We start from the raw sequence: 72089 nt of genomic DNA, 5'->3' as shown, positions 1-72089 counted from the left end.
CAGTTCAATGCATGATTAATATAATTCACCAATACATTTCTTGGTAGTCCAAAAAATATTTCTATCACGTTGTAAATCACAGCTGGCCTGGTACATTGTTTGCTGGCTCCATTCGATATGCACTGTTTCAATTTCAATGACTCAATATTCTGGACAAAAACTGATGAATATAACTAAGGCTGGGAATGTCAATACAATCAAACTGGCAAGGGCAATAATCACAAGTCAGTCATAACGTGGCTAATAGGCTAGCGTATCTATTTATGTAGCAAGCTAAAAACACGGAGCCTAACGTTAGCTAGATAGCTAGCTAGCTAGCTAGCTAGCTGTTAGGAGGATGTCATGTAATGCCATTGGAGGAGTGGGTGAGTGACTGACTTGTTCCCCTCATATCGTTTTTTCGGTGGCTATACACAGCTAAAGATGCAGGTGTCATTTGGTTAGCTAGCAAGAACTTGAACGACTGTTATACATTTAGCATATCTCTTGCATTCACCTGATTAATTTACGAATGCGCAACACCTGCTGAATATGACCGGTGTCATTAAACTTAGGCAAAAAAAGTAATAGTTAGTCAAGAACGCTCTTGATAACATGTAAACAGCCTAACGAGCTCTGCTACGGCGAGTTAAATGGTCAGAGTGAGGTGTTCTCTCATTTGTGTCTGGAAGTAGCTAGCTTGCAAGCTAGCCAACTTTACCTAGTGTCAAATTGCGTCAATTCAAATCTGGTATAGGAACAAAAAGAGGTCAATATACGTCTTCTAAAATAGACTAGTATTTTAATTAATGCAAACACTTGAATGGTAAATATGATGTTCGTATATACAGGCCCACTGAAACACCACGCAGGGCAGTCAGAGTACTAACTTTTTCAACCCAAGGTTCTTCTTTAATACTCTGACAGAGATAGTTCCTGCTCCAGGCTGGGCCTGTCAGAGTAGAGGCTGGGTGTGGTTTAAACTTACCCAACCTATCGATGGCGCACAGGCTGGTCCCAGTCCCTTGGCGCATCCCTGTTGCCAGGTGTTAGTTATTTCTGTTGCAGTACACATGTCCTTGAGCGGTTTAACAAAGAGGCAGTGTGTGTGTGAATCACAAGTCTATCTCAGCCTACCCCCTAACGGTTCCTCACATTAATCACAGCTTGTTATGTTGAACAATCTATATCAGTACAGCACAAACCTATTATGTTTAATCATTAATGTATTCTTTCTAAGCTAGGCATCACATCTAGTTGTAAGAGAATAGATTCCCACACTAGTTAGCTTGGGTTTTTGGTTGGGACAAGCATGCATTGGCAGGTAAGCTTCAGAAGACGAGGAGGCTACAATTCCTCATCGTTTATCAGTGCAATTTTGAAGGCCAACTAGCTGAAAAAATTTGAGTGGGTTTATCTAATGTTTCTTCTTTAGAATTTAGCTCATCTTGCTCTGGCTAGCATTAACTGTTGATCTTGTTGCTGTTGATGTGCATAACTGAGGAATAGAGAACCTACCTTTTCATGGTTGTTTGATCAATAGGACTGTAAAGTTCCCAAATGTAAGAGGACTCCCGTGGTGTTTACATATTTGCAGAAATCCATTCAGGTTTATTTTGTGGCTTTTGGCGAATGCGTTCTAATGATCTAAAGTCACGCTGTTGCAACTGCCTGTAAATGCACAGTCCAGTTCAAAGTCAATGATGGCAGGCACGTGTGCAAATGGTCTACTGTAGCTCTGATTTGGCTATAGCATACTGGTCTGTGTAGACTTCGGTCCTGGACTAGACAGATGTTTTTATTTGGTTTTATTTACTGCAGTGTCTATTAATTGTCCAAACGCACGGCCGATTTCCCACTCCATATTGCTATAGAATGTTCACAAATGCCTTAGTATACGTAATTCCCAAACATTCTAAGAATTTATGACAACGTGAAAATGACCAGATCTAAGTGGTAGCTTTTCAGATTTTTTTTTTTACAGGGTCATTCTTCCTGGGGTTGTATATGTACAGATTTTAATGAGATTTAATGTTGATAAGATGCTGTCAGTTCCACTTTAAATGCAACAATGTTTTACACACAAGTTATTTTCAAAGAGATGGCTTGGTAAAATAGCCCTTACACAGCCTGGAGGTGTGTTGGGTCATTGTCCTGTTGAAAAACAAATTATAGTCCCACTAAGCCCAAACCAGATGGGATGGTGTATTGCTGCAGAATGCTGTGGTAGCCATGCTGGTTATGTGTGCCTTGAATTCTAAATAAATCACAGACAGTGTCACCAGCAAAGCACCCCCACACCATAACACCACCTCCATGCTTTACGGTGGGAACTACACATGCGGAGATCATCCGTTCACCCACACCGCGTCTCACAAAGACACGGCGGTTGGAACCAAGAATCTCCAATTTGGACTCCAGACCAAAGGACACATTTCCACCTGTCTAATGTCCATTGCTCGTGTTTCTTGGCCCAAGCAAGTCTCTTCTTATTATTGGTGTCCTTTAGTAGTGGTTTCTTTGCAGCAATTCAACCATGAAGGCCTGATTCACACAGCCCCCTCTGAACAGTTGATGTTGAGATGTGTCTGTGACTTGAACTCTGTGAAGCATTTATTTGGGCAGCAATTTCTGAGGCTGGTAACTCTATTGAACTTATCCTCTGCAGCAGAGGTAACTCTGGGTCTTCCATTCCTGTGGCGGTCCTCATGAGGGCCAGTTTCATCATAGCGCTTGATGGTTTGAAATGTTCCATATTGACTGACCTTAATGTTTTAAAGTAATGATGGACTGTCGTTTCCCTTTGCTTATTTGAGCTGTTCTTGCCATAATATGGACTTGGTCTTTTACCAAATAGGGCTATCTTCTGTATTCCCCCTTACCTTGTCACAACACAACTAATTGGCTCAAACGCATTAAGAAGGAAATAAATTCCACAAATGAACTTTTAAGAAGGCACACCTGTTAATTGAAATGCATTCCAGTTGACTACCTCATGAAGCTGGTTGAGAGAATGCCAAGAGTGTGCAAAGCTGTCATCAAGGCAAAGGGTGGCTACTTTGAAGAATCTCAAATAGAAAATATATTTTGATTTGTTTAACACTTGTTTGGTTACTACATGATTCCATATGTGTTATTTCATAGTTTTGATGTCTTCACTATTATTCTACAATGTAAAAAATTGTAAAAATAAAGAAAAACCCTTGAATGAGTAGGTGTGTCCAAACTTGCCCTAAAGATGAATAGCTGATGCCTTTATCTAGCTTCTGATGGCCTAGCCAATAGCTGATTTAGCTAGCTAGATTTATTTCCCCAGAGACCAGCAGAGATTAAATCAGAACATAATTGAAAATAACAACATAATTATCATTATTATAATAATTATTTTATAAATCCTTAGCCCTTCTCTGAAGGTGTAGAAGGCCCATTGTCCCCCACTGTGTTTGGGTTAGTAATCATTTGTAGAGTGGCTCTATTTTCCCTCAGCATACATTTCTTCACTATTCTGAATGTCTAAAGAATCCATATGTTTGTTTGAAATATTAACACAGAAATACTGGACATTTTGAACTCTTATTATGGTAGTGATTTGACAAAATTACAATCATGGTCTTGAATTTGACATTTTTCTGGTCTCAGTTTTGACTTGGTCTCGGACCCCTTGTCCCCCTCCCGGTCTCGGTCTTGACTCGGTCGACCCCCTCCGGTCTTGACTTGGACTCGATTTGCTCCGGTCTTGGTCTTGAATCGGTCTCGCTTTAGGTGGTCTCAAACACAACACTGCAATTGGCTAATCATTTTGAAAGCTTTGCACTGTTGGTGTTCTATTATGAACTTACAGTGCTCATGTAATAAAATGCCAATTGCAGATGGCCTAATGGTCATATACTATACATTGTATTATGTGTCATTGCTTTGTCCACAGTCATTTGGAGTCTTTGTTTTTAATCTGATGGTGATGTATTGTGAAGTTGTGCACCTATCATGTTACCACAAGAGAATGATCTCACAATATCACTACGCACTGAAAATATGAGTTTACTTACAGTTGGTAAAAACTGTAGAGGAGCAGGCCTATCTAATGGATTCATATACACTGAAAAAAATATATAAACATGTGTTGGTCCCATGTTTCATGAGCGGAAATAAAATATTCCAGACATTTTCCATACGCACAAAAAGCTTATTTCTCTCAAATTTGGTGCAGAAATGTGTTTACATCCCTGTTAGTGAGCATTTCTCCTATGCCAAAATAATCCATCCACCTGATAGGTGTGGCATATCAAGAAGCTGATTAAACAGCATGATCATTACACAGGTGCATCTTCTGCTGGGGACAATAAAAGGCCACTCTAAAATGTGCAGTTTTGTCACACGACACAATGCCACAGATGTTTTGAGGGAGCGTGCAATTGGCATGCTGACTGCAAGAAGGTTCACCAGAGATGTTGCCAGAGAATTTAATGTTTATTTCTCTACTATAAGCCGCCTCCAACGTCGTTTTAGAGAATTTGTCAGGACATCCAACTGGCCTCACAACCGCAGACCACGTGCAACCACGCCAGCCCAGGACCTCCACATCCGGCTTCTTCACCTGTGTGATCATCTGAGACCAGCCACCCGGACAGCTGATGAAACTGTGGGTTTGCACAACCAAATAATTTCTGCCCAAACTGTCATAAACCGTCTCGGGGAAGCTCATGTGCGTGCTCGTCGTCCTCACCAGGGTCTTGACCTGACTGCAGTTCGGAGTCGTAACCAACTTCAGTGGGCAAATGCTCACCTTCGATGGCCACTGGCATGCTGGAGAAGTGTGCTTTTCACAGATGAATCCTGCTTTCAACTGTACCGGGCAGATGGCATTGTGTTGGCCAGCAGTTTGCTGATATCAACGTTGTGAACAGAGTGCCCTATGGTGTCGGTGGGGTTATGGTATGGGCAGGCATAAGCTACGGACAACGAACACAATTGCATTTTATCGATGGCAATTTGAATGCACAGAGATACCGTGACGAGATCCTGAGGCCCATTGTCGTGCCATTCATCCGCCACCATCACCTATTGTTTCAGCATGATGATGCACGGCCCCATTTCGCAAGGATCTGTACACAATTCATGTAAACTGAAAATGTCCCAGTTCTTCCATGGCCTGCATACTCACCAGACATGCCACCCATTGAGCATGTTTGGGATGCTCTGGATCTACAGCGTGTTCCAGTTCTTGCCAATATCCAGCAACTTTGCACAGCCGTTGAAGAGGAGTGGGACAACATTCCACAGGCCTCAATCAACAGCCTGATCAACGCTATGCGAAGGAGATGTACTGAGCTGCATGATACAAATGGTGGTCACTTCAGATACTAACTGGTTTTCTGATCCACACCCCTATCTTTTTTTTAAGGTATCTGTGACCAACAGATGCATATCTGTATTCCTAGTCATGTGAAATCCATAGATGAGGGCCTAATTTATTTATTTCAAGAGACTGATTTCCTTATATGAACTCTAATCCAGTAAAATCTTTGGAATTGTTGCATGTTGTGTTTTATATTTTTGTTCAGTGTATAAACAAGCTACATTCCTAACTGCAATGTGGTAGACCTACCACACGCTTACGGGTGGTAATGACATGGGTTTAGAATTGGATTGGGAGTTCTCAGATTGTGACAGCAATGAGTAATAATCTCATTAACCAAGTCCAGTCTGAGGACTCCTTAGGGAGAGCAGATGCACACATGCAGGCACGCACACACACACAGCTTCGGACCCAGACCGAGACACACGGTACAACCACAGACCACACAGTGAGACACGGCTGTGTGTGTGTGTGCGTGTGTATGTGTCTGCACTCTGTCATCTGCTCATTCCCACCATGCAACAGCAGTTTATCATTAGGCCCATAATCACTGTTCTCCATCATTTAATAGCAGGACTCTAACTGCAGGGCAAGATCAGAGATTTAGTGAGGAAGGAGGGGGCATAAATTGGCTGGAGGAGGCTGTGGTGCAACGTGCAAAACAAATATAGCATATGCAGGTGTAATACAGATCTCATATGCTTCTTTTATTATTCTAGATCTTTTACAAATTCTCCAAACTCTTGAAAGTTTCCTAAACTACCGGTAAATTGTAAAAGGTACTGGGAAAATGCCCTCCCTTTCCAACACTACACATGCTATAATGAGATTATTATTTTTTTGATTCATCTGGAAAGGGGTACCATGCGAAAGCAGTACATCTTAATGTACTCTCACTTATCAAAAGTATCACTTGAAACACAGGCATGTGGCTGTGTGGTGACGTATAGATAGAGTTCTTGGTGTGGTTGATGGCTGCTTTTTTGAGGAACGTTTTACTTTCAATGACTGTGATATACATTTACATTTTAGTCATTTAGCAGAGGCTCTTATCCAGAGCGACTTACAGTTAGTGAGTGCATACATTTTTCATACTTATGATATGTGGTTGTCTTACCTTGTTGAATGCACCGATTATAAGTCACTCTGGATAAGAACATCTGCCAAATTAGCAACATTTTTATATAGTGTGTGGCTTACAGTGAGCAGACTGGCTGTCTGGATATGTTTTCTACCACAGGGTACAGTTTTGTTCAATCTGTTCAGTTGTAGATCAGGGTTCAGACCTCACACTTGAATGAGGCTTTACTGCCACCTTGTGACAAAGTCATGTCAGCATCCGCATGCCACACACTCATACATTTCAAATCAAATCAAAATGTATTTGTCACATGCTTCGTAAACAACAGGTGTAGACTAACAGTGAAATGCTTACTTACGGGCCCTTTACCAACAATGCAGAGAGAACAAAAGAGAAATAATAGAAAATAATAACATGAGGAATAAATACACGAGTAACGATAACTTGGATATATACACAGGGTACCAGTACTGAGTCTGTGCAGGGGTACGTGGTAATTGAGGTAGATATGTACATATAGGTAGGGATAAAGTGACTAGGCAACAGGATAGATAATAAACAGTAGCAGCAGCATATGTGATGAGTCAAAAGAGTTAGTGCAAAAAGATTCAATGCAGATAGTCCGAGTAGCTATTGGTTAACTATTTAACTAACTATTTAGCAGTCTATGGCTTGGGGGTAGAAGCTGTTCAGGGTCCTGTTGGTTCCAGACTTGCTGCATCGGTACTGCTTGCCGTACGGTAGCAGAGAGAACTTGGGTGGCTGGAGTATTTTAGGTTCTTCCTCTGACACCGCCTGGTATAGAGGTCCTGGGTGGCAGGGAGTTCGGCCCAGTGATGTACTGGGCCGTACGCACAACTCTCTGTAGCGCCTTATGGTCAGATGCCAAGCAGTTGCCATACCAAGCAGTGAGGCAGCCAGTCAAGATGTTCTCAATGGTGCAGCTGTATAACCTTTTGAGGATCTGAGGGCCCATACCAAATCTTTTAAGCCTCCTGAGGGGGAAGAGGCATTGTCGTACCTTCTTCACGACTGTGTTGGTGTGTGTGGACCATGTTAATTCCTTAGTGATGTGGACACTGAGGAACATGAAGCTCTTGACCCGTTCCACTACAGCCCCGTCGATGTGAATGGGGGTGTGCTCTGCCCTCCGCTTCCTGTAGTCCACGATCAGCTCCTTTGTCTTGCTGACGTTGAGGGAGAGGTTGTTGTCCTGGCACCACACTGCCAGGTCTCTGACCTCCTCCCTATAGGCTGTCTCATCGTCATCTGTGATCAGGCCTACCACCGTTGTGTTGTCAGCAAACCTAATGATGGTGTTGGAGTCGTGCACGGCCACGCAGTCGTGGGTGAACAGGGAGTACAGGAGGAGACTAAGCATGCAACCCTGAGGGGCCCCCGTGTTGAGGGTCAGCGTGGCGGATGTGTTGTTGCCTACCCTCCCCACCTGGGGGGCGGCCAGTCAGGAAGTCCAGGATCCAGTTGCAGAGGGAGGTGTTCAGTCCCAGGGTTCTTAGCTTAGTGATGAGCTTGGAGGACACTATGGTGTTAAAAGCTGAGCTGAATCAAGCGCCCATGAAGCCCAAATGTTCCTGTTAGACTTTGAGGGTGTCCTGTGTGCGTGCTTGGATTCCCCTTCTTTCCGTAAGGAGCCCTCAGTGTACTCTGGGTATTGAGAATATGGCTCATTGCTGTCACAATCACAATCCGGGTACTCCCAGTCTCAGTCCAAATCTAAAAGTGTACACAGTACAGTTAAGAGTGTACGCCTGTTTATACATGAATCTATTAGGTAGGTCTCCTCCTCTAGAGTTTTTACCAACTCTGAGTGTAAGCAATAATAATACAAGTATTTGAGATTTTCAATATCAGTCTGTTAGCGATATAGTGAGTTATTCAACTGTCTGTCTTTCTCTCTGTGTGTGTATATATGTATGTATGTGTGTGTGTGTATTGTATTGTTATACTTGACTTTTTCAATTGTGATAGAACGTCAGTGCCGCCTTGTGGAAAAGAGAGGTGAAAGAAACGCCTTGGGATTTTGTATGATGGGCAATTGCAGTAGCAGACGAATGTGAATGTTTTTGGTAGTTGGTTTACACTCTTATGCACATAATGCTTTATCAGTTTTAAAGGGATTGTTCACCCAAATTACAAAATGAGACACTTGTTTCCTTACATTGGGCACAGATAAAGTGCAATCCATCACTTGGTTTAGTTTTCCATTCCATTTTTTAAATGCTAGTTTCAGGTACATTGACTTCCATTGGTTTTAGTTAGAAAATGCTAAAGTTAGCGGTTTGTGATAGTGATTAGATGAAGAAACCCAAAGCATGGATTGCAGTCTCTCTTTGTCAATAGACTACTATCAGGGTAAGGAAACAACTATATGCAGGTTTGTGTGTGTGTGTGTGTGTGTGTGTGTGTGTGTGTGTGTGTGTGTGTGTGTGTGTGTGTGTGTGTGTGTGTGTGTGTGTGTGTGTGTGTTCAAGTGTGGATATGACAAGAGGAGTTTACAGAAACAATTCAAAATAATATAATTTAACGTTTTTATTTGGTTATATTTTTATTGCCAATAAGCATTTGAAATAAATACATCCCTGAACACTTTTTTAATGTCTCACTTCTGGGAATGTCATTGTGCAGTGGTAACAAAAAAGCAATGAAATTATACAACTAATTTAACTAAACATTAAAATCATAAACCAGAAGTTGGATCACCTATTCCTATTCTTAAATCATGTCCTCTACAATCTTCCAATATGATTTTACATTTAACATTTAAGTCATTTAGCAGACGCTCTTATCCAGAGCGACTTACAAATTGGTGCATTCAATTTAGGATAGCCAGTGGGACAACCACTCCCTTTTTTTATGGGGGGGTGGGGGAGGGGGGGTAGGTAGCTTAGTGGGTAAGAGCGTTGTGCCAGTAACCGAAAGGTCGCTGGTTCTAATCCCCGAGCCGACTAGGTGAAAAATCTGTCGATGTGCCCTTAAGCAAGGCACTTAACCCTAATTGCTCCTGTAAGTCACTCTGGATAAGAGCGTCTGCTAAATGACTAAAATGTAAAATGTAAATGTAGAAGGATTACTGTTATACTATTTCAGGTATTCCTTAAAGAGGTAGGGTTTCAAGTGTCTCCGGAAGGTGGTCAGTGAATCCGCTGTCCTGGCATCGTGGGGGAGCTTGTTCCACCATTGGGGTGCCAGAGTAGCGAATAGCTTTAACTGGGCTGAGTGGGAACTGTGCTTCCGTAGAGGTAGGGGGGCTAGCAGGCCAGAGGTGGATGAATGTAGTGCCCTCGTTTGGGTGTAGGATCAGAGCCTGAAGGTAAGGAGGTGCCATTCCCCTCACAGCTCCGTAGGCAAGCACCATGGTTTTGTAGTAGATGCGAGCTTCAACTGGAAGCCAGTGGAGTGTGCGGAGGAGCGGGGTGACATGAGAGAACTTGGGAAGGTTGAACACCAGACGGGCTGCAGCGTTCTGGATAAGTTGTAGGGGTTTAATGGCACAGTCAGGGAGCCCAGCCAACAGCGAGTTGTAGTAATCCAGACGGGAGATGACAAGTGCCTGGATTAGGACCTATGCCGCTTTCTGTGTAAGGTAGGGTCGTACTCTGCGAATGTTGTAGAGCATGAACCTGCAGGATCGGGTCACTGCTTTGATGTTAGCAGAGAACGACAGGGTGTTGTCCAGGGTCACGCCAAGGTTCTTTGCACTCTGGGAGAAGGACACAATGGAGTTGTCAACCGTGATGGCGAGATCATGGAGCGGGCAGTCCTTCCCTGGGAGGAAGAGCAGCTCCGTCTTGCCGAGGTTCAGCTTGAGGTGGTGATTCGACATCCACACTGATATGTCTGCCAGACATGCAGAGATGCGATTCGCCACCTGGTTATCAGAAGGGGGAAAGGAGAAAATTAATTGTGTGTCGTCTGCGTAGCAATGATAGGAGAGACCATGTGAGGATATGACAGAGCCAAGTGACTTGGTGTATAGAGAGAATAGGAGGGCCTAGAACTGAGCCCTGGGGGACACCAGTGGTGAGAGCACGTGGTGCGGAGACAGATTCTCGCCACACCACCTGATAGGAGCGACCTGTCAGGTAGGACGCAATCCATAACCTGCAATCATCATTTAACATCCTACCTGCTTGTCAAACCAATTACACATCTATATTCAGTGGTGCAACTTTCACTGGGAACGAGGACGGGGACATGACCCCCCACATGCTAAAATTGCATTTTTGTCCACCCCAGTTTTATCATTGCACTGTGGTACAAAATAAGCGGCATTGGTGTGCTTTAGGACCACGAGGATGCCTCAGGGTGGTCGGGTAGGCTGTTTGGCGGTCTCAGGCGGCTGGATTTAGGACTGTGCAGACGCCACAGAGTTGTAAAATCAAGCGGAGCAGAGACTGGCTACTCTTTATTTGACTGATGTAGCTGGCAAGTTAACTGCTGTTTGACTTAACAGAAAAAAAATATTTATTTCCAGTGCTGAGCTAGCAGTGTAACCAGTGTTGTAGTTCTCGAGGCCAGTCTAGGTCTCGAGTCCAGTCTCGAGACCACATATTGAGTGTCTCGGTCTTGTCTCGGTATTGGATACATTTGTACTCGGTCTTGACTAGGTCTCGGACAGTGAGGACGCGTAATTTTTCCCGGGACCAGCGCAGTAAAAAAATCATAATTATCGTCTTCCATTCAGTCGCCGCATAGAACCGCTTCGCCAGGCCAAATATATACACTATTTTCTTCAAACATTCATATCTTAACAGCCTTTATATCTATTATAGACATGTTTGCGCACTGGCGAACCTACAGGCCTTCAGTGTGTGACAGGTTCGTGATTCTAAAAGGACAGCAATCGTAATACCAGCGCACTCATGTAGGAGAGTGCACTTTTTGTAAAACACAAAGGGCCAGTGGTGGAGGGTATATACGCAGGCATAAGCTGTATAAAACGGCGCCGGAGAAGATGGCTGCCGTTTTACAGCCCTCTAACCAATTGTACTATTATGTGTGTTTTTCCGCGTTATTTGTAATTTATTTTGTACATAATGTTTCTGCCATCGTCTCTTATAACCAAAAAGAGCTTCTGGATATCAGGACAGCGATTACTCACCTCGTATTGGACGAATATTTTTTCTTCAACGAGGCGGCCGCGAAGGATATCCTACAGACACCCGACAAGGCCCAAATCTCCGTCATTCGCATGAGGAAGAGACAGAGATATCGTGGACATAGGTCGGGGTGCCTTGTAAGGATCCGACGGCGAGCGAGTAAACTGCCGCTCCCATCAATCCTATTAGCCAATCTTCAATCATTGGAGAACAAATTGGATGACCTAAGATTACGGTTATCCTACCAATGGGACATTAAAAACTGTAATATCTTATGTTTCACCGAGTCGTGGCTGAACGACGACATGGATAACATACAGCTAGCGGGTTATACGCTACATCGGCAGGATAGAACGGCTGTCTCCGGTAAGACAAGGGGTGGCGGTCTGTGTATATTTGTAAACAACAGCTGGTGCACAAAATCAAATACTAAGGAAGTCTCGAGGTTTTGCTCGCCTGAGGTAGAGTATCTTATGATAAGCTGTAGACCACACTATTTACCAAGAGAGTTTTCATCTATATTTTTCATAGCTGTCTATTTACCACCACAAACCAATGCTGGCATTAAGATTGCACTGAATGAGCTGTATAAGGCCATAAATCAACAGGAAAACGCTCATCCAGATGCAGCGCTCCAAGTGGCCGGGGACTTTAATGCAGGGAAACTTAAATCCGTTCTACCTAATTTCTACCAGCATGTTAAATGTGCAACCAGAGGGAAAAAACTCTAGACCACCTTTACTCCACACACAGAGACGCATACAAAGCTCTCCCTCGCCCTCCATTTGCAAATCTGACCATAACTCTATCCTCCTGATTCCTGCTTATAAGCAAAAACTAAAGCAGGAAGCACCAGTGACTCGGTTAATAAAAAAGTGGTCAGATGACGCAGATGCTAAGCTACAGGACTGTTTTGCTAGCACAGACTGGAACATGTTCCGGGATTCTTCAGATAGCATTGAGGAGTACACCACATCAGTCACTGGCTTTATCAATAAGTGCATCGATGATGTCGTCCCCACAGTGACCGTACGTACATACCCCAACCAGAAGCCATGGATTACAGGAAACATCCGCACTGAGCTAAAGGGTAGAGCTGCCGCTTTCAAGGAGCGGGACTCTAACCCGGACGCTTATAAGAAATCCCGTTATGCCCTCCGACGAACCATCAAACAGGCAAAGAGTCAATACAGGACTAAGATTGAATCGTACTACACTGGCTCTGACGCTCGTCGGATGCGGCAGGGCTTGAAAACTATTACAGACTACAAAGGGAAGCACAGCCGCGAGCTGCCCAGTGACACAAGGCTTCCAGACGAGCTAAACCACTTCTATGCTCGCTTCGAGGCAAGCAACACTGAAGCATGCATGAGAGCACCAGCTGTTCCGGATGACTATGTGATCACGCTCTCCGTAGCCGATGTGAGTAAGACTTTTAAGCAGGTCAACATTCACAAGGCCGCAGGGCCAGACGGATTACCAGGACGTGTACTCCGAGCATGTGCTGACCAACTGGCAAGTGTCTTCACTGACATTTTCAACATGTCCCTGACTGAGTCTGTAATACCAACATGTTTCAAGCAGACCACCATAGTCCCCGTGCCCAAGGACTCTAAGATAACCTGCCTAAATGACTACCGACCCGTAGCACTGACGTCTGTAGCCATGAAGTGCTTTGAAAGTCATGGCTCACATCAACAGCATTATCCCAGAAACCCTAGACCCACTCCAATTTGCATACTGCCCCAACAGATCCACAGATGATGCAATCTCTATTGCACTCCACACTGCCCTTTCCCACCTGGACAAGAGGAACACCTACGTGAGAATGCTATTCATTGACTACAGCTGAGCATTCAACACCATAGTGCCCTCAAAGCTCATCACTAAGCTAAGGATCCTGGGACTAAACACCTCCCTCTGCAACTGGATCCTGGACTTCCTGACGGGCCGCCCCCAGGTGGTAAGGGTAGGTAACAACACATCTGCCACACTGAACCTCAACACGGGGGCCCCTCAGGGGTGCGTGCTCAGTCCCCTCCTGTACTCCCTGTTCACCCATGACTGCATGGCCAGGCACGACTCCAACACCATCATTAAGTTTGCCGACGACACAACAGTGGTAGGCCTGATCACCGACAACGATGAGACAGCCTATAGGGAGGAGGTCAGAGACCTGGCCGTGTGGTGCCAGGATAACAACCTCTCCCTCAACGTGACCAAGACAAAGGAGATGATTGTGGAGTACAGGAAAAAAAAGAGGACTGAGCACGCCCTCATTCTCATCGACGGGGCTGTAGTGGAACAGGTTGAGAGCTTCAAGTTCATTGGTGTCCACATCACCAACTAACTATCATGGTCCAAACACACCAAGACAGTCGTGAAGAGGGCACGACAAAGCCAATTCCCCCTCAGGAGACTGAAAAGATTTGGCATGGGTCCTCAGATCCTCAAAAATTCTACAGCTGCACCATCGAGAGCATCCTGACTGGTTGCATCACCGCCTGGTATGGCAACTGCTTGGCCTCCGACCGCAAGGCACTACAGAGGGTAGTGCGTACGGCCCAGTACATCACTGGGGCCAAGCTTCCTGCCATCCAGGACCTCTATACCAGGCAGTGTCAGAGGAAGGCCCTCAAAATTGTCAAAGACTCCAGCCACCCTAGTCATAGACTGTTCTCTCTGCTACCGCACGGCAAGTCTAGGTCCAAAAGACTTCTCAACAGCTTCTACCCCCAAGCCATAAGACTCCTGAACAGCTAATCATGGCTACCCGGACTATTTGCACTGCCCCACCACCCCATCCTTTTACGCTGCTGCTACTCTATTAATTATTTATGCATAGTCACTTTAACTTTACCCACATGTACATATTACTTCAACTACCTCAACTAGCCGGTGCCCCCGCACATTGACTCTGCACCGGTACCCCCCTGTATATATAGCCTCCCTACTGTTATTTTATTTGACTTCTGCTCTTTTTTTCTCAACACTTTTTTTGTTGTTGTTTTATTTTTACTTTTTTGTTAAATATAAATGCACTGTTGGTTAAGGGCTGTAAGTAAGCATTTCACTGTAATGTCTGCACCTGTTGTATTCGGCGCATGTGGCCAATATAATTTGATTTGATTAGATTTTATACCCACTTTTTTTCAGTGGGCATTGCTTATACTCACTTCTTAATCCCTACTGATGCGTATCAAAGCAGTGTTGTGGAGGTATACGACTTATTAATTATGTAATACAATTGAGAAATCATGCACAAAGTAGACTACACAATCGCAAAGCACGTGAAATATATTATAATATATAATAATAATATAATATGCCATTTAGCAGACGCTTTTATCCAAAGCGACTTACAGTCATGCCTGCATAATTTTTTTTTGTGTATGGGTGGTCCCGGGGATCGAACCCACTACCTTGGCGTTACAAGCGCCGTGCTCTACCAGCAGAGCTACAGAGGACCACATGTGCGCTGCACATACAGTGAGGGAAAAAAGTATTTGATCCCCTGCTGATTTTGTACGTTTGCCCACTGACAAAGACATGATCAGTCTATAATTTTAATGGTAGGTTTATTTGAACAGTGAGAGACAGAATAACAACAAAAAAATCCAGAAAAATGCATGTAAAAAGTTGTATAAATTGATTTGCATTTTAATGAGGGAAATAAGTATTTGACCCCTCTGCAAAACATGACTTAGTACTTGGTGGCAAAACCCTTGTTGGCAATCACAGAGGTCAGACGTTTCTTGTAGTTGGCCACCAGGTTTGCACACATCTCAGGAGGGATTTTGTTCCACTCCTCTTTGCAGATCTTCTCCAAGTCATTAAGGTTTCGAGGCTGACGTTTGGCAACTCGAACCTTCAGCTCCCTCCACAGATTTTCTATGGGATTAAGGTCTGGAGACTGGCTAGGCCACTCCAGGACCTTAATGTGCTTCTTCTTGAGCCACTCCTTTGTTGCCTTGGCCATGTGTTTTGGGTCATTGTCATGCTGGAATACCCATCGACGAACCATTTTCAATGCCCTGGCTGAGGGAAGGAGGTTCTCATCCAAGATTTGACGGTACATGGCACCGTCCATCGTCCCTTTGATGCGGTGAAGTTGTCCTGTCCCCTTAGCAGAAAAACACCCCCAAAGCATAATGTTTCCACCTCCATGTCTGAAGGTGGGAATGGTGTTCTTGGGGTCATAGGCAGCATTCCTCCTCCTCCAAACACGGCGAGTTGAGTTGATGCCAAAGAGCTTGATTTTGGTCTCATCTGACCACAACACTTTCACCCAGTTCTCCTCTGAATCATTCAGATGTTCATTGGCAAACTTTAGACGGCCCTGTATATGTGCTTTCTTGAGCAGGGGGACCTTGCGGGCACTGCAGGATTTCCGTCCTTCACGGCGTAGTGTGTTACCAATTGTTTTCTTGGTGACTATGGTCCCATTTGCCTTGAGATCATCGACAAGATCCTCCCGTGTAGTTCTGGGCTGATTCCTCACCGTTCTCATGATCATTGCAACTCCACGAGGTGAGATCTTGCATGGAGCCCCAGGCCGAGGGAGATTGACAGTTCTTTTGTGTTTCTTCCATTTGCGAATAATCGCACCAACTGTTGTCACCTTCTCACCAAGCTGCTTGGCGATGGTCTTGTAGCCCATTCCAGCCTTGTGTAGGTCTACAATCTTGTCCCTGACATCATTGGAGAGCTCTTTGGTCTTAGCCATGGTGGAGAGTTTGGAATCTGATTGATTGATTGCTTCTGTGGACAGGTGTCTTTTATACAGGTAACAAGCTGAGATTAGGAGCACTCCCTTTAAGAGTGTGCTCCTAATCTCAGCTCGTTACCTGTATAAAAGACACCTGGGAGCCAGAAATCTTTCTGATTGAGAGGGGGTCAAAAACGTATTTCCCTCATTAAAATGCTAAATCAATTTATAACATTTCTGACATGCGTTTTTCTGGATTTTTTTGTTGTTATTCTGTCTCTCACTGTTCAAATAAACCTACCATTAAAATGTTAGACTGATCATTTCTTTGTCAGTGGGCAAACGTACAAAATCAGCAGGGGATCCAATACTTTTTTCTCTCACTGTATAGCCTAGTTTCAGTGCAATATCATCTGCAGCCAGCAAGTGTGCAGCTCTTCACTGGTTTTGGCATGGAGCAGCTCACAGAAGAATGACATCGGTAGATGTTTCAACTTATGATATCTACCAGTAAATGCTAACTAAGGCAACAATGGGCATGCAAACCAGGTATTGAAAAAGTTTAGTCCGAAGTGTTGGTTAGTAGGCTATTTGTGATATGCAATATTGTCGTCATGTGATGTTTGCATCAGGGGCGTAGACATGGATGGTCCTGGGTGGACAGAGGCCCACCCACTGGGGAACCTGGCCCTGACAAGCCCACCCAATCAGATTGATGTGGTTTAAGCATTGTTGTGGACTTAGACCATCACATTTCTGCATTGTTTATATTTTTAAAAATTGTGATTTTGAGTGAGATTCTGAAGAATGTACAGGAAAACTCATAAGAAACCATAGGAAAACATAGGGTTTTTCACACAGGGTGCCTTTCCTTCGCTGGGCAGGCCGTTTGGGATATTTTGGCCAAAATTACAGTATATATATATTATATATTATATTATATATTATATATTCTCCAGGCACCACTACACCACCGCATAGGGCTGATGGAAAGACATCAGTCACGCACAGCATGATTTTAAAGGATAAGCAGTCCAAAAACACCCAGTAGATTCCAATCACAAGAATACAAAACCATTAAGTATTTCCCAATCTATATGTACAACTATTAATTGCAATTGCAAAAAACATTTCACGTTTAGCACACAAAGTAACTGGTGACCTAAAGTTTAAAGTGGAACTGACAGCGTTTTAACTAATTTGCAGATATGAAACAGACAATGATAATATCAGTCAGAAATATCAAATTCCCAGTTAATGCTACAAAACCAACTTTACAAGAGGTTTTTTAAAATAGGTTCTATTTGACTCAACATTCCATGACATACACTAAGGCAAATACAATCAATACAATCAAACTGGCAAGGGCAATAATCACAAGTCAGTTATAACGTGGCTAATAGGCTAGGGTATCTATTTATGTAGCAAGCTAAAAACACGGAGCCTAACGTTAGCTAGATGGCTATTAAAGGAGTGGGGTGAGTGACTGACTTTTCCCCCTCATTGTTTTTCATTGGCTATACACAGCTAGAGATGCAGGTGTCATTTGGTTAGCTAGCAAGAACTTGAACGAGTGTTATACAGTTAGCGTACAGTGCATTTTGTTACGTTACAGCCTTACTCTAAAATGTATTTTAAAAAATGTTTGCTCATCAATCTACACACAATATCCCATAATGACAAAGCAAAAACAGGTTTTTAGATTTTTTTGCAACAAAAAATAAAGTATTCAGACCCTTTACTTAGTACTTTGTTGAAGCACATTTGGCAGTGATTACAGCCTCGAGTCTTCTTGGGTATGACACTACAAGCTTGGCACACCTGTATTTGGGGAGTTTCTCCCATTCTTCTCTGCAGATCCTCTCAAGCTCTGTCAGGTTGGATGGGAAGCGTCGCTGCACAGCTATTTTCAGGTCTCTCCAGAGATGTTAGATCAGATTGAAGTCCGGGCTCTGGCTGGGCCATTCAAGGACATTCAGAGACTTGTCTTGGCTGTGTGCTTAGGGTCGTTGTCCTGTTGGAAGGTGAACCTTCGCCCCAGTCTGAGGCCCTGAGCACTCTGGAGCAGGTTTTCATCAAGGATCTCTCTGTACATTGCTCCATTAATCTTTCCCTCGATCTTGGCTAGTTTCCCAGTCCCTGCCGCTAAAAAACTTCCCCACAACATGATGCTGCCACCACAATGCTTCACTGACACTTGGCATTCAGGCTAAAGAGTTCAATCTTGATTTCATCAGACCAGAGAATCTTGTTTCTCATGGTCTGAGAGTCCTTTTGGTGCCTTTTGGCAAACTCCAAGCGGGCTGTAATGATCTTTTTACTGAGGAGTGGCTTCCCTCTGGCCACTCTATCATAAATGCCTGATTGGTGGAGTGCTGTAGAGATGGTTGTCCTTCTGGAAGGTTCTCCCATCTCCACAGAGGAACTCTGGAGCTCTGTCAGTGTGACCATCGGGTTCTTGGTCACCTCCCTGACCAAGGCCCTTCTCCCCGATTGCTCAGTTTGGCCGGGTGGCTAACTCTAGGAAGAGTCTTGGTGGTTTCAAACTTCTTCCATTTAAGAATGATGGAGGCCACTGTGTTCGTACCCTTCCCCAGATCTGTGCCTCGACACAATCCTGTTTTGGAGCTCTACGGATAATTCCTTCGACCTCATGGCTTGGTTTTTGCTCTGACATGCACTGTCAAGTGTGGGACCTTATATAGACAGGTGTGTGCCTTTCCAAATCATGTCCAATCAATTGCATTTACCAAAGGTGGACTCCAATCAAGTTGTAGAAACATCTCAAGGATGATCAATGTATACAAGATGCACCTGAGCTCAATTTTGAGTCTCATAGCAAAGGGTCTGAATACATATGCAAATAAGGTGTTTCTGTTTTTTATTTTTAATACATTTGCAAAATGTTCTACAAACCTGTATTCACTTTGTCATTATGGGGTCCCGTGTAGCTCAGTTGGTAGAGCATGGCGCTTGCAACGGCAGGGTTGTAGGTTCATTTCCCATGGAGGGCCAGTATGAAAAAAATGTATGCACTCACTAACTGTAAGTCGCTCTGGATAAGAGCGTCTGCTAAATGACTAAACTGTAAAATGTAATGGGGTATTGTGTGTAGATTGATGAGGAAAACATTTATTGAATCAATTTGAAAATGATGCTGTAATGTAACAAAATGTGGAAAAAGTCAAGGGGTCTGAATACTTTCCAAATGCACTGTATCTCTTGCGTTCGCAAATTCACTCTGGCTATGTACTCTGATTTCAGAGCACTCTCGTCTGAGTGTGCCAAAATGCAGAACAACTGATGAATTTATGAACGCGTAACACCTGCTGAATATGACCGGTGTCAGTAAATGTAGGCAAAAAAAGTAATAGTTTGTCAAGAACGCTCTAGTTAACATGTAAACAGCCTAACCAGCTCTGCTATGGCAAGTAAACTGGTCAGAGTGATGTGTTCTCTCATTTGTGTCTGGAAGTAGCTAGCTAGCTAGCAATCTAGCCAACTTTAGCCAGTTAGCTTGGGTGATTGGTTTGGACAAGCATGCATTGGCAGGCAAGCTTTAGAAGGATGACGAGAATACAATTTCCCATCGTTTATCAGTGCAATTTTGACGGCCAACTAGCTGAAAAAGTTTGAGGGTTTATCTAATGTTCCTTCGTTAGATTTTAGCTCATCTTGCCCTGGCTAGCATTAGTTGTTGATCTTGTTGTTGTTGATGTGTATAACTGAGGGAGAGAGAGCCTATATTTTCGTGGTTTTTTGATCAATAGGACTGTAAAGTTCTGAAATGTAAGAGGACTCCCCTGGTATTTACATATTTGCAGAAATCCATTCAGGTGTATTTTGTGGCTTTTGGCGAATGCGCTCAAATGACTTAAAGTCGCGCTGTTGCAAATGCCTGTAAACACACAGTCCAGTTCAAAGTGAATGATGGCAGTCCCGTGTGGCAAATGGCTTGTTTGTATTAAGGTCTACTGTAGCTCTGATTGGCTATAGCGCACCGGTCTGTGTTTTCTCCGGTCCTGGACAAGACATATGCTTTTATTCAGTTTTATTTACTGCAGTGTCTATCAATTGACCAAATGCACGGCCGCTTTCCCACTCTATATTGCTATAGAATTTTCACAAATGCCTTAATATTAATAATTTCCAAACATTCTAAGAATTTATGAAAACATGAAAATGACCATATCTAAGTAGTCACTTGTCAGATTTCTTTTTTTTAAAGGGCCATTCTTCCTGGGATTGTACAGTGGCTTGTGAAAGTATTCACCCCTCTTGGCATTTTTCTTATTTTGTTGCCTTACAACCCTGGAATTTATATGGATTTTTGGGGGGTTTGTATCATTTTATTTACACAACATGCCTACCACTTTGAAGATGCCAAATATTTATTTATTTTTCATATGAAAATGTATGCACTCACTAACTGTAAGTCGCTCTGGATAAGAGCGTCTGCTAAATGACTAAAATGTAAAATGATGAAAAACAGCATGATGCTGCCACCACCATGCTTCACTGTGGGGATGGTGTTCTCGGGGTGATGAGAGGTGTTGGGTTTGCGCCAGACATAGCATTTTCCTTGATGGCCAAAAAGCTCAATTTTAGTGTTTGCTTATTTTTTTCTTTAAGCAATGGCTTTTTTCTGGCCATTCTTCCGTAAAGCCCATCTCTGTGGAGTGTACGGCTTAATGTGGTCCTATGGACAGATACTCCAATCTCCGCTGTGGAGCTTTGCAGCTCCTTCAGGGTTATCTTTGGTCTCTTTGTTGCCTCTCTGATTAACGGCCTCCTTGCCTGGTCTGTGAGTTTTGGTGGGCGGTCCTCTCTTGGCAGGTTTGGTGTGGTGCCATATTCTTTCAATTTTTTTATAATGGATTTAATGGTGCTCCGTGGGATGTTCAAAGTTTCTGATATTTATTTATAACCCAACGCTGATCTGTACTCCACAACTTTGTCCCTGACCTGTTTGGAAAGCTCCTTGGTCTTCATAGTGCCGCTTGCTTGGTGGTGCCCCTTGCTTAGTGGTGTTGCAGACTCTGGGGCCTTTCAGAACAGGTGTATATATACTGAGATCATGTGACACTTAGATTACACACAGGTGGACTTTATTTAACTAATTATGTGACTTCTGAAGGTAATTGGTTGCACCAGATCTTATTTAGGGGCTTCATAGCAAAGGGGGTGAATACATATGCCCTTTTCCATTATTTATTTTTTTGAATTTTTTTAAACAAGTTATTTTTTAAATTTCACTTCACCAATTTGGACTATTTTGTGTATGTCCACTGCATGAAATCCAAATAAAAATCCATTTAAATTACAGGTTGTAATGCAACAAAATAGGAAAAACGCTAAGGGGGATGAATACTTTTGCAAGGCACTGTACTAGACGCTGTCAGAGGAAGGCCCAAATAATTGTCAAAGACTCCAGTCACCCAAGTCATAGACTGTTCTTTCTGCTACCGCACGGCAAGCTGTACCGGAGTGCCAAGTCTAGGTCCAAAAATCTCCTGAAGAGCTTCTACCCCCAAGCCATAAGACTGCTGAACAATGTGGGGGAAATTCTACCTTGAATCAATAATGAGGAGAGGCAAAGTCAATAATCAATCAAGGTATTACTTTTATTTAAAATATATTGCAAATAGGGAGCTGGTCACACAACACACAAGTGAATGGAGTGAGAGCCCAAATAATATAGAAACACAAAACTGCTTAGTCATGGTTGGTTCCACCCCTCCCTGGCAGATAATGGCATCATAAGCCATCATGTAGGTCCCGTGTAGCTCAGTTGGTAGAACATGGCGCTTGCAACGCCAGGGTTGTGTGTTCGATTCCCACAGGGGGCCAGTATGAAAATGTATGCACTCACTAACTGTAAGTCGCTCTGGATAGGAGAGTCTGCTAAATGACTAAAATGTCAAATAAGCTGTCTTGTTTTCTTCTTGTGGGCAGGTGTATTAGGTGTGTGAGGTTATAGCACACAAACAAGTGATAACGGCAGTTCCATTCACTCCTTTCTCTACCAAGCTGCCCCTGGAAGATAGTAAAAGAACAGGATGGGCTGAAGAACTGTGGCCACTTCTCAGAGGCTCTTTGTCTTATGCCGTGTGACCAGGTTACTCAGAAGCAATGAGAAATTGAAACAATACAGGTCTATCTGTTCCTCAAGTTTATCTCTATCCCATGTCCTTGACTACACGCCCAGACCAACTGCGGGGAGTGAACGTGGAAGAGATGAACCATCCTTTCTCAGAAGCACAGCATTGGCACTAAAGAAATGTCTCTACTATTGTTAAGATTATTAATTGTTAACTATTAATATTAAACAAATCGGGTAAATACATGATTTTTCTCTCACAACAATTAATGAAATGGCCACCCGGACTATTTACATTGACCCCCCCCCCCCACCTTTATTTTTACACTGCTGCTATTCACTGTTTATTATCTATGCCTAGTCACTTTACCCCTACCTACATGTACAAATTACCTCAACTAACCTGTACCCCCGCATATTGACTCGGTACCGGTACCCACTGTATATACCCTCGTTATTGTTATTTTATTGTGTTACTTTATATTTTATTTTTAACTTTAGTTATTTAGTAAATATTTTCTTAACTCTATTTCTTGAACTGCATTGTTGGTTAAGGGCTTGTAAGTAAGTATTTCGGGGTAAGGTCTACACCTGCTGTATTCGGCGCATGTGACAAATAAAATTTGATTTGATTTACCATTAATTCCCATAATTTCTAATCTGCAATGTTTGTTTGGTTATGGTAATTTCGGTTAATGCATTCAGTATATTATTACAGTCATTTACTGTTCTCATTGTAGGAGTGGACATGTGTTTTGCAGAACTCACAACCTATGCTACACTTGTGAGAAACAAGTTTCTTTATTTCATTCCATTTATGAGTTGTCAATTTATTCATTGTCTTTTGTTTGAAACGCCGCTGTCAACTTCAAGTAAGGATGCACACCTGATTACGCATATAGAATTAGGACTAGGCTACCTGGCCTGCGCGCAAATGTAGGCCTATAAATGTGCCCATTTGGGGATGTCTTATAGTATTTCTGATTGTCTTAACTCACCACCAGTAATGAGCTGTGGAGCTTCTCAAAGTAATTTTTCTTCACCTCAAACAGCAAGTAAACAAAGTCTGTTTTTAGAATCAATTGAGAATGACAATAGTTCCTCAAAGTATTTGAACAATATTTCCAGCTCTCTCCCTTTCGATAACCACTCGGCATGAAATAGAAAAATGTAATGCTCTGGATGACTTCTTATCCGTTGCACAAATAGCCTACAGCAGTGTCTGTCCCGAGATCACTGGCTCTGGAAACTCTTAGGGCCCAGAATATTTTATACAATGTTTGCTAGCGAGTTTCGTCCCAACCAAGTTGATAGTTGATACAATGTTTCAAGATTGTTGCAGACAGGCCATGCATAGCCAATGTGATTTATAGGATATTTATTTTTATCAGGATAATTTTGTACTTGCAGGCTGCAATGTTTTTATGTGTTGACTTTATGTAGGTTATTGTTAGATGGCAAATGCAATAAAAGGTACTTTTAGATTTGTATAATTTTCATTTAGATTTATATAGAATGTAGATTAGCCACAGAAAATGATTTTGAGATACAAAGACTATTATAAACTAAATGAAACTGTTCCATGAAAATGTGCATATGAAAATCATAACTGGCAAACAGATTGGTAGAAAGGGTAAGATAAATTGGCACTACAAACGTGACTAGTTTCAGGAAACTAGGCGTATGTCACGCGTCACTACTTCACAGGAGAGCCATTTCAACTTAAACTTTTTTTTAAAATCAAAATGCGTTTTAGACAGAAATGCCTTCTGGAACATGTGAACTTCCATGTGCCTTCATAACAAATTTGTATGCCACCTGTAAATACGATTACAATTTTTAAATTATGAGCCTAGTTGGATTAGCTACGGAAAAAGACAACAACCTTCCCGCTAGCCATTATTGGCTGAGATAATGAGTGGGCTGGACATGCCGAGAGACGCTTCTGTCTATAACATGAACTGGTCAGTATGTGTAGGTAATACTTTCTAACGGTGCTTTAAAAAATATATATATCACATAGTAGAACTGCATAAGTGTTGCTCTCCACTTAGAGTATGATAGCTAAGGAGATGGAGAAAATTCTGCTGTTTGATTGCAAATATGCAGACAGAGTCAAAAAGAGAACACACAGAAGGCTGTTGTATAAAACACCTGTCTCCTGATTACATCTTCAAACTAAGGGCAACCATGGCATCCGTGACAGAGGGTGAAGTGTCCATCCATGTATACGGGTAAGATAGTCTAGCTAGCTACATTTTCAGATATTACACGTTTCTAATTTTTTCAGAAATTCGTTTTCATATCAAGTTAAAGTGTACTGTTAGCTAGCTAGCTAACGATATATGTATGATCTGTGTAGTAATATTATTTGTATCTCAGAGCGATTTTCATTGCTAGTTATAGCCTAATGTTAGCTAGCTAACATTGAACTTGGTTGGTTAGCTACCTGCAGATTCATGCAGAGTAGTAATGTTATGAGTTGAGGTTATGGTTCATTGTTTAGCTAGCTATATGTAAAAACAAGAGACTCCACTATGCAAGTAACCATTTCAATAGAATGTTCATGATGTCACTGCGACAACTGTTGATAGATGTAGCTGGTAAATTCACTCTGGCTATCTACTCCAATTTCAGAGCACTCTCGTCTGAGTGTGCCAGAGCGCAGAATAACTGACAAATTTACCAACACTCCCTTGAATATGGCTGGTGTCAGTAAACGTTGGCAAAAAAGCGTAATTAAATTGTTGCCAGCAGCACATTTGCAGTCACCAACGCTCTGGATAACATAAAAACAGCCTAACCAGCTCTGCTAGGTTGAGTAAAATGGTCAGAGTGAGCTGTTCTCTCATTTGTGTCTGGAAGTAGCTAGCCAATGTTAGCCAGTTAGCTTGGGTGCTTGACTGCTGTTGTTAGGTCAGAACGCTCAAATCAACCCTAATCCTCGGCCAGAGCGTCCAGTGTGCGCTCTGAATGCTCCGAGAGCGAAACACTCTAAATTTACAAACTGACAATCTGAGTTCACAAATGCCCAGAAAACCCGCTTGCACTCCAGATAAAATTTACGAACACACCCGTAGTATAAACCAGCCTTTAGTCTTTGGTTGTTTAGTACATGGCCTCACATGTGAATCCTTAAAGAGATGGGTGGGGCTAAAGCTTAAGAGGGTGTGAACGATGCTGAATGGGTGTAGACAAAGAGCTCTCCAGTATGTGTACCAAAACATTCAAGGGCCATTTTCTCAAAAGTGCTTTTACAAGCTTATCAACTTTCAAAGCAGAATTACTTTCCCATTGTTCCTCAACTGTAGGGTATGATATACCAGGATAGGGACAATAAAAAACAAATCTGGTTAGGCTATCTTGATCTCTGGCTCCCTCTTGAGTAATTTGTGTCTTTATTTAATCAAACAGCATTAGACAGGTTCAGTACATATAGTTGATTTTATTATAACACATAGGGTGTGTCTATATATGGAAAAATACACTTTCTTAAAATGTAGACCAATCGATTGGTCCAAAGAAAATACTTAGATTTTTTTGAGTTGGGGACAGCCCTAGTAGAAATGCCCAAAATTGTGCCCCTGTCTATATGATTCTATTCTAACATGAGGAGGATTGCGACGAGTCATACCTCCCCCTCTGTACAAAGATGTCAGTCTGCTGTTCTTATTTTTGCTGTTCTAATCTCTTCTCTCTTGCCTTCTTAAAAAGCCAGCTCGAGCTCCCGTAATTGAGACGACATGGCAATAATTGAGTCAGAGGAATAACAATTTTTAAATGTATTTCTCGCAGGTGACAGGCCACAGATGAAACAACCTCCTCTTTAGCAGAGCTTTCTATTTAAACCCACAGTATAGGAGCCCAGCTCTTCAAATTTCAGTTTAAGAAGTTTGGAAAAGAGTTTGATTTAAATAGTAAGGAGAACTTCACCAACTAGGTGCAATTAAAATACTTAAACATAGAGACATGTTCTTCTGCAGCTCCTATGCTGAATGCTATGTTAACATATATTGTATAAGCACATGCTAGAAGTGCTAAAAGTAAAACTTTGAAATAGACATGTATTCACATAACATTTCATTTTACGCCTACCTAGCTATATAGCTACATTACAGGTATTCAAGCAAGCTTGATAGGGCAGCAAGAACGTACATGGCACATTTAACTTTAGAATGTCGACGGGCACTACAGAAAGCAGCTGAAGTTGTTGGAGGAAGAGTGGAATAATGCCTGTGTTCATTTCAGGTAGTCGGTTGAACGGACAGGTTATATCTACTGGAGGCTCTGGGGAGAAGTTCCCCCTAGGTACAGATCTAGGATCCCCTCCCCCGAATTTGAACCTTAACCATTAGTGGGGAAATTCAAAATTGACCTGAGGTCAGCGTCTAGGGGCAACTTCACCCTACTCCATACTGGAGGGACTCTGCTATAAAATAGAGCAGCCCAGGCCACCTTTCCGCTGGCACTTGAGCAGCTTGAGAAAGGTCTCCATCTTGTGGGTGTCTTTTTTGAAGCAGGTCAGTAAGGTATAGTCCCTGAGCACCGACTCTAACATGTCAAAATGCACAGGGTAGTCTGCCAGGCTCTCGTTCTGCTCCAGCATCACAGCACCCTCACCCAGCATCTGCAAGAAAAGATACAGCACGTTCATTAGCTTTAAAACAAACCAAAACAGCTATGTTTGGGGAGAGAGAAAATACTGTACTGTACTGATTTTTGTATGTATTTTGTCAAAAATACTTCCAAAAGTGCTTGAGACACTATGTGTTAGGATATCTCATGAAAGCAATGTGTTGTATGCACATCTGTTTGCAACAGTGATATGACCTATGACTCGCCTTTTGGATGAGGATGGTCACTCCTTGCTCCAGGTTCATCAGCTTGCCTGATATCCACTTGGTTTTGCTGATCAGTGCCATGGGGGCATTGTCATAGCGATCTAACGAAGTCTGCAGGTTGACCAGGGGATCAATCCAGAACTTGATTAGGAACAGAATGGAGTGCAAAAGCCACTTGTCCTGCAAGAGAGGCCCAAATAGAGAAACAATGGCAACAAGCTCTTACAGTCAACACAAAAACCCATCATATGCAGAGGATATTATGAGCAAGATGCATTGAAAGATTTTCTTTTAAATTAAAAACAGCTGGCAATGTAAATACAGCCTTTGCCTCTCTGTCACCATGCCCACTTACAGAGTTTTCTTGGACCTCACTTCTGGAGGTGGGGATGGATAAGGTGCTGGTGGTGCACGCGTTCTCTGTTCGACTCAACGGAATTCGAACATGGAAGGGAATAAACATCTCCTCCTACACGGAGTCAGAGAGAGAAATAGAACAAAGAAAGAAGAAAACACTAACAAAGACTGGCGCGTAGCAAGACCCTTCCAGCATAAGCCATCTGTTGACGAGAAATGTATTTGTGTTCTGATCTGTTTTCATCCAGGGAGTTCACAAACCTCACTTCCCTACCACACAAACCATACTGAGCTTTCCAAACGGGACGTTATAAAGGATATTTTAACAGCGACAACATATGTTAGTTTTTTTTAATAAGTGTACACGCTTCATATCATTCTATACCGGATAAAACAGTTTTTCAAGTTCTCACTGGGATCTTCAAAGACGTGCAGTTTGATTCAGGCATTAGCAATAGTAATAGGTTTATACATCTAACACTTCTCAGAAAATACTACAGTTATGATTATTCAAGTTTGAATAAAGTTATGAAGACATTTGGCATGAGCTCCATCTACATCTCTGCATGACAGATCCATATACAAAGGAGTGATCCAATCGATCAAAATCAAGAGAAAGTTTGAATGAAAGAAGACAGACCAAGACAGACGTGAAATGTTATGATAACCTGTTTCCAATACATCTCAAATGTATTTAGAAACTAAACATGCACTCCAAACTAGCTATTCATGTGTTTGTGAAAGCAAAGATGAGGTAGAATGCATTTTTAATGTGTTACAATTCAATTTGTGCTACAATTTTTTTTTTTTATTGTTGTATTTCCAAAACATTTTTTTTTACATACATTTCCGGTAGGGTGTACTCACAAACAAGGTGAGAGACTCCTCTGAGACCAGGTAGATGAGCTCAGCGTGTTGGATGGCCCGGTCCAGGAGTTTCTCCAGGGAGATGGTGCAGTGAGCGCTGCCAGGATCCTGACACTTCGCCGTAGACCCCGTAGTGCCCTGGAAGGGCCAGAGTAGTAGCAACACACAGCCATGCAGAGCTGGGGAGCACACGGCAGACAAAAGGTACACAAACACAGGTCATGGTTAGCATACAGGATGTTCTCTTTTTGTACTAATTGTCTCTCATTCTCAAGGACTACAAGGTGACACATCTATAAACCCTCCTGCGGTGTCTGCGTTTTGATGTTGTGCTAGGGTTAATAGACAACAACACTTTAAGTGCAGGTGAGTAATATTTTTGGGCTAGTTTAGAAGAGTCATTCAAAGTACTTCAGGAGAATGTGCAGTCCGTTCCAATTAACATGTGTGATTCGGAGGTCACTTTGGGTTTGTTGTGATTTCTGTAGCATTTAAGAGGATAGACTACCTTTGTTGTTCATTTTGCTGGTTTTGAGGCGAAAACTACACTCTGGATAACCTACCTTGTTTTGACTGAAGGTTTCAATGGTCTTCTTATACTATTCAGGTGTTATGAATGGCCATGAGGGGTCGTGTGGCTCCAACGTAAGAGGGGCCGAGTTGATCTTTAAAGACCATTTCCCTTTCTTGTTTTTATGCATCATCTTCTCCTGGAAGGAAAGAGAGAACCATGAATACCAATTTTACTGAGCAGGAATAAATAAATGAGGACGAAAGATTCTTGCTTTAATGTATAGTGTGTGGGTGGGAAAAACACTTTGAATGCAATAAACATGAACCAGTTCTCCACCATAAGATAAAATAAGATACTTTATTAGTCCACGCGAGATAGAAATGTGTCTTCTGATTTTATCCAACCCCCCCACCCCAATATATACACACACACACAGGCCATCAGATGTCCCCAGCTAGCACATTTGGTTCCTTGGAAGTTGTGGAAAAGTACATTTTTGGTTTCCCATTGGTTCTGGGAACAAAGCCATGACCGGTAAAACATAATGTTTTTTAAACATTCTGAGAAGAGAAATGAACATTTTGCTTGTTCTGGGAATGTTTATTTTTAGGTTGCAGGGAGGTTCTGAGAATGTTTTACTTTGGTTTTTAATAACTTCCTTAACTTTCACTGAATGTTTCAATAGGAGTTTAACATTGCTAGCTTATTTTGGCTTAACTCCAAGCACAGATAGGACACATGGAAATCAATGTCCTTAGGCATTACTCATGCAAACACATCAGTGAGATTCAAACCTATAATCTTCTGTGTGTCACGGTTCAGACAGACGACCAGAGGACCACAATTGCGTCACACCAGAAAGTTTATTAAAACTTAAGGGAAAAGGGAAGTAGGGAGTGAATGAAGGCTCCAGGGGTAACAGGGATCCCGTCCAATGTGCTGGGTCTGTGCCCCCCCCAGTGGCAGCGATGCGTCCTATGAAGCCGGTGGTGGGTGGTCCAGAAGTCCTGGGGGGGGGAGACACAGACACAACAGGGCGGAATGAAACAAGGCAGCAGTACAGTTCAAGGGAAATCCAAAATACGTAGTAGCAAGGCAGAAGGCTGGTCAGAGTTACCGGGATTGAAGAGTAGTCAGGAGTCGTTAAGGCAGAAAGCAGGTCTGGATCTCCTGGGGCAGAAGAGTATCCAAAAATCAGGCAGGTCCGGGGTCACAAAACCAGGGTGAGCCAGAAGCGCGAGCAAACAGGTTCCGGGAGTGAGCTTTGCAGACGATCTGACACCGGAGAGCTGAAAGACAGGGCCTTAAATACTGGGAGAGGTAGTGGGTAATGCAGCGCAGCTGGCAGAGTAATTAGAGCAGAGCAGAGCAGGGACAGGTGGAGCTAGTTAGGCTGAGTAGAGAGAGTGGTGAGCAGAGTGGAAGAAAATTAGGGTGGTAACCCGGTGGAGTGAGAGGCTCATGACAGAACCCCCCCCCCAAGGGACGGCCCCAGAAGTCCCAAGAGCAACACCACGCCGGGCGGGAGGAGGGGAGCCGGAGGAGGGCTAGAACTCCTCCGAACGGTCCGAGTGAACGTCCTCATCCTCGGAGGAAGCCGGAGGGCCGTGGTCGGGAGATGGGACAGGTCCCGAGACAGGATCAGGCACAGGACAGGAAGCCGAGCGGGCAGGACGGTTAGGGACCCCTCTGGGGCGGCCCCTACGGATTGCAGGTTGATCAGGATGCCGTTGGTGGAAAGCGGTGATGAGAGTCCTATCCACAATCCGACTAGCTGGCACCCAGGTCCTTTCCTCAGGTCCATAGCCCTCCCAGTCAATGAGGTACTGGAGACCCCTACCCCTCCGTCTGGACCGAAGCAGGCGGCGGACGGTGTAAACCAGACCACCATCGACGAGCCGTGGAGGAGGAGGACAAGGCGCAGCAGGGACCAGCGGACTCTCATGGATGGGCTTAATCTTAGACACATGGAAAGTGGGGTGCACCCTCAGGGAATTAGGCAGTTGGAGCCGGACAGCAGTTGGGCTAATCACTCTTATGATAGGGAATGGGCCAATGAACCGAGGTGCCAGCTTCTGCGACTCCACCCTGAGTGGCAGGTTCTTCGCTGACAACCACACCCTTTGACCAACATGGTAGGTGGGAGCAGGAATTCTCCGACGGTTGGCCCCGGTAGTGTAGCTGGCAACGGATCTGAGGAGTGTGGCTCGGGCTTGTGACCAGGTGCGGCGACATCGACGGGCAAAAGCAAGTGCAGATGGGCAAGTAACCTCCTCTTCCTGGCTGGCAAATAGAGGAGGCTGGTATCCATAAACACATTGGAAAGGGGACATACCGATGGCAGAGCAGGTCAGAGAATTGTGTGCGTACTCCACCCATGTCAATTGCTGCGACCAGGAGTGGGGGTTGCGTGAAGTCATGCATCGCAGTGCCTTCTCGAGCTCCTGATTAGCCCGCTCTGACTGCCCATTGGATTGGGGATGGAATCCGGAAGTCAGACTGACTGTGGCTCCCAGCAGGTGACAGAACTCCTTCCAAAAAGCGGAGGAGAATTGTGGACCACGGTCAGAAACTACATCCTTTGGCAGTCCGTGGATCCGGAAGACGTGTTCCAGGACCACCTGGGCGGTCTCCTTGGCGGTTGGGAGCTTGGGGAGGGGAATGAAGTGTGCCATCTTGCTGAAACGGTCAACTATGGTGAGAATGACGGTCATGCCACTTGAAGGGGGCAGCCCCGTGACAAAGTCAAGGGCGATGTGAGACCAGGGACGTCTGGGCACAGGCAGGGGCTGCAGCAATCCGGCTGGGGGCTGGCAGGACGACTTGTGTTGGTTGCAGATGGGGCAGGCTTGGACGAATTCCCGTACATCCTTTCTCAGAGAGGGCCACCAGAACCTCTGGGCGAGCAGGTTGTAAGTGCGGGTGGAGCCAGGGTGACAAGCTAGGCGGGAGTCATGTCCCCACTGAACGACCTGGGACCTCAGGTCTTCGGGGACAAAAAGGCGGTCAGCTGGGCAAGTGCTGGGACCTGGCTGGTTACGGAGAGCTTCCAGCACCTGTTCCTCAACAGCCCAGGTCAGAGCTGCAACGATGCAGGGACTTGGCAGAATCGACACAGGGTCCTTGGAGGGGGTGTCATCCTTCTGGAATTGACGGGAGAGGGCGTCTGGCTTGGTGTTGCGTGATCCAGGCCGGTATGACAGAGTGAAATTAAACCTGGTGAAGAACAGGGCCCAGCGGGACTGCCTGGAGTTCAACCGTTTGGCCGTGCGGATGTACTCCAAGTTCTTATGATCGGTCCAAACGAGAAATGGAATGGTGGACCCCTCCAGCCAGTGACGCCACTCCTCCAAGGCAAGCTTCACAGCCAGCAGCTCACGGTTCCCTATGTCGTAATTGCACTCAGAGGGGGACAACCGACGTGAGAAAAAGGCACAGGGATGGAGCTTCCTATCCTCCGCAGCCCACTGAGAAATCACAGCACCAACTCCCACATCCGAGGCGTCCACCTCCACAATGAATTGCCGGTCCACATCAGGCATCTGGAGGATGGGAGCGGAGGTGAACCTCACCTTGAGGGTACTGAAGGCTTTGTCGGCTGCTGGGGTCCAGGTGAAGGGTTGCTTGGTGCTGGTTAGAGCAGTGAGAGGGGCAGCAACGGTACTGTAGTTCCGGATAAACTTTCTATAGAAGTTAGCAAACCCCAGAAACTGTTGCAGCTTCTTTCTGTTCTCCGGAACTGGCCATGAAGTGACTGCTGATACTTTGGCCGGATCCATTTGGATACTTCCCTCTGCCACTATGTACCCCAGGAAGGCCACTGTCTTGACGTGAAACTCACATTTCTCTGCCTTGGCGTAGAGGGAATTCTCCAGAAGACGATGAAGGACTTGCTGGACATGGCGGGTGTGTTCAGACAGGTTTCTGGAGTAGATTAAGATGTCATCCAGGTAAACGAAGACAAACTTGTTTAACATGTCCCGCAGTACATCATTCACTAGAGCCTGGAACACAGCAGGAGCATTGGTGAGGCCAAAAGGCATAACCAGATACTCGTAGTGGCCTGTTGGTGTATTGAATGCGGTTTTCCATTCATCTCCCTCCCGGATCCGCACTAGGTGGTAAGCGTTTCTGAGATCCAACTTGGTAAAAACAGTGGCTCCCTGGAGCAACTCAAAAGCAGAGGTGAGCAGAGGCAGAGGGTAACGGTTTTTCACTGTGATGTCGTTGAGTCCCCTGTAGTCGATGCAGGGGCGAAGAGATCCGTCCTTCTTCCCCACAAAGAAGAAGCCAGCACCAGCAGGAGATGAAGATGAACGGATTAATCCTGCGGACAGAGAGCCATTGATGTAGTCCTCCATGGACTTTCTTTCAGGAGCAGACAACGAATAAAGACGACCCTTTGGAGGGGCTGTTCCAGGGAGGAGGTCGATGGCACAGTCGTACGGTCGGTGAGGGGGCAGAGATGTGGCTCTTGCTTTGTTAAACACCTCTCTGAGACCATGGTAGCATTCTGGGACATTGGAGAGGTCAGGAGCGGAGTTAGTAGGTTCTGGCCGAGGGGGTAGTGCGGCAGCAAGCAGGCAGGTTCGGTGGCAGTCCTCTCCCCACTCCCTGATCACCCCGGTCACCCAGTCGAGCTGAGGGTTGTGCCGGCGGAGCCATGGGTAACCCAGGATGAGGGGTTGGCCTGGAGAGGGGAGCAGGTGAAACTGGATAGTTTCTTGATGGTTTCCGGACAGACCCATCGAGACCGGGGCCGTGACATGAGTGACCGATCCGAGTAAGTGTCCGTCCAGTGCCCGGGCAGGAATAGGAGGTGTCAAACGGAGGTTCTCCAGTCCCAGTTGGCGTGCCAGCTTGATGTCCATTATGTTGGCTTCGGCGCCAGAATCCACCAGAGCAGCCAGGGTGTGAGTTGAGTCAGAGAGGCGGAGGTGAACTTGCAGCAGGGGTTTGCGGTCGGAGGACTGGATGGTCATAGAACTCAACCGGACTCCCCCTATGCCCGGTGAGCTTCGCCCCTTTAAAGGGCAGGTTACCACACGATGTCCATCACCTCCACAATAGAGGCAGAGGTTTGAGGTGAAGCGGCGCTGGCGCTCTGCAGGAGTGAGAGAGGCTCGCCCAATCTCCATAGGCTCAGACTGATCAAGCTGACCTGGGTGAGTGGCAGTAGATGACAGGAGCCCAGTCGGATCTCTCCGAATGCCGGTAGTAGGTGGACCTTGGCGCCCCCTCTCACGACGACGGGTCTGTATCCTTCTGTCGATCCTGACAGTCAGTGCGATGGCTTCATCAAGAGTGGAAGGCAGTTCATGGGAGACCAACTCGTCCTTGATATAGTCAGCCAAACTATGGAAGAACGCGTCCACCAACGATGGTGTGTTCCAAGAACTTCGTCTAGCCAGGGTTCGGAAGTCGATGGAATGGTCTGCGACTGTACGTCTGCCTTGTCGAATACTGAACAGTTCACGAGACGCCTCTGCGGTTGGTGAATCCAGGTCAAACACCCTCAGCATCTCCTCAGCAAACAGGTCGAAGGTTGCACATGCGGGGGTTTGACGTTCGAACTCTGCTGTTCCCCAGAGTCGAGCTCGGCCCGTCAGGTGAGTGATGGCATACCCAACTTTAGCCCCCTCCGTGGCGAAGGTCCTTGGCTGCAAGGAGAACTGAAGTCGGCAGCTAGTCAGGAATGGCCGGACCTGGGTTGAATCGCCGTTGAACCGCTCGGGGTTTCCAATCTTGGGTTCCGGAGCAGCGGCTGCAATGACCGGGGCAGGTAACTCGGGGGCAGGGCTGGTGGGCAGACTGGCTGGGGTAAGGTTGGTGAGGAGTTGAATGATCATGGCGAGTTGTTGTTGCTGCTGCTGGAACTGCTGCTCATGCTCATCGGTTTCCATGTCGAGGGAAGTGTGCGCTGAGTCCATAATGGTCAGATCGTACTGTCACGGTTCAGACAGACGACCAGAGGACCACAATTGCGTCACACCAGAAAGTTTATTAAAACTTAAGGGAAAAGGGAAGTAGGGAGTGAATGAAGGCTCCAGGGGTAACAGGGATCCCGTCCAATGTGCTGGGTCTGTGCCCCCCCCAGTGGCAGCGATGCGTCCTATGAAGCCGGTGGTGGGTGGTCCAGAAGTCCTGGGGGGGGGAGACACAGACACAACAGGGCGGAATGAAACAAGGCAGCAGTACAGTTCAAGGGAAATCCAAAATACGTAGTAGCAAGGCAGAAGGCTGGTCAGAGTTACCGGGATTGAAGAGTAGTCAGGAGTCGTTAAGGCAGAAAGCAGGTCTGGATCTCCTGGGGCAGAAGAGTATCCAAAAATCAGGCAGGTCCGGGGTCACAAAACCAGGGTGAGCCAGAAGCGCGAGCAAACAGGTTCCGGGAGTGAGCTTTGCAGACGATCTGACACCGGAGAGCTGAAAGACAGGGCCTTAAATACTGGGAGAGGTAGTGGGTAATGCAGCGCAGCTGGCAGAGTAATTAGAGCAGAGCAGAGCAGGGACAGGTGGAGCTAGTTAGGCTGAGTAGAGAGAGTGGTGAGCAGAGTGGAAGAAAATTAGGGTGGTAACCCGGTGGAGTGAGAGGCTCATGACACTGTGCTCTATCCATGGAATTAGTCCACTGCGCCACCAGCATGGAGCTGGCATGCCATGTTTTTTTTACACATACAAAGCTGCTCATTTTAGCCTATTCAAACAGACCCCATTTCAAAGGAAACAAGCACTCATTAAGATCAGGTGTGGCAAATGTCACACCCTGGCTCTGGGGACTCTATATGTTGAGCCAGGGTGTGTAGATTCTATGTGTTTGGTTTCTGTGTTTTAGTTCTATGTGTGCTATTTCTATGTTGGCCAGTGTGGTTCTCAATCAGAGGCAACGAGTGTCAGCTGTGGCTGGTTGTCTCTGATTGGGAACCACATTTAAACTGCCTGTTTTCCCATAGTGTTTGTGGGATCTTGTTCCGTTTGGTTTGTTCCGTGTTGGTTGTGTTTAACCGTAGGACTGCACGTATCGTTTGTTGTTTTGTTTGTATTATCTCTGACGATAATAAAATATGTTCGTTCATCACGCTGCGCCTTGGTCTACTCCGTCGAACGAACGTGACAGAAGATCCCACCACACCAGGACCAAGCAGCGTGTCCAGGAGCAGGCAGCCTGGACGTGGGAGCAGATAATGGACGGGCAGGGGTCCTGGACCTGGGAGGAAATCCAGGCCGGGATGGATCGCCGTCCATGGAAGGAGACGGTAGAGGCGCGACGGAGAGAGGAGCAACGGCATCAACAGTGTCGTCGTCGGACGGACGAAAGGCAACCCCAAAAATTTTTTAGGGGGGGGGCACACGGCATGGGCGACGGGGCAGCAGGAGGCAGCTACAGGGCGTATTAGGAGGTTAGGTGAGGAGGCCACCAGGTTAAGGGGGCTATTGGTGCAGAGGGAGCAGGAGTTAGTGGTGCAGAGGGTGGAGCTACTGGAGGCGATAAGGGAGAAGGTGAGAATAGAGGCACGGCGAGAGGAACTGGGTAGGCAGCTGAGGGAGCGGAGGGTTATGACGAAACCCAGTCCCGCTCCTCACACCAAGCAAGTGGTGTGCATCACCAGTCCGGTCCGGCCCGTTCCTGCTCCCCGCACTAAGTTAATGGTGCCCGTCGCCAGCCCGGCCCGGCCTGTTCCTGCCCCTCGCACCAAGCCTACGGTGCGCATCGCCAGCCCGGCCCGGCCTGTTCCTGCTCCCCGCACCAAGCTAATGGTGCGCGTCGCCAGCCCGGCCCGGCCTGTTCCTGCCCCTCGCACCAAGCCTACGGTGCGCGTCGCCAGCCCGGCCCGGCCTGTTCCTGCTCCCCGCACCAAGCCAATGGTGCGCATCGCCAGCCCGACCCGGCCTGTTCCTGCTCCCCGCACCAAGCTAATGGTGCGCGTCGCCAGCCCGGCCCGGCCTGTTCCTGCCCCTCGCACCAAGCCTACGGTGCGCGTCGCCAGCCCGGCCCGGCCTGTTCCTGCTCCCCGCACCAAGCCAATGGTGCGCATCGCCAGCCCGACCCGGCCTGTTCCTGCTCCCCGCACCAAGCTAATGGTGCGCGTCGCCAGCCCGGCCCGGCCTGTTCCTGCCCCTCGCACCAAGCCTACGGTGCGCGTCGCCAGCCCGGCCCGGCCTGTTCCTGCTCCCTGCACCAAGCCAATGGTGCGCGTCGCCAGCCCGGCCCGGCCTGTTCCTGCTCCCCGCACCAAGCTAATGGTGCGCGTCGCCAGCCCGGCCCGGCCCTGCTCCCCGCACCAAGCTAACGGTGCGCGTCGCCAGCCCGGCCCGGCCTGTTCCTGCCACTCGCACCAAGCCTACGGTGCGCGTCGCCAGCCCGGCCCGGCCTGTTCCTGCCACTCGCACCAAGCCTACGGTGCGCGTCGCCAGCCCGGCCCGGCCTGTTCCTGCCACTCGCACCAAGCCTAGGGTGCGCGTCGCCAGCCCGGCCCGGCCTGTTCCTGCCACTCGCACCAAGCCTACGGTGCGCGTCGCCAGCCCGGCCCGGCCTGTTCCTGCCACTCGCACCAAGCCTACGGTGCGCGTCGCCAGCCCGGCCCGGCCTGTTGCTGCCACTCGCACCAAGCCTAGGGTGCGCGTCGCCAGCCCGGCCCGGCCTGTTCCTGCCACTCGCACCAAGCCTACGGTGCGCGTCGCCAGCCCGGCCCGGCCTGTTCCTGCCACTCGCACCAAGCCTACGGTGCGCGTCGCCAGCCCAGCCCGGCCTGTTCCTGCTCCCCGCACCAAGTTAATGGTGCGCGTCGCCAGCCCGGCCCGGCCTGTTCCTGCCACTCGCACCAAGCCTACGGTGCGCGTCGCCAGCCCGGCCCGGCCTGTTCCTGCCACTCGCACCAAGCCTACGGTGCGCGTCGCCAGCCCGGCCCGGCCTGTTCCTGCCACTCGCACCAAGCCAGGGGTGCGAGTCGTCAGCCCGGTAAGGCCCGTTGCTGCTCCACGCACCAAGCCAGGGGTGCGAGTCGTCAGCCCGGTCCGGCCCGTTCCTGCTCCACGCACCAAGCCAGGGGTGCGAGTCGTCAGCCCGGTCCGGCCCGTTCCTGCTCCACGCACCAAGCCAGGGGTGCGCATCGTCAGCCCGGTCCGGCCCGTTGCTGCTCCACGCACCAAGTCAGGGGTGCGCATCGTCAGCCCGGTCCGGCCCGTTCCTGCTCCACGCACCAAGCCAGGGGTGTGCGTCGTCAGTCCGGCACAACCCGTGCCTGGGTCACCGGTGCCTGGTCAGGTACCGGTCAGCTGCTCCACACTGGAGCTTAAGAAATCCGCTCCTACGATGTCCAGTCCAGCTCCAGCCAGCGGGGCCAGACCGGACCAGGGGCGCTACGGGGGGATTATTGGAGGGTGGTGGGCAAGCCCGGAGCTGGAACCGCCTCCGAGGAGGAATGCCCACCCAGCCCTCCCCTGTTTGGTTTATGTTGAGGCGCGGTCGCAGTCCGCACCTTTGGGGGGGGGGGTACTGTCACACCCTGGCTCTGGGGACTCTATATGTTGAGCCAGGGTGTGTAGATTCTATGTGTTTGGTTTCTGTGTTTTAGTTCTATGTGTACTATTTCTATGTTGGCCAGTGTGGTTCTCAATCAGAGGCAACGAGTGTCAGCTGTGGCTGGTTGTCTCTGATTGGGAACCACATTTAAACTGCCTGTTTTCCCATAGTGTTTGTGGGATCTTGTTCCGTTTGGTTTGTTCCGTGTTGGTTGTGTTTAACCGTAGGACTGCACGTATCGTTTGTTGTTTTGTTTGTATTATCTCTGACGATGATAAAATATGTTCGTTCATCACGCTGCGCCTTGGTCTACTCCGTCGAACGATCGTGACAGCAAATTAGTGGGCCCGGCCAACACACCTGAACTCAATTAACAAAATAGAGGAGAGAGAGTTTTGTTGATGCTGAGAACGAAATGTATACTGTATGTTTTTAAATGACATTCTTAGAATGTTCTCTGAACGTTACTAAAGTTGTGTTTTTTATGGAAAACCTGACTTTAAATAGAACCATGAGGAAACGTTATGCTGAAGTACAAAAATTCCCACAGAAGAACGTTGTTTCTTAATGTTCTTGGAACAATTAGAGATCATGACTTAAATAGAACCATGAGGAAACGTTATGCTGAAGTACAAAAATTCCTACAGAAGAACGTTGTTTCTTAATGTTCTTGGAACAATTTGAGATCATGACTTTAAATAGAACAATGAGGAAACGTTACTAAAGATGTGGTTTTTATGGAGTACTTGACTTTAAATAGAACCATGATGAAACGTTATGCTGGCGTACTGAAATTCCCACAGAAGAACATTGTTTCTTAACGTTCTCTGAACTATTTGAGAAGATTCCCAATGTCAAACCAGTTGGAGAACGTTCCTAGAACATTACCAAAATTGAAATGAAATGCAAGCATGTTTGAACTTTTGGAAACGTTCTGTTAAAGTAATGAAATACCAAGAAAATAACATTTATTTTGTCAAGTTCTTTAAATGTGCTGAGAATGTTCCAAAGCCAAGCAACTATCCTGCACCATTCCCAAAAAGATGTGGGAACGTTGTATGCAAAATAACCATAGGACAACCACACTCTCACCAAGCTCTAAGAAACATATGGTTCTCAGAACGTTATGTGCTAGCTGGGTCGTTACTTATTAATTGCCTATTCACAGAGTGCCATCAAGACACCTGCCAAGGTGGAAGGACAAAGTGTCCTAGCTTAAGGGGGGATTGGGTTTCCCTCTCCTCCATTTGAAGCTAGTTTGACCCCGTCATTGTAACATAATGAAGGCGGCGACCTAGATATGATCTTGTAAGCCGACCTCGTGACTTGGTCAGAAACTAATCCCGAGTTTCGCAACACTCATTTTGTGTTTTGCATTGCAACTAAAATGTGACTCGTCCCTATTTCACAGGAGTGCCATTTCAACGTATTTGTATTTATTTTTAAATCAAAATGCATTTTTTGGCAGATATGCCTTCTGGAACGTGAACTTTCATGTGCCTTAATAACAAACTTGTATGCCATCTGTAAATACTAATAAAATTGTTAAATTACGAGCCTAGTTGGTTTAGCCACAGAAAAAGACAGCAACCTTCCCGTTAGCATGATTGGCTGAGATAATGAGTGGGCTGGACATGCTGAGAGATGAGTTCGGATTGGTCTGCCATGTAGCTCGCTTCTGTCTATAATATGAGCTGGTCAGTATGTGTAGGTAATCCTTTATAACGCTGTTTTTTTAAAAGATATCACGTAGTAGAACTGCGTAAGTGTTGCTCTCCACTTTCAGGAGGACCGAGTTTTGAATGAAAAAGTTGAACGAAATTAACATACCATAATTGTTTTGATGCTAAATGTACGCTACAGACTAATTCCGTACCCACATAAAAATTATTGATTCAAACAATCTTAACTTGAGATACTGTAGATGTACAACACTTGTACTGTAGATGTACAACACATGTGCATATCAACGTGTAACTGCACTGTTAATCACTCTGTGATTGACATGTCCAGTACTTTACTCAAAATAGAACACACTGGAATCAAAATACGTACCTATACTGTAATTGATTTACCATATGACTCAGCTAACTTTCAAATAATCAAACCGCTGCTGTACTGTACACGTGGTAGAACTGTAGAAATAAGAGCATGGAAGTAGATGTAAAATACAACATTAACCCTCTAGTGACCTCTCAGTTTCAGAGAGTGAAATCAAATGATTTAATGTATATAATATGTGTGGCAAGACAATTATAGGGTGTACTTAGTTTTTGCTAGCTAGACTCTCTTACCCGTACACATGGATGGACGCTTCTCCCTCTGTCACGGATGCCATGGTTGCCCTTAGTTTGAAGATGTAATCCGGAGCCTTCTGTGTGCTCTTTTCGACTACGTCTGCATATTTGCAATCAAAATGTCAGAATTTTCTCCATCTACTTAGCTATCATACTTCTGATTCCACTGATTTCAAAACTCGGTCCTCCAGAAAGTGGAGAGCAACACTTATGCAGTTCTACTACGTGATATCTTTCAAAAAAGCAGCGTTAGAACGGACTATATACAGTGGGGAGAACAAGTACTGTATTTGATACACTGCCGATTTTGCAGGTTTTCCTACTTACAAAGCATGTAGAGGTCTGTAATTTTTATCATAGGTACTCTTCAACTGTGAGAGACGGAATCTAAAACAAAAATCCAGAAAATCACACTGTATGATTTTTAAGTAATTAATTTGCATTTTATTGCATGACATAAGTATTTGATCACCTACCAACCAGTAAAAATTCTGGCTCTCACAGACCTGTTAGTTTTTCTTTAAGAAGCCCTCCTGTTCTCCACTCATTACCTGTATTAACTGCACCTGTTTGAACTCGTTACCTGTATAAAAGACACCTGTCCACACACTCAATCAAACAGACTCCAACCTCTCTACAATGGCCAAGACCAGAGAGCTGTGTAAGGACATCAGGGATACAATTGTAGACCTGCACAAGGCTGGGATGGGCTACAGGACAATAGGCAAGCAGCTTGGTGAGAAGGCAACAACTGCTGGCGCAATTATTAGAAAATGGAAGAAGTTCAAGATGACGGTCAATCACCCTCGGTCTGGGGCTCCATGCAAGATCTCACCTCGTGGGGCATCAATGATCATGAGGAAGGTGAGGGACATGCTTTGTAAGTAGGAAAACCTGCAAAATCGGCAGTGTATCAAATACTTGTTCTCCCAACTGTATATAGTCCGTTCTAAAGCTGCTTTTTTGAAAGATATCACGTAGTAGAACTGCATAAGTATTGCTCTCCACTTTCTGGAGGACCGAGTTTTGAAATCAGTGGAATCAGAGTATGATAGCTAAGTATATTAGCTAACAAATACTTGTTCTCCCCACTGTATATGTAGTAGAACAAAATTAAGAGTTCTATGTGTCGTTGTGTTCATGTGACTAGTCCTACGCTCAACAAAAGTGGTACATACAACCACTGTCACCACTGCAGATCCCTCTGGAGTTAAGGTTCTAATTAACCCGTTAGTTCCAAATAGAACCTCAAGGGTTCTATATCTGACTGAATTGGTTCTATCTGGAACGTTTTTCAGAGGTTTCTGCTTTTGTGACAAAATGGTTCTATTCAGAGCCATCTAAATAAATTACTGGGCACACACTGAATGGATCAACATTGTTTCCATGTCATTTCAATGAAATTACGTTGAACCAATGTGAAATAGACATTGAATTGACATCTGTGCCCAGTGGGATGGCTCTGTTTCTATTTATCTGTGCATTATTAGTATGTGTTGATGAAATAGGGCCCTGTTTGAATATCTCTACAATGTATATTTCTTCCTCCATTACTTTACATTAGAGAATTGGTGAAGGCATTGTTGGTTTCCAGGTTCCCACCTCATTGCTTTCACCAATCTAACCATGTCAGAATCAGATCGGTGATGCAAATAAGGAAGGCACAGTAGCACTATCATTCCATCTCATCATTGATGCTGCTTTCAAAGGTTGATCATTATTCAACGCCAGTGAGTTGCTAAGTTAACATGTATCTAACTTGAATATTTTCCCTGTGTTCATTTTCAAATAGATTAGGGACAGATACAAAATAAGTTGAAACAGTTTTCCAATACAATGCATCGTAGTTTAAGCCAATTTTCAACACTATTTGGGATACCATTTGCTGATTTCCCATGGCCACCCCTGACTGGTGCTTGGTCCCCCCTCTACCCCCACATAGAAACTGCGTTTGAGCCAATCAGTTGTGTTGTGACGGGGGGGGGGACACCAATAAGAAGAAAAGACCTGCTTGGGCCAAGAAACACAAGCAATGGACATTAGACCGGTGGAAATATTTACTTTGGTCTGTGGTCCAAATTTGAGATTTTTGGTTCAAACCGCCGTGTCTTTGTGAGACGCGGTGTGGGTGAACAGATGATCTCTGCATGTGTAGTTCCCACCGTAAAGCATTGAGGAGGTGTTATGGTGTGGGGGTGCTTTGCTGGTGACACTGTCTGTGATTTATTTAGAATTCAAGGCACACTTAACCAGCATGGCTACCACAGCATTCTGCAGCGATACGCCATCCCATCTGGTTTGGGCTTAGTGGGACTATAATTTGTTTTTCAACAGGACAATGACCCAGCACACCTCCAGGCTGTGTAAGGGCTATTTTACCAAGAAGGAGAGTGATGGAGTGCTGCATGACTCAGTAAGCCTGTGGTCATGCGGTAAACTGACCCTAAGCCACGTACACTGGCAAATTAAAAACATTATGTTGCCTGGAAGTTCACTTTCATATTCTGAATATACATGTTTCAGAAATAAAAAAAAATTCCTCTCTCTCTCACTCTTAATCTTGTCAATAATGTGTTATATTTTAGAGCGGTTATGAAACGAGTTGGGGGAGAATCAACAAACATTATGGCTTGAGGTTTATTATTCCGTTAGAGCCTTTAATTAATATAATGTATGAAAACCGAAATGGTACAGTATGTTTTTTTTAAGGAGAAGTTTAATAATAATTAGAGAGACAAATGTGTCGAGCATTTTTATATCTCAACAGGCTTCAGGCTGCCTATGAAACGTTCACATATAATCCTGCTTGAATTTATGACCTTTTCAATTAAGCCCCTTTTAAGAGCTAACATTTTAGTAACGAGAAGTGTATTCCCTTGTTTTCTTTATTTATACAAAATAGTCATTCATTATGGATAAGGACAGTCTTCAAGTATTCCAGCTAAAGTATTCATGAGTTGAAATGGTTTCATTTCCTGAAAGGGAGACATGCATCAAATAAGTGATTTTACCCAGGCACTGTGCTCGAGCACCTGCCCCTTTGCCCTCCCACTCGCCAAGTGCCCTTTTTATATACACTGCCTTCAGAAAGTATTCATACCGCTTGATTTATTCCACATTTTGTTGTGTTACAGCCTGAATTCAAAATGAATTAAATACACTGCTCAAAAAAATTAAGGGAACACTAAAATAACACATCCTAGATCTGAATGAATGAAATAATCTTATTAAATACTTTTTTCTTTACATAGTTGAATGTGCTGACAACAAAATCACACAAAAATTATCAATGGAAATCAAATGTATCAACCCATGGAGGTCTGGATTTGGAGTCACCCTCAAAATTAAAGTGGAAAACCACACTACAGGCTGATCCAACTTTGATGTAAAGTCCTTAAAACAAGTCAAAATGAGGCTCAGTAGTGTGTGTGGCCTCCACGTGCCTGTATGACCTCCCTACAACGCCTGGGCATGCTCCTGATGAGGTGGCGGATGGTCTCCTGAGGGATCTCCTCCCAGACCTGGACTAAAGCATCCGCCAACTCCTGGACAGTCTGTGGTGCAACGTGGCGTTGGTGGATGGAGCGAGACATGATGTCCCAGATGTGCTCAATTGGATTCAGGTCTGGGGAACGGGCGGGCCAGTCCATAGCATCAATGCCTTCCTCTTGCAGGAACTGCTGACACACTCCAGCCACATGAGGTCTAGCATTGTCTTGCATTAGGAGGAACCCAGGGCCAACCGCACCAGCATATGGTCTCACAAGGGGTCTGGTCTGAGGATCTCATCTCGGTACCTAATGGCAGTCAGGCTACCTCTGGCGAGCACATGGAGGGCTGTGCGGCCCCCCAAAGAAATGCCACCCCACACCATGACTGACCCACCGCCAAACCGGTCATGCTGGAGGATGTTGCAGGCAGCAGAACGTTCACCACGGCGTCTCCAGACTCTGTCACGTCTGTCACATGTGCTCAGTGTGAACCTGCTTTCATCTGTGAAGAGCACAGGGCGCCAGTGGTGAATTTGACAATCTTGGTGTTCTCTGGCAAATGCCAAACGTCCTGCACGGTGTTGGGCTGTAAGCACAACCCCCACCTGTGGACGTCGGGCCCTCATACCACCCTCATGGAGTCTGTTTCTGACCGTTTGAGCAGACACATGCACATTTGTGGCCTGCTGGAGGTCATTTTGCAGGGCTCTGGCAGTGCTCCTCCTGCTCCTCCTTGCACAAAGGTGGAGGTAGCAGTCCTGCTGCTGGGTTGTTGCCCTCCTACGGCCTCCTCCACGTCTCCTGATGTACTGGCCTGTCTCCTGGTAGCGCCTCCATGCTCTGGACACTACGCTGACAGACACAGTAAACCTTCTTGCCACAGCTTGCATTGATGTGCCATCCTGGATGAGCTGCACTACCTGAGCCACTTGTGTGGGTTGTAGACTCCGTCTCATGCTACCACTAGAGTGAAAGCACCGCCAGCATTCAAAAGTGACCAAAACATCAGCCAGGAAGCATAGGAACTGAGAAGTGGTCTGTGGTCACCACCTGCAAAACCAGTCCTTTATTGGGGGTGTCTTGCTAATTGCCTATAATTTCCACCTGTTGTCTATTCCATTTGCACAACAGCATGTGAAATGTATTGTCAATCAGTGTTGCTTCCTAAGTGGACAGTTTGATTTCACAGAAGTGTGATTGACTTGGAGTTACATTGTGTTGTTTAAGTGTTCCCTTTATTTTTTTGAGCAGTGTATATTGTTTCTCACCTATCTACACACAATACCCCATAATGACAAAGTGAAAACATGTTTTTAGACATTTTTGCAAATGTATTGAAAATGAAATACAAAACTCTCATTTACATAAGTATTCACACTCCTGAGTCAATACATGTTAGAGTCACCTTTGGCAGAGATTACAGCTGTGAGTCTTTCGGGGTAAGGATCTAAGAGCTTTGCACACTTGGATTGTACAATATTTGCATATTATTCTTTTTAATTCTTCAAGCTCTGTCAAGTTGGTTGTTGATCTTTGCTAGACAGCCATTCAAGTCTACCCTGATGAAGACAGCTTGTCTGTCATAGATATTCAAGCCAATTTAAGTCAAAACTGTAACTAGGCCACTCAGGAACATTCAATGTCGTCTTGATAAGCAACTCCAGTGTATATTTGGCCTTGTGTTTTAGGTTATTGTCCTGTTGAAAGGTGAATGTCTCCCATTGTCTGTTGGAAAGAAGACTGAACCAGATTTTCCTCTAGGATTTTGCCTGTGCTTAGCTCTATTCCGTTTCTTTTCATAAAAAAAAGAATCACTAGTCCTTGCCGATGACAAGCATACCCATAACATGATGCAGCCACCACCATGCTTGAAAATATGAAGAGTGGTACTCAGTGATGTGTTGTGTTGGATTTGCCCCAAACATAACGCATACAATTAATTTCATTGCCAATTTTTTTTGCAGTTTTACTTTAGTGCCTTATTGCAAACAGCATGCATGTTTTGAAATATTTGTTTCCTGTACAAGCTTCCTTCTTTTCATTCTGTCATTTAGGTTAGTATTGTGGAGTAACTACAATGTTGTTGATCCATCCTCAGTTTTCTCCTATCACAGCCATTAAACTCTGTAACTGATTTAAAGTCACCACTGGCCTCATGGTGAAATCCCTGAACGGTTTCCTTCCTCTCCGGTAACTGAGTTAGGAAGGATGCCTGTTTCTTTGTAGTGACTGGGTGTATTGATACACCATCCAAAGAGTAATTAATAACTTCACCATGCTCAAAAGGATATTCAATGTCTGTTTTGTTTTGTTTTTTTACCCATCTACCAATAGGTGCCCTTCTTTGTGAGGAATTGGAAAACCTCCATGGTCATTGTGGTTGAATCTGTGTTTGAAATTCACTGCTCGACTGAGGGACCTTACAGATAACTGTATGTGTGGGGTACAGAGATGAAGTAGTCATTCAAAACTTATTGTGTGACTTGTTAAGCAAATTTGTACTCCTGAAGGTATTTAGGCTTGCCACAACAAAGGGGTTGAATACTTAGACTCAAGACATTTTAGCTTTTCGTTTTTATCTCCCGAGTGGCGCAGTGGTCTAAGGCACTGCATCGCAGTGCTAGCTGTGCCACTAGATCCTGGTTCGAATCCAGGCTCTGTCGTAGCCGGCCGTGACCGTGATTCCCACGGGGGGCCAGTATGAAAAAAAAAAGTTAAAAAAATTATGTATGCACTCACTAACTGTAAGTCGCTCTGGATAAGAGCGTCTGCTAAATGACGTAAATGTAAATGTAATGTAATTTCAAAAAAATTCTAAAAACATAATTCAACTTTGACATTATGGGGTATTGTGTGTAGGCCAGTGACCCAAAATATCACTTTTATTCAGGCTGTAACACCACAAAATGTGGGAAAAGTCAAGGGGTTTGAATACCTACTGCCCCCAGTATGAAAAATGTATGCACTCACTAACTGTAAGTTGCTCTGGATAAGAGCGTCTGCTAAATGACTAAAATGTAAAAAATGTAAATATCGTCGTGATGACATCAAGTTAGTCACCCCACTCCTACCCTGTCCGTTGGTCTGCCCTGTACGGAACTCGCGCATGGCCGGTTGTGCCTTTTTCCCCCAGTCTGCCCTTTACGGAGATTGCGTGCACCCGGTATCCAAACATGCATGCCTTGAGATGTGGTCACCGGTTGAGTGTGTCACCGGTCGAGTGTGTATAGCAAGCTACCTAGTTTAAATATCAACAGTACTACCACAGCAACATAACATTTGATTTACATTATCAATGTTCGGTCTGGTAGGCAAATACGCGCAGCAGAGAGAGGCAGAAAGACAGAGAGGAGCGTCTGAATCAACGACTCTTGCTCCGACCCAACTCCATCCTTTCCTCAGTTGGCAGCAGCAACACAGGTAGTCTAGACTCTAACCACCATTTACAAAAATATCCACACAAGCCACTAGCCAGCGACCATATATACAGTGGGGAAAAAAAGTATTTAGTCAGCCACCAATTGTGCAAGTTCTCCCACTTAAAAAGATGAGAGAGGCCTGTAATTTTCATCATAGGTACACGTCAACTATGACCGACAAATCGAGATTTTTTTCTCTCCAGAAAATCACATTGTAGGATTTTGTTATGAATTTATTTGCAAATTATGGTGGAAAATAAGTATTTGGTCACCTACAAACAAGCAAGATTTCTGGCTCTCACAGACCTGTAACTTCTTCTTTAAGAGGCTCCTCTGTCCTCCACTCATTACCTGTATTAATGGCACCTGTTTGAACTTGTTATCAGTATAAAAGACACCTGTCCACAACCTCAAACAGTCACACTCCAAACTCCACTATGGCCAAGACCAAAGAGCTGTCAAAGGACACCAGAAACAAAATTGTAGACCTGCACCAGGCTGGGAAGACTGAATCTGCAATAGGTAAGCAGCTTGGTTTGAAGAAATCAACTGTGGGAGCAATTATTAGGAAATGGAAGACATACAAGACCACTGATAATCTCCCTCGATCTGGGGCTCCACGCAAGATTTCACCCCGTGGGTTCAAAATGATCACAAGAACGGTGAGCAAAAAACCCAGAACCACACGGGGGGACCTAGTGAATGACCTGCAGAGAGCTGGGACCAAAGTAACAAAGCCTACCATCAGTAACACACTACGCCGCCAGGGACTCAAATCCTGCAGTGCCAGACGTGTCCCCCTGCTTAAGCCAGTACATGTCCAGGCCCGTCTGAAGTTTGCTAGAGTGCATTTGGATGATCCAGAAGAGGATTGGGAGAATGTCATATGGTCAGATGAAACCAAAATAGAACTTTTTGGTAAAAACTCAACTCGTCGTGTTTGGAGGACAAAGAATGCTGAGTTGCATCAAAAGAACACCATACCTACTGTGAAGCATGGGGGTGGAAACATCATGCTTTGGGGCTGTTTTTCTGCAAAGGGACCAGGACGACTGATCCGTGTAAAGGAAAGAATGAATGAAGCCATGTATCGTGAGATTTTGAGTGAAAACCTCCTTCCATCAGCAAGGGCATTGAAGATGAAACGTGGCTGGGTCTTTCAGCATGACAATGAGTGGCTTCATAAGAAGCATTTCAAGGTCCTGGAGTGGCCTAGCCAGTCTCCAGATCTCAACCCCATAGAAAATCTTTGGAGGGAGTTGAAAGTCTGTGTTGCCCAGCGACAGCCCCAAAACATCACTGCTCTTGAGGAGATCTGCATGGAGGAATGGGCCAAAATACCAGCAACAGTGTGTGAAAACCTTGTGAAGACTTACAGAAAACGTTTGACCTGTGTCATTGCCAACAAAAGGTATATAACAAAGTATTGAGAAATGCTTGTTATTGACCAAATACTTATTTTCCACCATAATTTGCAAATAAATTCATAAAAAATCCTACAATGTAATTTTCTGGATTTTTTTCCTCATTTTGTCTGTCATAGTTGATGTGTACCTATGATGAAAATTACAGGCCTCTCTCATCTTTTTAAGTGGGAGAACGATTAGTTACCGGAGTGTAACTCCAGTTCTATGAGTGGAGCGGAGCCCCATAGGGGAGCTCTGCTCCTATTGGTTTACCCACTGCCCTAAGGCAGCATCAGCCTGAGACAAAATTATGCACACACCTGCAGCCAATAGGAGTACAGGTGTCCCTATAAGAGGGGATGCCTCCCCTCAATCAGCCTCCCAAGATATTTATCTTCAGCGAGACTAGAGCGGGTCGGCAGGGCCTTAAGTCCTATGGGGCTCCGCTCCACTCATAGAACTGGAGTTACACTCCGGTAACTAATCGTTCTATATCGTGGAGCTTCGCCCCATAGGGGAGCTCTGCTCCTATTGGTTTAAGGCGGAGCGTAGTGCTCCAAAATGTACTCCCTGCCGAGCCCAACACTTCCCATCAAAATGAAAAGGTCAGGCCTAGCAATGGCTGCAACCAATTCCCGCAGTACTGTAACCACTGTCACCCTACAAGTGTCACAATATACTGCGTCATCGGTTAAAAACCTGCCCCACCTAGTCCAATGGCAACACCAATGACTAGTGGGCAGATCACCAGAATACAGGCCATACTAATCTGTACTAGCAGATAGATGGTACCTCAATATCCTGTTACAATACTACCGAACACTAATGGAATGACACAAAGTGTCACTCTACATTGTGTACACGGTAGGCCGCCTCACTCAATCAATGGAACCCCAGAGATTAGTGGGCAGATCCCAGAACATGATTCATACTAATCTGAACAAACAGATAGATGATGTCACATTCCGTCAAATTGTCATGACCGGTCTAATAACATCGTAACCAAGTTACTACTATTATCCTGCCATCATTCCGCCTCACTCCAGTGACTCACTGGTGGGCAGATGAATACATGTCCTCTACTGTACTGAACCTGTCAGTCAGGAGTCATGCCAAAAATATGTCCTTCTATCAGAAGCGGACCTGATAGAGACCTTGTCTCCACAGTCCTGCATTCCTCTCCTCCTAGCTCAAAGTCTCCCTTCAGCCACGCTGAGTACAGACTGAGCCAAAGAGTTAGAAGACATATCCAAGAGATAGAAACTGATAAATGGAGACGGTGTTGACCATGACGCCGCTCTACATATATCCTCTACCCCTGTTCCTCTGAAAAGGGCAGTCGAAGCTGCTACTCCACGAGTGGAGTGAGCTCTGATACCCTGAGGCAGTTGTCGCCCCGCTTCCTCATAAGCTGTCTCAATGCCCTCACAAAGCCAATGAGACAGACGCTGTTTCGAAAGTGGTCTACCTAGTGCAGCAGCACCATGACACACAAACAGCTGAAGCGATGACCTAATCGCTGCTGTGCGCTCAACGTAACACGCCAAGGCGCGTACTGGGCACAGGCGATGGAGCCTTTCCTCACTCCTCTCCCAATGAGGAGGGGGAGAAAAAGCCCACAGCTCCATGGTCTGTGATCTATATGAACTCCTAATAACCTTCGGCACAAATGCCGGGTTAGGACGTAACACCGCTCTGCTCAGATCGCCATTAATGGCCAGGCAGTCGAGTCTCGTCGAAAGAGCACACAAATCCCTAACACGCTTAGCCGTAGTCAAAGCGAGCAACAATGCTGTCTTCATAGACAGCATCTTGAGGGGTATTTGATTCAATGGCTCGAACGGCGACTTACATAGCGCTTCGAGTACCAAAGCCAAATCCCACTGAGGAAGCGTGGCTCTAGGTGTTGGCCTAAGCCGCTGCGTTCCTAATAGGAAACGTTTCACTAGAGGGTGGCTAAAGACATTGTCTCTGCCAAACCCCTCGTGACAAGCTGAAATCGCCACTGCAAACACCTTAATGGTGGCGGGCGATTGCTGCTTATCAAACATTAGCTATAGGAAAGAGAGAATACTCTCAACCTGACAGCTCATGGGGTCTACACCTTGTGTGACACACCATCGTGAAAACACGTTCCATCTACTGGCATACATCCTGGAAGTGGAACTGGCACGTGAACCCTGTATGGTCCTGATCACTGCATCAGATAACCCACGGCGCTCTAGCCTGTCCCTCTCAGCAACCAGGCCTTCAGTGGTTGGCCGATTATGGGCAACTGCCCTATCGTGCCCCCTGCCTGAGACAACGCGTCCCGTTGATGTGGAATTGGCCAAGGTGGCGCAATCAACATCTGACTCATCTCCGCAAACCAAGGAGCCCCTGGGCGATCGGGGGCTACCAGTATCACTCACAGCCCTCCTGACCTCACCCTGGCTAACAGTGGGAGAATGCAGGACAGCGGAGGGAATGCATACAGAAGAACTCTCGGCCACGGGTGGTGCGCAAAAGCGTCTCTTCCCAGTGGCGGTTCTTCCTGTTCCCTCAGAGAGAACCATAGGGGACATTGCGCGTTCACGCGTGACGCGAATAGATCCATCTCGGCTCTCCCGAACTGTTCCCAAATTTGGAGAACAATGTCCGGATGCAGACACCACTCGTCGTCTCGAGGACCCCCTCTTGACATGAGGTCTGCTCCTACGTTCAAGTAGCCCGGAATGTGTGCTGCTCTCAATGAGCGAAGGTGCTCGTGAGCCCACAGCCACAATTCCTCTGCCGCCCGATGGAGAGCAGGAGACCTGACTCCTCCTTGGCGATTTATGTGAGCTACTGTGGTCTGGTTGTCTGACCAGACCAGCACATCGCGACCCCGAAGGGTAGACGTGAAGTGGGTCAAAACCAGTCGAACCATTTCCAACTCCAAGAGGTTGATGTGGCGACTCGAAAGAGGCCACACACCTCCTATCGCTTGGGTCTGACATGTCCCTCCCCATCCCGTCAGAGACGCATCTGTGAACACTGGGATGTAAGAGGACACTTTGCCTATCGGGACTCCGTGCGTGAGAACGCGCGGGTTTCTCCAATAGTTCAGATCTGCACTGAGCGAGAGGGGAACCACCACCAACCGATGACGTTGACGCAATGGGTCTAGTCTTAGTTGGGCGAACCATCGCTGCATCCTGCGCATGTGCAGGAGTCCCAGCGGAACCACAGAGTGGGCTGATGACATGAGACCCAAAAGTGACATGATCGACAGCGCCGTCACCGTGTGATTCAGACGACACTTCCTCAGGGCTAGCAACAAGGCTACCCTTCGGGGGTCCGAAATTCGAGCCCTCTTCATTACAGTGTCTAGCTGTATCCCCAGGTAGACAATCTGATGACTGGGCCAGGGCGCGCTCTTTTTCCAATTCACAGCGAACCCCAAACGTGTGAGTTGAATCACTGTCTGTGTTGTGTGAGTGATCGCCAGCTCTGCTGAAGGGGGCGAGAACCAGTAGGTCGTCTAGGTAGGCTAGTAGCCGTATTCCCTGACGACGCAACGGTTCCAATGCCGCCTCCACACACTTGGAAAACGTGCGAGGTGCCAGGGCGTACCCAAATGGCATCCTCGTGTATTCGTACGCCACCCCTTGAAAGGCGAATCGCAGAAACTTCCTGTGACGCGGCTGTACCGGCACATGAAAGTACGCATCCTTTAGGTCTATGCTCGTACAAAAGTCTCCTTTCTGGACACATTCCAGCAGACGTTTTGTCGTTAGCATTCGAAAGGGCCGTTTGGTTACGCTCTCGTTGAGAATGCGTAAATCCAATATTGGCCTCATTCCCCCCGTCTTTTTGGGCACCAGGAAGTAGGGCGAATATAGCCCTTTGTTCCTTTGCTCTTGGGGAACCACTGTGACCGCCTCCTTCGCCAAAAGTTCCGTAATCTCTGAAACCAGAGCGGCCACTTTTTCGGGCGTTTTCATCACCGTCTCCAGCACTCCCCTGAATGGGGGTGGGGTCCGATGGAATTGGAGAGCATAACCCTTCTGCAACGTCTGTTCTAGCCAGCGTGAGAGGGTGCAGCTTCGCTGCCACTGCCAGCAATGCAGAGAAAGCGGCCGAGCGCGAAGCTGTGGTACATTCAGTAGGAAGGACCTGTATTCCTCTATGGCCCTTGCCGCCGCTGTTCCCCAACACTGAGGTGGTGGAACAGCCCAAGGCGGGCCTCCCATGAAAGGGAGAGGAAACATTAGTGCGTTCTGAACAAGAAGGAGGGGCAGAGACGTCAGTTAAACCCGTAACCGTCGTATTCCTGCCCTCCATGAACGCAGCGCTGGTCTGAATTGCACTGACCGAGGCCACAGCCTGCGACAGGGCACCATCCCCAGCAAGCGATTGCGTCATCATCCCAGATGACTGCAATTCGCTATTAGAGCCCCTCACTACAATACTCCTAGGAGTCTGTAATATGAGGTCTCTATGAGGTAACACAAGGCGGCGCCTTGATACCTTCGTAACCTTCACCTTCTGTGTGTGTTCAACTCTGCACCTCTGGTGGGTTGAGCCACACTCAGCGTGGTGAGCATCAGCGCGTTCTGTGAGAAGTGGGGGCGCCGATACATTGGTTATACCTGTAACCGTAGTAATCAGACCCTCCGTGAACGCAGCATGGGTCTGAATCGCATTAACAGAGACCTTAGTCTGCGATAATGCGCCATCCCCAAATAGCGGTTGCGTCATCCTGTCTCCTGACTGAGACTGCAACCTGTTATGAGAGACACTCACTACAGTACTCCTTGGAGTCTGTAATGTGAGGTCTCTTTGAGATAACCTAAGACGGTGCCTTGGTATCTTTTTCCCTTTCACCTCCTGTGTGTGCTCAGCTCTGCACCTTTGGTGGGCTGAATTACACTCAGTGTGGTGAGCATTGGCGCGTTCTAAGAGAGGTGGGGGCGCCGATACGTTGGTTACTTTCGTAACCGTGATAATCGGGCCCTCCGTGAACGCAGCATGGGTCTGAATCGCACTAACAGAGACCTTAGTCTGCGATAGTGCGCCATCCCCAAATAGCGGCTGTGTCATTATGTCAGTGTCTGACCGAGACTGCAGCCTGCTATGTGAGACACTCACTACAGCACTCATAGGAGTCTGTAATGTGAGGTTTCTATGAGGTAACACAAGGCGGCGCCTTGATACCTTATTAACATTCACCTCCTGTGTGTGCTCAGCTCTGCACCCCTGGTGGGCTGAGCTACACTCAGTGTGGTGAGCATCAGCGCATTCTGAGAGAAACGGGGCCGCCGATATGTTGGTTAAACCCGTAACCGTAGTATTCCGGCCCTCCTTGAATGCAGCACGGGTCTGAACTGCACTGACAGAGGCCTTAGCCTGAGACAGTGCGCCATCCCCGAATAGCGGTTGCATCATCCTGTCACTATCTGACTGAGACTGCAGCCTGCTATGTGAGACACTCACTACAGCACTCCTAGGAGTCTGTAATGTGAGGTCTCTATGAGGTAACACAAGGCGGCGCCTTGATACCCTTTTTTAACATTCACCTCCTGTGTGTGCTCAGCTCTGCACCCCTGGTGGGCTGAGCTACACTCAGTGTGGTGAGCATCAGCGCGTTCTGAGAGAAACGGGGGCGCCGATACGTTGGTTAAACTCGTAACCACAGTATTCCGGCCCTCTGTGAACGCAGCACGGGTCTGAACCGCACTGACTGAGACCTTAGCCTGAGACAGAGCGCCGTCCCGAATAGCGGTCGCGTCATCATGCCATTATCCGGCTGAGACTGCAGCCTGCTATGTGAGACACTCACTACAGCACTCCTAGGAGTCTGTAAAGTGAGGTCTTCATAAGGTAACATCTTAAAATTAATATCATTTTTATACCTACCTTATGTGTGCGCTCAGCAACGCACCGTGGTGGGCTGAGCTGCACTCGAGTGGTAAGAGAGAGAGCGAGAGTGAGGAAGGTCGAACGCTCTCGGATGTATTATGGAAAAGGGGCTCTTTCTTTGACAAAGTCAGGTAGAGCCAACTCTTTATTACACACATCAACAAAAAACATTCTCCTCCATACCCTCAACGGTAGGGTGGGGGGGAACAGTGGGCTCAGTCACACCAGGCGCTGCGCCGTCTTCCGTTCTCTTCCCCTCGCCATGTCATAAACGGCGTCTCTTCTGGCCGCCCTTCGGGTGATGCCAGGTTGACGATTTAATGACCTCTCTCGCCGGCGGAATGGTCGGCACCTCTGGCGCTGCAGGGGGGGGGGGCGAGGCCCGCTCCCTTGCTGCTGGAGGCCGCCGTCTGACTCCAAGCTGTAGCGAGAGTAACAGCCGCCCTCCATCATGTCCACTTCCGGGTTGGAGGGAATGGGGGGCAGCTTAATCTCCCGCTGTTTAGCAGCCCACTCAATGAGACCTGAAAATTCAGAGCACAGAGAGGCTGTGGCATCATCATCCAGGGATGTAAATGACCTCACACTTTCCTGAGAGAAAAGGGGTGTTAAACATCTGGGTCAGTGTAATGAATTGTTCCAATAGAATATTAATTTCTTCCCCAATAGCCCTGTCATCTCCTGAGTCAGCGCGTTCAGATGATGCCTCAGAAGCTGAGGCTAACACTGATAGCACATCCTCAAGAGGAATATCCTCCCTAAAAATGCCCAACGCTGCTTCCTCTCCCTCAAAAAAGGAGGGTGCAGCTGGCGCATAGTGGGGGATTAATGAGGCCGTCCCTGGCGTGCTGTGTCCCTCAACCCACGAAACATAAGTCGGGGGGGGGGGTCGACAGCCACCAAGGGGAACAGCGACATTGAGCTCTGAAAATAGCTTTTGTTAAATACTTACCCTATGGATAAGCTTGGTGTGCTCATTGTAGGACGACGTCGATGATCTGGAAAATCGACTGTGTTTTCTTCATCCTGAGTCTTCTCTTCGTCTCTTCATGGCTTCTTCAGTCTAGTCCAGTCGCTGAAGATAAAGGGAGGCTGATTGAGGGGAAGCATCCCCTCTTATAGGGACACCTGTACTCCTATTGGCTGCAGGTGTGTGCATAATTTTGTCTCAGGCTGATGCTGCCTTAGGGCAGTGGGTAAACCAATAGGAGCAGAGCTCCCCTATGGGGCGGAGCTCCACGATATAGAACTTGCACAATTGGCGGCTGACTAAATACTTTTTTTCCCCACTGTATTGAGTTAGATTATATTATGAAGTTATTATTTAAGAGCATTGAAGATAAATCACAATCAGTAAAAATATTTACATCAATCATCAACATCATGATCAGCTGATACAAAGATGGTGGGCTGGCTATGTCTTTATGAGGCACTGTAACTAGCTTGCTTACAATTTGTGATCAGTGAAGTACAGAGGCGACCCCTCATTCATGGCAGGTGGGAAAAAATAAACATTACAAAAAATACCTGTTTTGCATGTTATTTTGGCATTAATACGTGTCACATATCAGTTTGCAAACAATGTAAAATAAAATAAAAAATAAGAGTTAATAAAGCCACATACAACCATGGTCTCTTTTTGGCTTTCTTGAGTAAGGCAGCTCCAAAATGCAGGTGTTTCAGCCTAGCTCAGAGCTTTCTGTGGTGGTGGGGCAGCCAGTTGAAAATACAGAACGTAGGGGTTGGTAATGTTCTCTAGTTGCGCTGTGATTGGCTCAGTGTTCTGTCACTCATGGGCACACTACGTCACCACAAAATCTACAGCGAGAGCGCGAAAATTCAAGCCCCTTGGGTGCTGCCATAGATTTACATTAGAAGAACCCATCCAAGAAGGCTCAAGGTCATTGGCCACAGATAAAATGACGTCAAATCATGTTATATCTACCGTAGCTTTGATTAGAATGATCATGTCAACATCATACTTTCAAAATCTTAGCTAGCAAGCTAAAAAAGAATTCATCATCATGAATCAAGTCGACAATCTACTGGCAAATACTTTTCAAACCTTGTCATTTGAAGAGAAATTATAGATTAAACGTATCGGTGCTCATTGGCCATAAACATTACACAACTACACAACTATATCGCAAATTCAACAATGAGTGGTTTGCAAGGAATCAGTGGCTAACTGCAAGCGTTGCAAAGCAAACACTATTTTGCTTCCCCTGCCTGCTATTCAGGGGAGAGGGTGTTTGGTCCAAGTCTGGGTTTAAGGGTCTCTTTTCCAAGTTTAAAAGGATAAACATTCACACGCAACACCATGGACCAGAAAAGGTTGAATATATTGGCCATGTTGTCAATCCAGAATGACTTCTGCCGCGTTCAAAACAACTGGTAACTCGTAACTAGGAAATCTCAGACTTCAGTGAGTTCAAGACAACTGGGAACTCTGAAAAAAACAAGCTCCGGCTGGGAAAATATGTTTTGAGTGGTCATCCAACTCGGAATTCCATGTCGGGAACTCTGGCCTCTTTCTAGAGCTCCGACCGGAAGATCACTGACATCATGATTCTACTTTGTTTTGTTTCAGAGTTTCCAGTTGTCTTGAAAGCACCATAAATCCAGAGAAAGACAGACTTTAATGACAAAGTTTGATGACAAACTTTGCCCACAAGAAGGACCACTGCACAACCTTCCTGTTCAAGTCAGCACAGCACAAGGTGAGTCCAAAAATTTATTGTATGCTGCTGCATAAATTATGTAATATGCCAGGGAGATATGTATAATGTAGCTAAGAAAGTAATACTAAGTGTATGTTGTGTTGTAAGCTGTTAATAGCCCATGTGCCTCACCCTAATAATTTGGTCCCTTTCCCCCTCATAACTTAGCCTACTGTTCTGACTTGGTGGTGCACATGTAGCCTATAGCCTGTTTTAGAGAAATGTCATTGAATATTGTAAGAGCTTTCATTGTCTGCTTATATGCCCTCTTTATTTATCCTACAGTTCTGACTTGGTGTACAGGAAGAATACTGTAAGAACGGCCCCCTGAAAGGTCTGTGCACTGCCCTGTTTCTACCAGATGTTTTACTAACACATATTTGGATTCACCAAAGTGACGGTGTTGTCGACCTTTGAAATAAATTGTTCGTTTTGGGTAGAATTTTGACTTGCAATCTGTGCGCATAACTATTTTTTTGCGCGCAAATCTCCCATTGATATCATTCCATGATTTACATGAAATTTAAGTAATTGAGTTAAGTGTGCAACAATTGAAATAGGAAAGCTTATTTGGAGAAAAGAACAAAGACCTATGAGGGATATAGAAATCCAGCCTCATTTGCTGTGAGCTTTGCCGAAAACTCTCAAAAGAATGGAAAGATGGGTAAGATTAGGAATTTGTCTCTAAATTTACATTAAACCTCTGAGCAGTTTCTTTCTCAAATGGATACAACTGGCTATTTCATATTTGCATAGATTACTGTGTATCCTGCAGCATTTTAAAATACTTAGATGAAAATAGTGTCTATGAATACTATACATTTTTTATTTCATGGATATATCCCCAAAGCCCCCTTTTCCTTATGTATGAATTAATTTACTCAAATATGCTAAACTCACATTATCTTAGGAAAAACCTAGTCAGTTGCACAACTGAATGCATTCAACCGAAATGTGTCTTCCGCATTTTACCCAACCCCTCTGAATCAGAGAAGTGTGGGGGGATGCCTTAATTGACGTCATCTGCGCCCGGGGAGCAGTTGTTCTGGGGGTTAACTGCCTTGCTCAAGGGCAGAACGGCTGATTTTTCCACCTTGCCGGATCGGGGACTCAAACAGGTAACCTGTTGGCAGTGGTGTAAAGTACTTAAGTAAAAATACTTTAAAGTACTACTTAAGTAGTTTTTAGGGTATCTGTACTTTACTATTTATATTTTTGACAACTTTCACTTCACTACATTCCTAAAGAAAATAATGTACTTTTTACTCCATACATTTTCCCTGACACCCAAAAGTACTTGTTACATTTTGAATGCTTAGGAGGACAGGAACATGGTCCAATTGACGCACTTATCAAGAGAACATCCCTGGTCATCCCTACTGCCTCTGATCTGGCGGACTCACTAAACACAAATGCTTTGTTTCTGAATGATGTCTGAGTGTTGGCTAGCCGTAAATTTGAAGAAGAAAAAACTAGAAAATTGTGCCATCTGCTTTGCTTAATATAAGCAATTTGAAATTATTTATACTTTTACTTTTGATACTTAAGTATATTTTTGAAATTACATTTACTTTTGATACTTAAGTACATTTAAAACCAAATACTTTTAGACTTTCACTCAAGTAGTATTTTACTGGGTGACTTTCACTTTTACTTGAGTAATTTTCTATTAAGGTATCGTTACATTCACTCAAGTATGGCAAATGGGTACTGTTTCCACCACTGCCTTTTGGTTACTGTCCCAATACTTGAACCACTAGGCTATGAAGTGTCTCAGTCTCAATTTGTCCATAGCACGTATAACCATGCCTTGTAACATTCAGGCCCACAAGCAGAATGTTTTCAAAATGATCAAATCTCCTTTGCTGAATGTCATTCATGTTGGCACACACACACACACACACGTGTAAGTCGATGTTGAACAGATTCCAGCTGCTTTTCCCTGAGTGTGAGATGGCTGATAAGCGGCGTCTTTGGGGCTACCTGCCTGCTCTCCTCGGCACAGAGATAACTCCAAACAGATGAATATGGTTGAGATTAGTCAACTCAGAGGGAACTAGCCCTCCAGTGCTGGACTAGAAGGCTGCATCTCTCTCTTTATCTCTCTGTCTACTCTCACTCACCCCTCTGTTTCTTCATCCTCACTCTACCCCCCTCTCCCATCCTCCCCCACCACTCCCATCATCCGCCGCTGCCTACCTGTCTGTCATTCCCAGGGGGAGCCAGTCAGTTAAATAAGAGCATATCTAAGCCAACAGCTCTGTCAGGAGGCGTAGGAGCCAGATATCCACCAGGGAGAAATTATAGTGTACTATAATTAGGACTAATTGGCTTCTTGCAAAGGCCACCGCTGCAGCTCACTAATCTTCATTACACCGAGCACAGGTGCTGAGTGATCAACACCTAAGACACGAGGTGTCTATATGAAGCAGACCACCATAGTCCCCAAGGACACTAAGATAACCTGCCTAAATGACTACCGACCCGTAGCACTGATGTCTGTAGCCATGAAGTGCTTTGAAAGGCTGGTCATGGCTCACATAAACACCATTATCCTAGAAACCCTAGACCCACTCCAATTTGCATACCGCCCCAACAGATCCACAGATGATGCAATCTCTATTGCACTTCACACTGCCATTTCCCACCTGGACAAGAGGAACACCTACGTGAGAATGCTATTCATTGACTACAGCTCAGCGTTCAACACCATAGTGCCCTCAAAGCTCATCACTAAGCTAAGGATCCTGGGACTAAACATCTCCCTCTGCAATTGGATCCTGGACTTCCTGACGGGCCGCCCCCAGGTGGTAAGGGTAGGTAAGCTGGTAGAGCACGGCGCTTGTAACGCCAAGGTAGTGGGTTCGATCCCCGGGACCACCCATACACAAAAAAAAAATAATAATCTGTAAGTCGCTTTGGACAAAAGCGTCTGCTAAATGGCATATTATTATTATTATTATTATATTATTATTATTATAACAACACATCTGCCACACTGATCCTCAACACGGGGGCCTCTCAGGGGTGCGTGCTCAGTCCCCTCCTGTACTCCCTGTTCAACCATGACTGCATGGCCAGGTACGACTCCAACACCATCATTAAGTTTGCAGACGACACAACAGTGGTAGGCCTGATCACCGACAACGATGAGACAGCCTATAGGGAGGAGGTCAGAGACCTGGCCGTGTGGTGCCAGGATAACAACCTCTCCCTCAACGTGACCAAGACAAAGGCGATGATTGTGGACTACAGGAAAAAAAAGAGGACTGAGCACGCCCCCATTCTCATCGACGGGGCTGTAGTGGAACAGGTTGAGAGCTTCAAGTTCCTTGGTGTCCACATTACCAACGAACTATCATGGTCCAAACACACCAAGACAGTCGTGAAGAGGGCACGACAAAGCTTATTCCCCCTCAGGAGACTGAAAAGATTTGGCATGGGTCCTCAGATCCTCAAAAAGTTCTACAGCTGCACCATCGAGAGCATCCTGACTGGTTGCATCACTGCCTGGTATGGCAACTGCTCGGCCTCCGACCGCAAGGCACTACAGAGGGTAGTGCGTACGGCCCAGTACATCACTGGGGCCAAGCTTCCTGCCATCCAGGACCTCTATACCAGGCGGTGTCAGAGGAAGGCCCACAAAATTGTCAAAGACTCCAGCCACCCTAGTCATAGACTGTTCTCTCTGCTACCGCAAGTCTAGGTCCAAAAGGCTTCTCAACAGCTTCTATCCCCAAGCCATTAGACTCCTGAACAGCTAATCATGGCTACCCAGACTATTTGCACTGCCCCCCCCCCCCCCCCCCCCCCACCCCATCTTCTTACGCTGCTGCTACTCTGTTAATTATTTATGCATTGTCACTTTAACTCTACCCACATGTACATATTACCTCAACTAGCCGGTGCCCCCACACATTGACTCTGCACCAGTACCCCCCTATATATAGCCTCCCTACTGTTATTTTATTTTACTTCTGCTCTTTTTTTCTCAACACTTTTTTGTTGTTGTTGTGGTGTTATTTTACTTTTTATTAAGAAATAAATGCATTGTTGGTTAAGGGCTGTAAGTAAGCATTTCACGGTAATCTACTCCTGTTGTATTCGGCGTATGTGGCAAATCAAATTTGATTTGATTTGAAGTGAGCGATGTTATGTATGGTGTCCATATTAGGACAGCCTGAGACTGATGTTGTCCTAATATGTTCACCATAGTTAAGAATTGGGTTTAGGCCTGCCTAAATGGTTTTCACACACTGTTAAGACTTGCAGGTTCCGATTTGAACGCGGCGAAACAGAAAGGTCCCAGTGCGTCCGACAACGTGAAGTGAAACCAACCGAAATGGCTCTTGTCGACTGCAATTGTACCGAGAGGAAGTAGCCCGGACAGTCTTTTTAGGGGGCTTTTTGGTATTGGAACAGTGCATGCCAGGTAACATTTAAGAAAGGTTTCTTATGCCATTCACCGCATGTCATCTTTGACCTAATGCTTTTGTTGTGAAAGAGCACTTTGAAGCCCAACACAATGCCGTGGATCACACTGAACCCAATTAGATTTTCTCTGTGAAAAGAACTACCTCCGGGAGCTTAGAGGAAATCTAATTCAAATATTAAAAGACATTAACAGTAGCCGGGTGGACTATTGTATCCCGCCTTCATTCGCAAACGACAAAATGGAAAGGAAACTTTATAATGCACATATTGAAAATGATTAAGCTGAATAAACCCCCCATTGTTAGATCTTCATTGACTGACAATTTACCGTCCCCACAGCTAACACTATTCCTAACATTATCCCGCTTTGTCTACCGGCTAAAACACATAGCGTTTCTGCAGGTCATGGTCAAATGTGGAGGAACAATAAAAACACATCGCCAACTGGTGAATGCTGTTGCTATGCCAGCTCCTCTCTCCACCCTATCAGAATAACTCCATTGATGGAGTTAGAGAGTGAGATTGGGATAGAAAAAAGAAAGCGATAGATGTAAAGTGAGAGGGGTAGAGAGGAGAGGGGAAGAGAGGGAGGGAGAGGAGAGGGGAAGAGAGAGAGAGGAGAGGGGAAGAGAAGAGAGGGGAAAAGGGGAAGAGAGAGGGAGAGGAGAGGGGAAGCGAGAGAGGGAGAGGAGAGGGGGAGAGGGAGAGGAGAGGGGGAGAGGGAGAGGAGAGGGGGAGAGGGAGAGGAGAAGGGAAGAGGGAGAGGGGAAGAGGGAGAGGGGAAGAGGGAGAGGAGAGGGGAGGAGAGATGGGGAGAGGGGAAGAGAGAGGGAGAGGGAGAGGGGGAGAGGAGAGGAGAGGAGAGGAGAGGAGAGGAGAGGAGAGGAGAGGAGAGGAGAGGAGAGGAGAGGAGAGGAGAGGAGAGGAGAGGAGAGGAGAGGAGAGGAGAGGAGAGGGGAGGGGAGGGGAGGGGAAGAGAGAGATAAGAGAGGGGAAGAGAGAGAGAAGAGAGGGGGAAGAGAGAGGAAGAGAGGAGAGGGGAAGAGAGAGAGAAGAGGGGAAGCAAGGGAGAAGGGGGGAGAGGAGAGGGGAAGAGAGGGGAAGAGAGGGAGAGGAGAGGGGAAGAGAGAGAAGAGGGGAAGAGAGTGGAGAGGGGGGAGAGAGAAGAGGGGGGAGAGAAGAGGGGAAGAGAGAGAAGAGGGGAAGAGAGGGAAGAGAGAGAGAAGAGGGGAAGAGAGGGAGAAGAGGGGAAGAGAGGGAGAAGAGGGGAAGAGAGGGAGAAGAGGGGAAGAGAGGGGAAGAGGGGAAGAGAGGGGAAGAGAGAGAGAGGAAAGGGGAAGAGAGAGAGGAGAGAGGGGAAGAGAGAGAGAAGAGAGGGGAAGAGAGAGAGAAGAGAGGGGAAGAGAGAGAGAAGAGAGGGAGAGGAGAGGGGAAGAGAGAGAAGGGGGGAGAGAAGAGGGGAAGAGAGAGAAGAGGGGGGAGAGAGAAGAGGGGAAGAGAGAGAAGAGGGGAAGAGAGAGAAGAGGGGAAGAGAGGGAGAAGAGGAGAAAAGAGGGAGTAGAGGGGAAGAGAGGGAGAAGAGGGTAAGAGAGGGAGAAGAGGGGAAGAGAGAGAGATGAGAGGGGAAGAGGGAGAGGAGAGGGGAAGAGAGGGAGAGGGGAGGGAAGAGAGAGAGAAGAGAGGGGAAGAGAGGGAGATGACAGGGGACGAGAGGGAGAGGAGAGGGGAAAAGAGGGGAGGAGAGGAGAGGAGAGGGAGAGGAGAGGGGAAGAGAGAGATAAGAGAGGGGAAGAGAGAGATAAGAGAGGGGAAGAGAGAGAGAAGAGAGGGGGAAGAGAGAGGAAGAGAGGAGAGGGGAAGAGAGGAGAGGGGAAGAGAGGAGAGGGAAGAGCGAGAGATGAGAGGGGAAGAGAGAGAGAAGAGGGGAAGCAAGGGAGAAGGGGGGAGAGGAGAGGGGAAGAGAGGGAGAGGAGAGGGGAAGAGAGAGAAGGGGGAGTGAAGAGGGGAAGATAGTGAAGAGGGGGGAGAGAGAAGAGGGGGAGAGAAGAGGGGAAGAGAGAGAGAAGAGGGGAAGAGAGAGAGAAGAGGGGAAGAGAGGGAGAAGAGGGGAAGAGAGGGAGAAGAGGGGAAGAGAGGGGAAGAGAGGGGAAGAGAGAGAGAGGAGAGGGAAGAGGGAGAGGAGAGAGGGGAAGAGAGAGAGATGAGAGGGGAAGAGAGAGAGAAGAGAGGGGAAGAGAGAGAGAAGAGAGGGGAAGAGAGAGAGAAGAGAGGGGAAGAGAGAGAAGGGGGAGAGAAGAGGGGAAGAGAGAGAAGATGGGGGAGAGAGAATAGGGGGGAGAGAAGAGGGGAAGAGAGAGAAGAGGGGAAGAGAGAGAAGAGGGGAAGAGAGGGAGAAGAGAGGGAGTAGAGGGGAAGAGAGGGAGAAGAGGGGAAGAGAGGGGAAGAGAGGGGAAGAGAGAGAGAGGAGAGGGAAGACGGAGAGGAGAGAGGGGAAGAGAGAGAGATGAGAGGGGAAGAGAGAGAGAAGAGAGGGGAAGAGAGAGAGAAGAGAGGGGAAGAGAGAGAGAAGAGAGGGGAAGAGAGAGAAGGGGGAGAGAAGAGGGGAAGAGAGAGAAGAGGGGGGAGAGAGAAGAGGGGGGAGAGAAGAGGGGAAGAGAGAGAAGAGGGGAAGAGAGGGAGAAGAGGAGAAGAGAGGGAGTAGAGGGGAAGAGAGGGAGAAGAGGGTAAGAGAGGGAGAAGAGGGGAAGAGAGAGAGATGAGAGGGGAAGAGGGAGAGGAGAGGGGAAGAGAGGGAGAGGGGAGGGGAAGAGAGAGAAAGCTGAGACATGAGGTTGAGATGCCTTGCAGGAATGCCAGGGCAGAGGAGGTCCATCGTCAGGACTACCAGGTTCCACTTCACCAGACTGGCTCTCATTACCCAGATAGCCCACGCAGAGAGACGGTTTCAATTAGCATGGCAGTCAGGCAGAGAGGCCTGAGCCTGGGCCACCGCAGGGACCTGGAACTCCCAACACCACAGGCAAACAAACTCCCAGCATTAATAAAAGGGAGAAAACACAGACAGTGGAAAGGTCGAGCCTCTGTGAGGGAAATTGGAAAGTGGCTGCGTTACCTCTGCTGCAACGATCCGGCCTGCGCTTGAGTGATGGGCAAAATGCTTTATAGCTGCTCCGCTAGAGAAGTTGATTGATAAATATTACGAACGCAGTCAAGGCCAAAACATGTCAGAGAGGAACCAGGGAAAGCACGGAGGACCAAACTCCAAAAGAAAACTACGAAATTCTGACAGACACTGATGATTTATGCTTTTCACCAACCGGAAGGTAAAGAGTGGAAACCAACCTGTTAAAATCAATAAATGACAAATTGGGCGTATTTGAACTTGTCAGTAAAGATATAGATATTAGATGAAGGCGAGCCTCCAAATGAGTGATGAGAAAGCTGCGACATTGGAGAAAGAAACTAAAAAGCTAAAAGATATTGGCAATATTAACGAAACTGTACTTAAAAAAAGATAACAAGTATCTGTTGCTATGGGTAATGATGTTAGGGACAGTATAGGATGGAATCACAAGCTGTAATGTAAAATGAATAATATTGTTTGCCAAATATATAGCTTTTGTACTGCCAGTCCTTGTTATATGTAACAATCCTTTGTAGGAAGTGCCTATTATTCAATTGTGGGAATTAATTAAGATATGTGAGAATTTTATAAAGAAAAATCCATATCTCAGACTGGCCAATAAAAATAAAAGATGAAGATGGGCAGTCTGAGATATGGCTTTTTCTTTGCAACTCTGCCTAGAAGGTCAGCATCCCGGAGTCGCCTCTTCACTGTTGACATTGAGACTGGTGTTTTGCGGGTACTATTTAATGAAGCTGCCAGTTGAGGACCTGTGAGGCGCCTGTTTCTCAAACTAGACACTCATGTATTTGTCCTCTTGCTCAGTTGTGCACCGGGGCCTCCCACTCCTCTTTCTATTCTGGTTAGAGATAGTTTGCGCTGTTCTGTGAAGGGAGTAGTACACAGCGTTGTACTAGATCTTCAGTTTCTTGGCAATTTCTCGCATGGAATAGCCTTCATTTCCTTATAACTATACACACACACACACACACCAGTTGTCAGAGCAGCTTACCGATCACTGCACCTGTACACAGCCCATCTGTAATTAGCCCACCCAACTACCTCATCCTCATATTATTATTTATTTTGCTCATTTGCACCCCAGTATCTCTATTTTCACATCATCTTCTGCACATCTATCACTCCAGTGTTAATACTAAATTGTAATTATTTTGCACTATGGTCTATTTATTGCCTTACCTCCATAACTTACTACATTTGCACACACTGTATATAGATTTTCTATTGTGTTTTTGACTGTACGTTTTGTTTATTCCATATGTAACTCTGTGCTGTTGTTGTTTTTAATCGCACTGCTTTGCTTTATCTTGGCCAGGTCGCAGTTGTAAATGAGAACTTGTTCTCAACTGGCTTACCTGGTTAAATAAAGGTGAAATAAAATACATAAATAAAACACACACACAATACAACCGATGAGAAATAGTTAAAAATGATGTTGCTTACTAATCTGGTTCTGTTCTGTAGGTGTCACTAAGTGCTCTTTTTAAATACCTCAATGGACCATAAAGGAAATCAGACTTGTGTACTCAAGGAAATCACAAATATTATGGATAAATTGGAACTAGTGGATATATGGAGGCTTAAATACCCTGACCTAGTGAGATATACTGTACATGGCGGAGGCTCAATCAAGCTAGTCTTGACTACTTTCTTATGTCATTCTCGTTGGCACCAAAAGTTTAAAAAGTGTTGATAGGGGACAGAATGCATTATGACTATCAAATAATTGGCATACACATTACTCTTACAGAATTTCCACATGGGATAGGATATTGGAAATTTTATCAAAGCCTACTGGATGACAACTTGTTTTTAACCAAGAATCATTTATAACTGACTTTGTCCTTCATAACATAGGTACAGCAGATCCCCTTATTGTATGGGACACTTTCAAATGTGCATTTAGAGGCCATGCAATTCATTACTTATCTTTAAAACAAAAACTATTTAGGATAAAATATTTCATATTAACAAAGGAAATAGAGGAACTAACAGTACAGGTAGATAGCAACAAAAAAAGCACAGAATAAGTTAGAGGAAAAACAAAAAGAACTGGATGAATTTATTCAAGAAAGTGTAATATATAATAAAAATAAAGTGAACTGGATGGAATATGGGAAGAAATGCACCGATTCTTTTTTAATCTTCAACATAGAAATGCTACCAAAAATAATTTACAGAAACTTGTTACAAATGACGGAGTCATCCATGATTCACCAAACAATATTTTCTAAACAGGAAGCAAAGTACTTTAAGCATATTTTTTGGTTTCAGTCTCCTCCATCTCCACTAACTGAAGTTAATTGTAAGGATTTGTTTTACTATTAATAGTGTAAAATTAACAGCTGTACAGAAAGACTCATGTGAAAGCCAAATTACAGAGGAGGAACTTCTTGATGCAATTAAAGCCTTGAAAACTCCAGGGCTGGAGGGCATACCAGTTGTGGGATAATCAAATCTTTTTCCATGTACTCAGAGGTCTGTTATTAGCATGTTTTAACCACTCCTATAACAATGGTAGACTATTAGATACTCAGCAAGAAGGTCTGATTTCACTATTACTGAAACAGGACCCAGGTGGTAAATATAAAGTTCCAGTAAACCTAAAAAACTGGAGGCCCCTAACACTATAGTGTTGTGATGCAAAAATCCTAGTAAAATGTATAGCGCATACAATTTAAAAATTATTATTCATCCTAATCAGACAGGTTTTTTACATGGACGATACATTGGAGATAATATAAGACAAGTATTCGGGCGGAGTCCACACCGCTAACACCCAGGACAAAGGTGAGGAGGAGAGCTATTTTTGAACTTGCCTTGAATATCTGCTTCTGCCAGGCAGTCTAGTTAAACCTCACACAAAGATGACTGGAAGATTATCGATGGGGCACTCGACACTTCAATGTTGAAAAGTAGAGCTAGAGGGAGAAGTATAGGTAGAATCGAGCCAAAACAACCAATCTATGGATTATAAAAACTGGGCTTTATCAATTACCCTCTGTGAGTCTCCTCATCCTCAACTCCTACGTTATATCCCAAATGGCACGCTATTCCATATACAGATGTAGGATCTTAATTTGAGCCAGTTTGCTACAGCAGGAAAATAATCCTGCAGCAACAGAAAATGTGAATTATGATGAATGGACATTTTTGTAAGGGAAAATCAAGTCTGAAATTTCTAAGTGGAAATTACAAGCTTCAGAAGCCTTTTTAAATCTCAAATACCCTAAACGTTTTACATTTCCTGCAACACGGTGATCAAATTAAAATCCTAAATCTGTTTAATGCACTACTTTTGACCAGAGCCCCATATAGTGCTCGGGTCCAAAGTAGTGCATAATAGGGAATAGGGTGTCATTTGTGATGAAGCCCTAGTCATTTGGCAAAAGAAGCAGGCATGAAGAGCAGTCTTTTCAAATGGAGGTTGAACACTAGATGGCACTCAAATGCTGAAGCCGACCCTGGTATGGTTATATGGGATGGTTTTGAGCATATTAATGAAAGAGCTTTAATTGTGATTTTAAGAGTGTCTTATCATAATAACAAACAAACATGCAATGTGAACTCATGTAGCAAAAGCAAAAGAGAATAAAATAAAGAGAAACTACAAACACTTGCTATTCATTCAGATTTATGAATACACACTAGATTTTCATAAACTCTCTATTGGCAACACTGTATACATATAGTAATAAAAAGCAGTAATTTTCCCAAGGAATATGAATGTGAGCTCTTCCCACAATCATTCTATATGACGTGTAATAAATAGACCATGAGTGATTGTACGTCTGATCATCCTCCCAATATAACGCTCAACGGATGTACCCCCCACAACCCAATTCTTAGAGAAATATAGCCAAATGAGATTCTACATCCGGCAAAGCTAATTGCCTGATGGGAAGGGGGGTGAATATGGATGATAACATAAGACCCCTTACCTTCTCAGACATCTAACAAGTCTGACACAGACGGGAGCAAAATATTACAAGATACTCGAACAGCCCTAATCCCATTTACTTAAGCAAGGCTAATTTCCCCAGTGATCACATTTATGCTGCATTCAAGACGCCTTCCAAATTGTTTGCAGGTGCATACATTTCTGTGACTGATTGCGATTTCAAGTTGCCCCCTGGCATTTCGATATAACAACATTTTTCAAACCAGGTGGAGAATATCATACATTAAGAGCACCTCCTCATTTCCTTTCAAGCCGTCTTGATGTGCTAAGTGAAACCAAGTAAAATGATCCTGTCGTATTGGTCATCAAGAGCAGATTGTAGTAAAGACTTTGTTTCATTAGCAGTTATGCCATGATTGTGATAGCAGACATCCTTTGAAACCATATGCGATTGAGACCTGAGACAGGCAGACCATATGCAGGACAATATTTATTGGCTTTGTTAGCACAAAGTAGAAATTCAAAGGAACAAAATGGTTGTGAGTGTTCAGTTCTTGCTTTGGTTGAGAAGATCTATAACAGATACATTATCAAGGCCAAACAAGACTGTAGTATCCCAGACTTATTCTTGTGTAACTGAACAACATAATTATAATTATATACATATATACACTGAGTGGACAAAACATTAGGAACACCTGCTCTTTCCATGACATACTGTAGACTGACCAGGTGAATCAAGGTGAAAGCTATGATCCCTTATTGATGTCACCTGTTAAATCCACTTCAATCAGTGTAGATGAAGGGGAGGAGACAGGTTAAAGAAGGATTTTTAAGCCTTGAGACATGGATTGTGTATATGTGCCAATGAGAGAGTGAATGGACAAGGCAAAAATATTTAAGTGCCTTTGAGCAGGGTATGGTAGTAGATGCCAGGCACACCCGTTTGAGTGTGTCAAGAACTGCAACACTGCTGACTTTTTCACGCTCAACAGTTTCCTGTGTGTATCAAGAATGGTCCACCACCCAAAGGACATCCAGCCAACTTTACACAACTGTGGGAAGCATTGGAGTCAACATCCCTGTGGAATGCTTTCGACACAGAAACCCTGATCTAACCCACAGCATAGAGTTGACTGGAGGCACCGGGGAAGAGTACCATCCTAGGCTTTACCAGCTTACTTTACCACAGCATGCAACTGAGTCCCAAGTCTCCACATCTCCATCCATAGATTTATCAGCATATATACCAGGCAGCAGAGGCAGATTTAGTGCCAACCTCTGCACTCTTAGAATTGTTTTTGTTGTTGTCATTTAGCAGACACTCTTATCCAGCGTGACTTACAGTTAGTGAGTGCATACATTTTCCATACTGGCCTCCCATGGGAATCGAACCCACAACCCTGGCCTTGCAAGCGCCATGCTCTACCAACTGAGCTACAGGAGGCCCAGCTGTTATTCAGCTGTCCCCATAGGATAACCCTTTTTGGTTCCAGGTAGATCCCTTTTGAGTACAATGTAAAACCCTCTGTGGAAAGGGTTCTACCTGGAACCAAAAAAGGTTCTTAAAAGGTTTCTGCTATGGGGACAGCCGAAGAACCCTTTTAGGTTCCAAATAGCACCTAGTGTGTGGTGAAAGAGCGCAACGGGCTGATATTACAATACCATTTTATTATTCAGTCCCATTCGAAACACAACAATCTCCTATCAGCCTCTCACAAAGGCCCAAACGACGGGGCTGGCATTGTGTTTGCATTAACCGCGGACTGAACCACCACAGAGATAACTCCCCGGCGAGTGGAAGCCGCCTCTATCAAATAGGCCTATGGGGTAGCGATTGCGCATGCCAAGGCTTCCAGCGGGACTTAATTCCCTTTCAAAATCACAGCGGATCTCGTACACAACTCCCCGCTGATCCTCCGCCAATCGGCTAATAGTCACTTTATTCATTGAGATGGGTGAGTCATAATGAAATCAGAAAGGAGAGAACCAGTTGCTGCGACGGAAACCCCTGCTCGCAAAGACGACAACCGCGGGACCACTGCTCCAAGTCTCTTCCTCATAAACACATAGGGAGAGTTTATTTGCTGGAATTATTTGGAGCGCGCTTGAAGGGAACTAAATACGCTGAAAAGTCGCCATCAGAATTTTCCTGGCACACCTGAGTATAAACGCCACATAATAGATATCCATTAATTAACTGCAATTCATCAATTTAATTGGCTGTGTTTTAATAATTGGATGGAAATAAAGCAGAGCACTAATACCAGATCATTAGGAGGCTACATTTTCCCGTGCACTCGTCGAGAGGGAGGGTAGTAGCCATGCAGCCTTCATTAAGCACACACATCAACCTTTGATGATGCCTCCATACACGTATATGATGAGATATGGATTTTCTCTACACTGGCCATAAAATAAGTGTATTAATAAGATAAGACAGTGGAATGGGAGGAAAATATAAACGGGAACGTGGGAGGAAAAAATATATTGATCCATTCAGTAATTTCAGGACGTGGTGAAGACTGATTAAATCCAACCATATGATGTTGCTCTTTTGTTCTTGGCTTCTTGATCGTACTCCGCCATTGGACTGGTGGTGCTCTCAACTCAAGCACCTAGTTCAATGATGCAAAAGTTAGGTTCGTTCCCCCAGATCGCACATGAACACGTCATAAGCCATGCGTTTATTTTATTTTATTTTTTTACAGGAAATTAGCTTCAAAACGGCAACGTTTTCATTCAGCCTCATGGCAAAATGTGTATAATAGCTGGACATTTACTCTAAAACAGCATCATTTTCTCTCAGCTTCATGGCAAAATGTGTAAAATAACCTGAGATTAGCTATAAAACTGCAATTTCATCTTTCTACCCGATTGCACACACACACCCTTTACACCCCATATGCTCCTTTGAGACCCCTCTGTCAAAGTCACTGAGATCTCT

General features: G+C 45.6%; 1 protein-coding gene across 1 annotated transcript; it reads right to left on the bottom strand.

Annotated features, from left to right (window-relative positions):
• Nucleotides 1-26773: 26773 nt before the first annotated feature.
• smtlb (somatolactin beta) lies at nt 26774-47342 on the bottom strand (the record flags this gene model as incomplete). The annotated part of the gene is made up of 5 exons (XM_084178277.1): nt 26774-26971; nt 27186-27365; nt 27541-27654; nt 28410-28588; nt 47306-47342. The coding sequence occupies 5 exons, from the start codon at nt 47340-47342 to the stop codon at nt 26774-26776; spliced, it is 708 nt and encodes a 235-aa protein (XP_084034403.1).
• Between the last annotated feature and the right edge of the window lie 24747 nt (nt 47343-72089).

This window comes from Coregonus lavaretus (assembly GCF_964263955.1).
Source record: "Coregonus lavaretus genome assembly, chromosome: 15".
Lineage (NCBI taxonomy): Eukaryota > Metazoa > Chordata > Actinopteri > Salmoniformes > Salmonidae > Coregonus > Coregonus lavaretus.
Note: the sequence above shows the minus strand (reverse complement) of the source record. Positions and strands in the feature narration are given on the sequence as shown.